General features: G+C 35.9%; 1 protein-coding gene across 1 annotated transcript; it reads right to left on the bottom strand.

Moving 5' to 3' along the window:
* Nucleotides 1-30,909: 30,909 nt before the first annotated feature.
* On the bottom strand, nt 30,910-67,347 carry LOC140810328 (uncharacterized). The gene is made up of 7 exons (XM_073168204.1): nt 66,567-67,347; nt 47,166-47,360; nt 46,608-46,964; nt 46,084-46,361; nt 45,627-45,672; nt 44,218-44,447; nt 30,910-30,966 (listed from the first exon to the last, which is right to left on the bottom strand). Exons 1-7 carry the CDS (start codon nt 67,345-67,347, stop codon nt 30,910-30,912), a joined length of 1,944 nt encoding a protein of 647 aa, XP_073024305.1.
* Nucleotides 67,348-72,089: the final 4,742 nt, after the last annotated feature.

Below are 72,089 nucleotides of genomic sequence, written 5' to 3'. Positions count from 1 at the left end.
ACCTTTGAAATGAACATAGACATGCAGATGAATGATAAAGGGAAAACAATTGCATTCCAAGATTCAAATGACATCTACAAAGAACGCCTTCAAATATCCCAAGAAGTCAATGATTCTGATCTTTGCGAGGATTCTATCACCTTTATCACAAAGAAATTCGGTGATTACTTGAAAAGAATCAGAGATAAGAAGAAGGATGCACAACCATCGAAATTTCCAAGTTTTTCACCTCTTGAAAGGCCACAAAGGTTTCCTACCAAGCAATTAATTCAACCAATGAATGAAGGCGAGGGACAATCTAATGCAAGAAAGTATGATTCGGTGCAGTGTAGAGAGTGCCAAGTCTTTGGTCACTATGCCAATGAATGTGCTAACAGATTGCGAAAAAATAAAGGCTATAATGTGTCTTTAAGTGATGAAGAATCTGATCTTGAAGAGAAATCTACTGATGAAGATAATCAAACCACCCTGACTGAACTATTAACAGAAAATCACTGGTTGCAGGTGAATCCTTTAGGTGTTTCCCTAGGTGTTGCCACTCCTGGCTGCAACATCTGCAAAAAATCAGTTTGTTTGAAATCCACGTCTTCTGGAAATTTCAGTGAAAATGATGTGGAAGCTGATGATGAAAAAATCACTCTTGAGAGTGTGCAAAAGCTTTATGAAGAGTTGTTTGAAGATTGGACCAAAAGAAACAGGTTGAACTCAAGTCTTATGAAGAAGAACATTGATCTAAAAGCCGTGGTTGCCAAACTTCAGGTAATTTTGAACAAAAAAGATTTGGAACTTGGTAAAACCAAAGAAAAACTTCAATAGGAAACTGAAACTTTGTCCAAGTTTAATTCAAGCACATTCAAGCTTGATTCCATACTTTTGATGGGAAGAGATGACAAGAAAGGCTTAGGCTTCAAAGACAGTGTGTTTGAGATTGGTGAATCTTCCAAGTCGACTATCTTTGTGAAGGGAAAGGATGATACATCCACACAACCACAATCCAAACCGTCGATCAAAAGATCTTCTCCAAAAAGACAACATGCTGCACCAATGTATGCCATTATTGTTCTAAAATGGACATATCAGGCCTCGCTGCTTTAAACTAAGAGATTACCGCGTGAATCAAAAGACGAGTCGGATGTTGCCCCGAATGTTGCACAACATTTCTCGCAACACCTCCTATCATCGACCTACAGTAAGACAAATTTGGGTACCAAAGGTAAAAACTCACTGTAATGTCGTCTATACTTAATTAAGAACTAACACTACAGGTCATTGGTACTTTGATAGTGGAAGCACACGCTACATGATAGGTTCAAGAGAACATCTAATCGATTATGTTGAACAAAATTGTGGTAGAGTAACCTATAGAGGGGGAGCTAAAGGAAAATTGTCGGAAAGGGTACATTGAATGTTGAAGAATTACCAAAGCTCCACAATGTGCTTCATGTTGAAGGATTAAATTCAAATTTGATAAGCATAAGCCAATTGTGTGATGATAATTTGCTTGATAAGTTTGATAAACATACTTGTGAAGTTTTGATGAAACTAACATGTGCATTATGACAGGTACAAGGTCTTCGGATAATTGTTATCAAATAGGTGAAGAACTTTCATGCAAGCATGTGCAAATCACCGAACTTGACCTTTGGCATAAAAAACTCGGACATGCAAATTGCAAAATCTTGAAGAACTTGAGTAAGTACGATGCAGTAAGAGGTATGCCTAATCTTTCATCTGGAATACCATATGTGTGCGGATATTGTCAAAAAGGAAAACAGACTCACGTGTCGCACCCAGTGTTGCCAACATCTGGGACAACATACTGTCTGGAATTGCTACACATGGATCTTATGGGTCCTATGGGAGTGGAAAGCTTTGGAGGTAAGAAGTATTCTTTTGTGTGTGTGTTGATGATTTCTCACGATATTCGAGGGTAAGTTTCATTAGGGAGAAATCGGACACTTTTGGTGTGTTAGACAATTGGTCACAAGAATCACAAACTTCCATAATTTAAAGGTGAGAAGGATCAGAATTGATCATGGTAAGGAATTTGAAAACTCTTCATTCTCATCCTTTTGTGACAAGAAGGGGATCTCATATGAATTTTCAGCACAAAAAACCTCACAACAAAATGGCATTGCCGAACGTAAGAACATGACTTTGCAAGAAATGGAAAGGGTGATGCTAGTTTCAGAGAATATCTCAAAGAGTTTTTGGGCAGAAGCCCTTAATACAATATGCCATATTTCGAATAGGGTCTATTTAAGAAGAGGTTCAACCATTGTTGTCACTTTGATTGTTGCACTCCCAAGAGCAGGTTGTCCACAAGTAGTATAATTCGGTGAGTCCGATATCGTATCCACAGAGAAGCTAATGTAATTACAAGTCCACTACAATGTCTTTTTGTTTTGTTTTTGTTTTTTTTTAATTTTAATTGTTTGAATCTTTAATGGGTAAATTTTAATTGTTCAAATTTTAATTTAAGTAGTTGAGATTAAAGGATCCACTCTTGATATTTTAATAAAGTTAACATTAATGAACAATATTGAAATCCACTTAATAAAATGGTTCCAATATATTAAATAATCATATCTATATTATGTTATATATTATTTTCTTATAAGTATATAATATATACCAAAACTTATAAATGTGATCAAGTATTTATTGTGCTATATATATTTGTAAACACTAAATCAAGGTTCTCACTTTAAATGGTTGGTAAAACCAAACAAACATTTAAATGGTACCAATAAATTAATACTATGATATATTCATATATAATAAATCAAGGAATCCAATTAAATGGTTGGTTAAACCAAATTAACATTTAAATGGTTCCAATAATTTAATATTATAATATATTTATATATAATAAATCAAGTATCCACTATAAATGGTTGGTAAAACCAAACTAACATTTAAATGGTTCCAAGAATTTAGTATAACATATAGCAACAATAAATCAAAACTCCCACTTATAAGTAGGGTATAAAAATCCTTAAAGAAATAAATATAACATAAACAATAAATAATGATTAAATAATATAATACATAGATTCTTATCTTTTAATAACCTTATTATCATGCCAAGAGTTTCACCTTATCATCTCAACTTTAGGAAGTTAGTTATTCATTATTCAAAGTGTAAAACTTTGAATATGAAATTAACATGCAAATTGTATTTAAATGAAGAAATAAAGAAAAAATATAGAGAGAAATATTATGAACTCAAAGGTTTGTTCATAGAATGAGAGATATCTCAATACATTACAATGCACCCCTATTTATAGCCAAATTTGGGGAGACAACCACAAATAAAATATTATTTTTTACACATAAGTCTTCATTGGTGTTCCAAGATATTATATTATATTACACATCACTTTTGAAAATCTTCTTCTCCGAATTTGCTTCTTCACAAAAAAAGAAACATGTGGATAATTGAGTTGTCTAGTTGTGGTATTTTTTTCAGACTATTTAACCAAGTAATTTGAGAGATATGGTCAAAATACTAGAGCATGGTAAAACTGCCACTCCTTTGGTAACTTTATTTGTTGCTTAATTTGATCCCAATTGTGAGATGATTTTTATCTCATACTTGCCACCAATATTGTAGATATTAACATCAACTTTCTATAGGTCCAAGAATCATCTTAATCCCATTTGCAACGCCGAGTTTATTCTTGTTTTATCGAACATGTAAAAAATAGTAAAACTTGTAATTACACAACAACTTATATTTTATACAATTTATTATAAAACATATAATATTTAAACATTTAATAAAACAAAAACTATATATTTATATTATAAAACATTTAATTAATGTATAATTTTTATGTTTATCACACCTCCCAACCAGCTTATTGCTAGTCCCTAGCAATTTAAGCGTTAATAGCAATACAAAAAATATTGATTAATTTAAATAGAAATGTAATCAAAACTATCTAAGTGTTTAAATTAAATTTGAAAATTGTCAAAGTTATATCAAGATCATCATAATTATAATTTATGAAATAATTTGAGATGATCAATTCAAAGCTTATTTCAGGTAGTTAAATGTACACGGCCTTCAGAAAATCCTAGTAAGAGTCTCAGCTCCATATCCTCACAGGTTAATAAATGTTTCAATTTATGGCAACGATTTCTCTCATGGAATTGGAATACAGATAAATGCTCAGAAAAATGGTTTACAGAATACAGACAGACAAACGAGCCAAACTTATCAAAAGATAGAAATTCCATTGATTCAAAATCTAGTTTATGCTTCTTGACCACATATTTATTTAATTTGTACAATAAATTTCTTTTTTTTTTAATATTAATATATTGGTCGTAGCATATAATTTAAAAATTACATAGATCTTCAATATCTTTCTTTTTGTATTTTTCTCTTTTTTTTTTTCAAGAAATATCAATTTTTTTTTTCAAAATAAGAACTCAAGATCTAAACAATAGATAGTCTTTCTCATAATCAATAAAGGCTCGGAAGCAATTTTCTGAGTCCTCTCCACTCACTCACAAAATATGTGTGAGTTTAAAATTTTAGGCACTCTTATAAGGTATATATTTTGGGCCATATACTTTAATACCTGATTTTATCACAATGGAATCACTCAAAAATATTTCATAAATCATATTTTTATATTGATTAGAATATTAAAATTGAATTTTTTTTTCAAATCAAACATGTAATGTATAACATTTTTGCAAAAATTACTAAGATACAAATAATAAACATGATTAAATTTTAAAATAATATATATATTTTTTTATTTTTTAATTTTTTTTGATAAGTTTGTTCTCCCTCCAATCAGAATATGAAATAACTATTAATAAAAAAGATATCACCTGGAATTTCAACATCTCATCGATAAGTTTGTTCTCCCTCCCTAATGTCAAAATAACTATTAATAAAGAGTACATAATGAAAGAGATATCACCTGAAATTTTATTGAAGATAACAAACTGAAACAAACGCAAACCAATCCACGACTTTTGAATCAATGATCCAACTTCCTTTTCTTACTGCTTGATTGCGACCAATTGATCTTTGTTATCATCGGATCAGGCTTATGAACAAAAGCTTCCAAATCATCAATTAATTGGTCGGCAATCGAAGCACAGATGATGTAATGCCCGGAAATTTGATCCTAATAATCGGTAATTATTGAATTATAATTTGACATGATTATAAGGGGATTAATCGGGACATAAAATAAAATGGCATATGAAAAGATATAAGTGCAAGTACAGTAGCATTCACGCACATGCGTGACCGGATGCGCGCACATGCGCGGAGTGGACAGAAGACTTCGCGCATATGCGCGGAGTGATGGCGCGCATATGCGCGAGGAGGCCAGTAGCAAGATTGCCGAGATAGAATGTTGGGCGCACATGCGTGACTTGGGTGCGCGCACATGCGCGAGAGGGTGGACGCGCATATGCGCGAGGCGATGTGCAAACACGCGCCGAGACAATGGTCTCGCGCATATGCGCGAGAAGCTTTGGATGAAATTTGAGGGAGACACGTATCAATTACATGCAATATATATATATATATATATACATATATATGTGTTGAACCATTCGTTTCCTTCAGAATGTTACGCCAGAAATTGAGAAAAGGTGTCGAGAAAAGAGTGAAAAATCCTTACGCCTTTTGTGCAAAATCCGTCCGTCTGATTTTGAATCCGACTTCGGTACCGAGTTCCTAGCAACGTAGGCTATAACTGGACGTAAGTTTTACTACGTTTTGACACGTCTTGAAATTATGATATTGTCAGAATTGAATAGAATTCATATATGACGTTTTTGGCATGCTAGACATTGTAGAATTGAAGTCAGATTGAGAAACTGACTGATTATGGAATTGTTATGAATTTTTAGGGTATATTGATTTATACCGGACAGATGTGAATTGGAACGGGATTATAGATTGTATTGGTTATAGATTGTAACTATTATCTGGTGATGTTGTATTGACGGGAATATTGAGATTGTACCGTTATACCGTTGATTTTGAATTAAATCCAGATTAACCAGATTGAGTATTGAATGGAGAATGGAATATTGATATTAGTATTCCCGGTATGTCATTTCAGATTTACAAAGACAGTCTTGAGTTCAGAACTGAGAGTGCTTCAGACCGTGACTACAAACGAAAGGTATAAGTCAATGTGGTATTGGGAGATCGACTTGAGTCGGTTTAGACTTGAGTTTCCCTAAATCACATACTTTACTTTATTGCATGGATATTTGCATTGATTTGATTGATGTACTTGTTTTCTTGATTGATAGACAACAGGTATTAGTCGAGTAATCTTATGACAGAAGTGCCTAATAGTGGTGGGATCGCGACGGGCACATTGCACGATGTCATGAGATAGTGTATTGGCGGTAGTGCCATAGTCTGTCACCGGATAATTGGCTATCGATGTGGATAGAATTATAGCTCCTTCTATTACTGGTGATCGGTACTGTATCGATGTGGATAGAATTATAACTTCTTCTATTACTGTTGATCGATGTCATATCGATGTGGATAGAATCGGAGTTTCTTCTATTACTGGTGATCGATACTATACCGATGTGGATAGAAACAGAGCTTCTTCTATTACTGGTGATTGATACCATATCGACGTGGATAGAACTGAAGTCTTTTCTATTACTGTTGGTTGATATGGAATGCCAATGTCTGGAAACCGGGATCCCTAGACTAGGATTGAGTCTAGTCTAAATCATGTAGCTACGAGTATTGTCGACAATTTGATATTAGTTATGTTTCAGATTTTGATACTGATTATTTTTACCTGTTACATGCTTTATATTGTTTATATGATTGCATGTTCATTGATTTATACTGGGATTATATTCTCACCGGAGTTATCTGGCTGTTGTCTTGTTTGTATGTGTACTTGACAACAGGTGGGACAGGTTCAGGGTCCAGGAGATGAAGAGAGATCGTGATTAGAGTGGAGGCTCCGGACTTGGATTAGAGATAGGGTTTGGACACTTGAGATTAGTTGTTAAACCTTAGTTGAATAAATGTATGTGGTACAAGACTTGCACTTTTATATACTGAGATGTATATATGTTTTTATGTCACTACGTTCCGCACTATAAAAAAAAAAAAATTAGACCCTGTTTATTCTAATTGGTTAATTAGTCTCAATGATGATTAAGAACATGATTAGCGTCCGGTCCCCACAGATGAGCATCCGTCGTGAATTTTCTGAAATGAAATTCTGTTCCACATCTTTATCAAGAAATGTCAACAAACAGTCATAATAATTTTTGATATTCAACAAGCCCATAGGTTTATTATGGATATTAAGTTGTGCCCAAGAAACAGTGTGAAAAATTTCTTCTAATGTACCAAAAACACCTGGTAGTGCGATAAAAGCATCAGAATTTTCAATCATTTGAGTGATTCTTTCATAGAAAAAACTTTTAATTCCTCTCCAATCGTAACACCTGTAATATTTCCTTCAGCTAAAGCTGTATGAATAATACCCAAAATCTGACTACCTCCAAGATGAGCAGATGTTGAAACAGATCCCATTAACCCAATATTACCTCCCCCATATACCAAGTGAATTTTTCTCTCAGCCAATATCTTTCCAAGATTATTCGCTGCTTCTACAAACACTTCATTTTTTCCAGGACTCGACCCACAAAATATACAAATATTATTCAATGTTTATGCAGAGGATCCAACCATGTTTTTACTTTCTTTTTTGGTGTGCAAAAATAGAGAGAAAGATGAGAGATTTTATAGGGGTAATATGTTATCATGACAAAACTATGGGTCACAGCTGTAAACATAATAAATAGTAAAAACAATAATGACACACATGCATATAAACAGTAGTGTGATTGTGGCTCACAATTTTCCTCTGGTTTTACGTCCAGAAACGGCTTCAACGCCTTCTATGAGTCGAGGATATGCTTCCCATCCAATTTTCTTATAAATTGACAAACAGGGTCTTTTTTAGTCGGATTCCCAAGACTATGACGCTCATCTTGGAATTGTTCCCATAAACGGAGAAGTTCAATATGCACATGTCTACTAGAATGCGTCTCAAGAGTCAATAAGATGTTATCTAAAGACTCCTTACTCAGCCCATTCTTAATGAAACCAATTTTATCTTCTCTGTTATTGGAAACACATCCCAAAGATCTGAATCGTTTGTCACAAGTCCATCTTGCACACTTATGACAAACCCCTAAACTTTTGGCCCTTCGTTTTTTCGCATAAGTGCTTTTTCCTAATCCAGGCAAATACCGAATGAGCAATGATTGTGGAACTTCTCCTCCTAATCGAACCTTAGCTTCTATTACAAGACTAATATCTTTAGGAATTCATTTTTGCATTAGCAATCTCAATCTTTCACACCTTCTGTAGCGCCCTTACCCGATACACTACTAAACAGACTAATAAACATGCAACATTAAACTTAATAACCACAATTAAAAAGCGGAAACCAAATAATTAATCATATTACAACCCAAATGAAAACAAAACAATAATAGCAGTCTTAAACATTAGTACAACCATAACAAATACATGATTCTGAACGTGAAAACGATAAACCACAGAAAACCTCCACTTGATCACCATCGAAAACCCAACTGCTCTAGCCACTGCCCTGGTCGTCCGAACCGTCCAACCTAAGAACTGTCCCATGGAATGGGGTGCCCAAGATGAAAACAAGGACGTGAGCGACAATCGCCCAATATGAGAATGTACGAGTATACAAACTAATATGATGCATGCGAAATGCAATATGCTCGAATATCAAGGATCAAGTCAAGAATCTCATGCTCAGTCTAGAGGCGCCTGAGTGTGTAGTCTCTGATCTGCCCGAGGCATGTTTTGGCTCCCACACTCATCATCAAGACGTGGACCTGCAATGTCCAGGTCATCAGAGCACGCGGGTCCCGTCGGACACTGTAGCTCTCGATGCCCCATCGTCCACAATACAGAATAGGGCTGAGAGACCCCAACAAACGAGGTCTATCTCAAAAGATATCAGGCTCAACATGATATGTCATGCATAATATGCCAAAGCAGTAAAATATGTATCATGCAACAGATAAATATGCAGCATATAAGTGTGTATACTACGCTTAGATATCTCAGTCAGTACATCACGTACCTCACTAAAACAATCTGACAGAAAGCTCTACCTAGACAATACCAACATAATGAAATCACTATCAAACCAGAACAAACATGCTACAAGTTCTCCCTAATGATCCTTATATCACTATCTCAGGATTTAGGATTATACCTGCGTCCGTCGTCAGCCCGCTGATGATGTCTCGATCTCAGTTCACCGACCCATCCTCGAGTCGATACTAGCTCCGAAACTTCCCGACACCAAAGTGCCCTAGAAACTGACTAGAAACTATGGTATAACTAGAACTCTCTCTGAAAAATGCAGTGAAGGAAAGAAAATAATTCGGCTTCCATTTATAGGCTGCATCCGGACTATTTCAGAAAATCCGAACCAATCTTATCTGCCACGTGTCAGAATCTCATTGATCTTGTTGGATTTCTCGAGATAATGTAATCCGAAGTAGTTCGGGTTATCCATTTAAAATTCGGTGGATACCAACAGCTTAATCCCGAATTATCAATTCCTTAATAATACTTAATTAACAACTCATTAATTATGTCTTAATTAATACTTCATTCAAAATAAGAATTCGGGTCATTACATCCTCCCCTCCTTAAAAAGATTTCGTCCTCGAAATCAAAACTGAAGTACAATACAACTGAATAAAATACAACTCAAAACAAATGAGGATACTCTGAGCGCATACGACTCTCTAACTCCCAAGTCGCTTATGCAGTACCTCGGCGTTGCCATTGCACTAGAACAAGTGGAATGGTCTTGTTTCTGAGCTTCTTCTCTTTCCTACCCAGGATTAAAAGCGGCTGCTCGACATAAGTCAAGTCTTCTTCAAGTTGAACATCTGTCGGACTAAGAACGTGCGATTCATCTGCTACATACCGTCGTAGCAATGATACATGAAAGAAATTATGAATGCTGGACAGATACGGCGGTAAAGCCAATCGATACGCAAAATTCCCAACACATTCCAAGATCTCAAAAGATCCGATGAATCTTGGGGCTAATTTTCCCTTGAGTCCAAATCTCATCACCTTGCGGAACGGTGAAACTCTAAGGAAAACTTTTTCCCCTGACTGAAACTGTAGAGGTCTACGCTTGGTATTCGCGTAACTCGATTGACGATCTTGTGCAGTTTTAATTCTCTTCTTGATCAATTCCACTACGTCAATCGCTTGTTGCACTAATTCAGGTCCTTGCACTTGTCGTTCTCCTACTTCATCCCAAAACAAAGGAGTACGACAACGTCTACCATACAATGCTTCGAACGGAGCCATTCCAATGATGCTGTGGTAGCTATTGTTATATGCAAACTCCACAAGCGGCAGATGATCATGCCATGCTGGTCCAAAATCCAAAGCACAAGCACGCAACATGTCCTCGAGTGTCTGAATAGTCCTCTCGGACTGACCATCAGTCTCTGGATGATAGGCAGTACTCAGACTCAATGTCGTTCCCAACGCTTTTTGAAAACTTTCCCAGAACCTTGAGGTAAAGCGTGGATCTCTATCACTGACTAAACTTGTTGGCACACCATGATATTTAAGAATCTCTTGGATGTATAGTCTTGCCAGGCAATCGAAACTATATTCCCAACTATATGGAATGAAATGTGTTGACTTAGTCAGTCGGTCCACAACAACCCAAATTGCATCACAATTCTTAGAAGACAACAGCAAGTGGGTGACAAAATCCATCGTTACATGCTCCCACTTCCACTCAGGAATAGGAAGATTCTGAAGTAATCCTCCTGGTCGTCGATGCTCAGCTTTCACTTGCTGACAAACCAAACACTTGGCTACAAACTGGTAAACACTTCTCTTCATACCTTTCCACCAAAACCTGGTCTTCAGATCCTTATACATTTTCATGCTTCCAGGGTGGATACTCAACTTACTCCTATGAGCTTGAGATAAAATCTCGTCTCTCAATTTAGAATCTTCTGGAACTACGATTCTTCCTGACAAACACAAGGTTCCATCTGGTTGGAACGCAAAGCCAGATGTGTTGTCTCCTTTAGCTAACCTTGCTAACTTTTTCACCTTCGGGTCAGAAAACTGAGCTTCTCTGATTTTGGTATACAACATCGGTTCAGATAAAATGCTCGTTACTCGAATGTGTTCCATTCCTTTCTTATGACGGAAGTGAAATCCCAGAGAACAATAATCTTGGATTACACTTGGTATGAAACTTGTCTGAAGTGCAGATAATCTCACCTTGCGACTAAGAGCATCAGCTGTAAGATTCGCTGATCCTGGATGATACTTGATTTCGCAATCATAATCCTTTAACAAATCCATCCATCTTCTTTGGCGCATATTCAATTCTGCTTGAGTGAATATATATTTCAAACTCTTGTGATCTGTAAAAATCTCAAATCTCTCTCCGTAGAGATAATGTCGCCAGATCTTCAAAGAAAACACAATCGCTGCCAATTCCAGATCATGAACTGGATAATTCTCTTCATACTTCTTCAACTGTCTAGATGCATATGCAATCACATGACCATTATGGGTTAAAACGCACACAAGTCCTTGAAGTGATGCATCAGTGTACACATTGTACCCTTCTGATCCAGATGACAGAGCTAAAACTGGTGCAGTTGTCAAACGTTGAAGCAGTTCATTGAAACTATTTTCACAATCATGAGTCCATTCGAACTGCACATTCTTACACGTCAGTTGAGTCAATGGTTTGGCAATCTGAGAAAATCCTGAGATGAATCTCCGGTAATAACCTGCCAAACCTAGAAAACTTCTTATCTCTTGAGCTGATTCTGGTCGTGCTCAACTCAACACTGCTTCGATCTTGCTAGGATACACTGATATCCCATCTTTGGATATAACATATCCCAAGAAGACAACTCTATCGAGCCAAAACTCGCACTTGTTCAACTTAGCATACAGTTGGTGATTCCTTAAGGTTAGCAACACAATCCTTAAATGTTCTGCATGCTCTTCAAGACTACGAGAGTATACCAGTATGTCATCAATAAAGACAATGACAAACTTGTCAAGATACTCATGGAATAATCGGTTCATCAAATCCATAAATACTGCTGGAGCATTCATCAAACCAAACGGCATCACTAGAAACTCGTAATGCCCATATCTTTTTCGAAATGTAGTCTCAGGGATATCACGTTGATGAACTCGAAGTTGATGATATCCAGACCGTAAATAGATCTTCGAGTACACTGAAGTCCCTTGCAGTTGATCAAAAAAATCATCAATCTGTGGTAACGGATATTTATTCTTGACTGTTACTCGGTTCAACTGCCGATAATCTATGCAAAGCCGCATAGACCCATCCTTCTTTTTAACGAACAACACCGGTGCTCCCCAAGGAGAGACACTGGGTGTAATGTACCCTTTGTCAAGAAGATCTTGTAACTGTTGTTTCAACTCTTTCATCTCTGTTGGTGCCAATCTATAAGGCGCTATGGAGATAGGTGCGATTCCTGGTACCAACTCTATCTCCGCTTCCACTTCCCTCTCTTGAGGAAATCCAGGAATTTCATCGGGGAAAACATCAGGAAATTCATCGACAACTGGAATGTTCTTCACGCCGATTACATCATTTGATACGTCAACAACATAAATGAGGTATCCTTCTCCTCCTTTTGCTAAAGCCCGTCGTGCCTTTACAGCAGATACTATTGGCATTGGAGGTCGAGCTCCCTCACCGAAGAAGAACCAATTCTCGTCTCCTTCTGGACGAAACTGAACGAGAAGTTGATAACAATCTACCGTCGCTCTATACTTAGTCAATAGGTCGATTCCCATAATACAATCGAAATCTTCCATAGCCAATATCATCAAATTGGCAGACAAGTATTTTCCTCAAACTCTAACAAACAGTCTACTACAAGTCGCTTAGCTAAAACCTCTTGTCCCATCGGTGTAGACACCAACAACAAAACATCTAATGACACGTAGGGTAGTTTATGCTTCTTAACAAACGTTGATGCTATGAATGAATGCGATGCCCCAGTGTCAATCAATACATATGCAGGAATATCACATAAAAGAAAATTACCTATAATGACTCTCTCGTTATGCTCCTCAGCTTGCTCTTGGTTTAGGGCAAACACTTGTCCCTGAACTCGTGGGCATTGCTGAGATCCTTGTGATATTCCTCCACGACGAGAACCTTGAGCAGGAAAACCTTTCTGTTGAACAGAGGCCTCAGACTGTTTTCCACTGTGAGACCCTGTCATAGAACCTCCGCCTCCACTCTGATTCTCCAAAATAGGGCAATCCCTCTTCATGTGACCAAAACCACCACAATTGAAACATGCACATGTTGCTCTTCGACAATTCTCCGTCGGGTGATTGCCTCCACAGTGGCCACATTGCATCTTTTTCCTGCCAAAGCTGTGCACCCCTCCAGAACCGGAAGAAGAAGAAGATACAGACTTCTTGAAAGACTGACCCCTTGGTCCCAACGAACTAGAACTTTTGCTAGCTTGCATAGCCTTCCTCCTAGCAATACTGATCTCGGCTTGACGACAACAATTCACTAATCCTTCGTACGAAGTAGGATCATCACAGACAGAAACCCGATCAAAAATCTCCCGGTTCAAACCATTCAAAAAGTGAGAATATTTTGCTGCAGAATTCTCACTGATGTGAGGAGCGTACGGAAACAGATCCGTAAAACGCTTCTGATAATCCTCAATGTTCGAATCTCCTTGCTTAATGGTCAACAGTTCCATCTCTTTGGCCTGGCAAAGAGCTGGCAGAAAGTGGTGATTGATGAAGGCCTGACGAAAATGTTCCCAAAGAATCCGCCCATGCTGCTGAACTAAAATGGCAGAAACAGGTTTCCACAATTTCCGAGCTTTTCCTTGGATCATGAAATCGGCTACCTCCATCTTGTCATCCTCGTCATAGTACAGCACTCGAAAACACTGCTCCATGATATCGACCCAAGCTTCAGCAACATCAGCATTCTCATCTCCGGTCAACGGTGGAGGTCCAATCTTCATGAAATCCATAATGTTGACACGATTCCTACGTCTCCTTTCATCATGATCTCGGTGACTCCTTCCGTCGCGATCTCTACGACGATGTTCTCGGCCAACCTCATCGTCACCATAACGGCCATGTCCCACACTACCGTGACTGCTTCCATCTCCTGACATCTGAAAGGAAACTAAAATCAACTTCTAAATCCTCAAAACAGAATTACTAATGTCCCAAAAATATTTTCATGCTCTGATACAACAAAATGTAGCGCCCTTACCCGAGCCACTACTAAACAAACTAATAAACATGCAACATTAAACTTAATAACCACAATTAAACAGCGGAAACCAAATACTTAATCATCTTACAACCCAAATGAAAACAAAAAGAATAATAGCAGTCTTAAACATTAATACAACCATAAAAAATACATGATTGCGAACATGAAAAAGATAAACCACAGAAAACCTCCACTGGATCACCACCGAAAACCCAACTGCTCTAGCCACTGCCCTGGTCGTCCGAACCGTCCAACCTAAGACCTGCCCCGTGGAATGGGGTGCCCAAGATGAAAACAAGGACGTGAGCGACAATCGCCCAATACGAGAATGTACGAGTATACAAACTAATATGATGCATGCGAAATGCAATATGCTCGGATATCAAGGATCAAGTCAAGAATTTCATGCTCAGTCTAGAGGCGCCTGAGTGTGTAGTCTCTGATCTGCCCGAGGCATGTTTTGGCTCCCACAATCATCATTAAGACGTGGACCTGCAATGTCCAGGTCATCAGAGCCCGCAGGTCCCGTCGGACACTGTAGCTCTCGATGCCCCATCGTCCACAATACATAATAGGGCTGGGCGGCCCCAACAAACGAGGTCTATCTCAAAAGATATCAGGCTCAACATGATATGTCATGCATAATATGCCAAAGCAGTAAAACATGTATCATGCAACAGATAAATATGCAGCATATAAGTGTGTATACTACGCTTGGATATCTCAGTCAGTACATCACGTACCTCACTAAAACAATCTGACAGAAAGCTCTGTACCTAGACAATACCAACATAATGAAATCACTATCAAACCAGAACAAACATGCTACAAGTTCTCCTTAATGATCCTTAAATCACTATCTCAGGATTTAGGATTATACCTGCGTCCGTCGTCAGCCCGCTGATGATGTCTCGATCTCAGTTCACCGACCCCTCCTCGAGTCGATACTAGCTCCGAAACTTCCCGACACCAAAGTGCCCTAGAAACTGACTAGAAACTATGGTATAACTAGAACTCTCTCTGAAGAATGCAGTGAAGGAAAGAAAATAATTCCGCTTCCATTTATAGGCTGCATCCGGACTATTTCAGAAAATCCGAACCAATCTTATTTGCCACGTTTCAGAATCTCATTGATCTTGTTGGATTTCTCGAGATAATGTAATCCGAAGTAGTTCGGGTTATCCATTTAAAATTCGGTGGATACCAACAGCTTAATCCCGAATTATCAATTCCTTAATAATACTTAATTAAAAACTCATTAATTATGTCTTAATTAATACTTCATTCAAAATAAGAATTCAGGTCATTACACCTTCCTGCATAAATTTTTCTTAGAACATTTTCAGAAACAGAGGGAAAATATTTACAATTTTTTGAGAGAATTTCATCCATTTTGAAAAGAAAAGAAATTATTTTTTTTTATTTTTGTATCAGAAATTGTGGGAAACTGATTTAACCGACTATGAGAGTCATGGAGTACCGTTATCCGCCATTTAACCGGGAAAATAAAAAGATTAAGAAAACCTGAAATAAAAACAAACAAACTTAAATGCAAAACCAAAAAAATAAAAAAAAATCAAGGATCAGAAAGGGAAATAAACTCTCCTTGAAAGATTTCATTTTTCTAAAAATGGTTTAAGCCTTTGTCCATTTACTTTAAAAATATCACCATTTTTAGGATTTTCAATATCCACAGCTCCATAAGTATACTCATGCTTTACAACATATGGGCCTTCCATCTTGATCGTAATTTTCCTGGGAATATGTGAAGTCGAGAATTATAAAGCTAAACTTTTTTACCAATCTGAAAAGATTTTCTAAGAATTGTTTTATCATGAAATGATTTGTTTTTTGCTTTATAAATCCTTGAATTCTCATACACGTCATTTCTAAGTTCATCAAGTTCATTAAGTTGCAATTTACGTAATTTGTTGGCATCATCATGCTTGAATTTAAAGTTTTGATCGCCCAATAAGCTTTATGTTCCAATTACACAGGTAAATGACAATGTTTTCCATAAACCAACCTATAGAGAGACATATTCAATGATGTTTTGTGTTCGATATGCCCAAAGTGCATCATTAAGTCGCAGCTATTTGAGTTAATAGTTTTTTCCTAAATTTGCTTTATCTCCCTATTAGCTAATTCAACTTGTCCATTTGTTTGAGAATGATAAGGAGTAGTTACTTTATGAGTAATACCATATTTTTTCATTAATGAAGCAAATGGTTTATTAACAAAGTGAGTTCTCCCATCACTTATCATGGCTCGAGAAATTCCAAATCTACTAAAAATATTTTCTTTTAAAAATTTGATGACGATTTTATAATCATTTGTTCGACATGGAATTGCCTCTATCCATTTGGAAACATAATCAACTGCAACTAAAATATACAAGTATCCAAACGACGTTGGAAAAGGTCCCATAAAATCTATTCCCCAACAATCAAAGATTTCAATTTCAATAATAGGATTCAAAGGCACCATGTTTCTTTTTGAAATCGAACCCAATTTTTGACAATTTTCACATATCTTGCAAATTTCGTGGGTATCTTTAAACAAAGTGGGCCAATAAAATCCACACTGCAAGATTTTTGCAGCTCTTTTCTTTGAAGAAAAATGTCCTCCGCATGTTTCTGAATGACAAAATTTAATGACACTACTTACCTCATTGTCGGGTATGCAACGTCGAAAAATTTGATCCGGACAATACTTGAACAGATACGGATCATCCCAATAAAATTTTTTTACCTCATTCAAAAATTTTCTTTTATCTTGAGAACTCCATTGCGGTGGCATTTTTCCTGTCACAAGAAATTTACTATGTTAGCAAACCAAGGTGTAGTAGTAACTGAAAATAGATGTTCATCAAGAAAATATCGTTAATTGGTGTCATTTCATAAGATGATCCTGTTACTAGTCTCGATATATGATCGGCTACGACATTCTCGGTTCCTTTTTTATCTTTGATCACAATGTCAAATTCTTGGAGCAACAAAATCCATCGTATCAGTCGTGGCTTTGCATCCTGTTTGGTCAACAAATATCTAATAGCAGAATGATCAGTAAATATAATAGTCGTTGATCCAATCAAATAAGAACGAAATTTATCTAATGTAAATATTACAGCTAGTAGTTCTTTTTGAGTTGTGGAGTAATTCATTTGAGTATTGTTTAAAGTTCTACTTGCATAATATATCACATAAGATTTACCGTTTCTTCTTTGACCTAATACTGCACCGACTGCATATTCACTCGCATTGCACATGATTTCAAATGGTAAAGACCAATCAGGAGATTGCATGATAGGAGCTGATGTTAAATGTCGAATGATTTTATCAAAAGCATTTTGACATTCTTGAGTCCACTCAAATGCAGTGTCTTTTGTTAAGAGGTTACAAATGGGTTGAGAGATTAAACTAAAGTCCTTTATAAACCTCTTATAAAATCCAGCATGTCCCAAAAATGAGCGAATTTCTTTAATGGTTTTTGGAGGGGGTAAATTGGCAATGACATCAGCCTTTGCTTTATCAACTTCAATTCCATGAGATGACACGACATGTCCCAAAACAATTCCAGAAGTAATCATGTAATGACATTTTTCCCAATTTAAAATAAGACCTTTTTCCTCGCATCTTTTTTAAAATTTTTCCAAATTTTCAAGACAATTATCAAATGTATTCCAAAATACAGTTAAATCATCCATGAAAATTTCCAAACAATTTTTAACCATGTCGCAAAAAATGCTTAGTATATATCTTTGAAATGTTGTTGGGGCATTGCATAATCCAAATGACATCCTTCTAAATGCAAATGTTCCAAAAGGACATGTGAATGTAGTTTTATCTTGATTTTCGAGTGCAATGAGAATTTGATAATAACCTGAATATCCATCAAGAAAACAGTAGTATGGATGACCTGCTACTCTTTCTAAAATTTGATCCAAAAATGGCAATGGAAAATGATCTTTTCTAGTGGCGTCATTTAATTTTCTATAATCAATACACATCCGCCAACTAGATGGGACTCGACTTGTTAACAATTCACCTTATTCATTTTTTATCACTTTGATGCCAGATTTTTTTGGAACTACTTGTGTTGGGCTTACTCACTTACTATCAGAAATAGAGTAGATAATCCCAACATCAAGTAGTTTGAGAACTTCATTTTTCACAACATCTTTCATGTGTGGATTTAATCTCCTTTGTGGTTGTTGAGATGTTTTTGCATTTTTTTCTAAGTGAATTTTGAGAGGGCAAATTAGTGGATTAATGTCCTTGAGATCTTTTAGTGTCCAACCAATTGCATTTTTTATGTCTTTTAAGCATATCAACTAATTTACCTTTTTGATCACTTTCTAGTTTGGAAGAAATTACCACCGGATATGTTTCATCTTCTCCAAGAAATGCATGCTTCAATTCTTCTGGAAAGGGTTTTAACTCCATATGAGTGGTTCGTCTTTGTTCTCATATTTTGCATCAAATTCTTTCTCTGGTAACGAGTGATACCTGATAAAATCATCAAGATCAATTTCAATATTTTCTTTAACAGTTTCAATTGAACAAATATCTAATTGATCACGAGTACTCCCTTCTTGAATGTTTTCTTCCACAAGAGTTTCAATAAGATTTTCATCTTCACTTTCATCTCCTTTGTCATGTGGTTGCTTATAAAGATTAAAAACATTGAGCTCCAAGGTCATGTTACCAAATGACAACTTCATTATTCAATTCCTGCAATTTATAAGAGCATTAGAAGTTGCTAAAAATGGACGACCCAGAATTACAGGAATTGTATTACAAACTTCGATAGGTTGTGTATCTAAAACTATGAAATAGACAGGATATAGAAAGTTATCAACTTGGACCAATACGTCTTCTACCATACCTCTTGGCACTTTAACAGATCTATCGGCAAGTAAAAGTGTTACTGAAGTAGATTTTAACTCGCCTAGATTGAGTTCTTGATAAACTGAATATGGAAGTAAATTCACACTAGCTCCAAGATCAAGCAAGGCTTTTTTAATCTTTCGTTCTCCAATAATACATGAAATAGTAGGACAACCAGGGTCTTTGTATTTCAAAGTATTATTATTTTGAATGATTGCACTTACTTGTTCGGCTAAAAATGCTTTCTTTTTCACATTCAATTTTCTTTTCACAGTGCACAAGTCTTTCAAAAATTTGGCATATGATGGTACCTGTTTTATTGCTTCTAATAAAAGAATATTAACTTTTACTTATTTAAAAATAACATATATATCAGAATTCAAATTTGATTTTTTTTGTATTTTTCAATGCATGAGGGAATGGTGGTGACATTGTCTGTTGAACCTCCTCTTCGCAAGTTATGAGTTCCACTTCCTTACCCTTTGGAGTTGATTTATCATCATCTTCACAAGGTTCAAGAATAGATTTTTCCACAACCTTACCACTTCGAAGGGTAATAACAGATTTTACCTGATCCATCGGTTGAGTTCCAGAAGTTCCAGTTTGTGAATGATGATCCTTGGGATTAGGCAGAGGTTGTGAAGGAAATTTACCTTTTTCATGAACATTAAGTGCAGATGCAAATTTAGCAAGAGTATCTTTCAAATCTGTCATGGTTTAAGCAGTTTGAGTATTGATAGACTCTTGCTTTGCAATGAAAGAATTCAATGTATCTTCCAAATTCCTTTTAGGTGGAGGAACATAAGGTTCATAATTTTGAAAATTTTGTTGATTTTGGAAATGTGGTTGTGAAAATTGTGCATCATTATCATTCCTCCAACTAAAATTTGGATGATTTAGCCGACCTGGATTGTAATTTTGAGAAAATGGTTCAAAATTTGGCTTTTTGAAATTGTTCAAAACATTGTCTTGTTCATGGAGACATTCTTTAAAAGAGGGCAAAGTGGGACAATCTTTTGTAAAATGATCACTTGTATCACAGATGTGACATAAATTTCTTGAACAGATTTTAATTGACCATCCTTTTTCAATTCAAGTGCCTCAACTTTTCATGCCAAAGAGGTAAATCTAGCTTGAAGATCATGTTCATCTTTGAGAGTGTATATACCTCCACAATTAAAATTTACCCATTAAAGATTCAAACAATTAAAATTAAAAAAAAAACAAAAACAAAACAAAAAGACATTGTAGTGGACTTGTAATTACATTAGCTTCTCTATGGATACGATATCGGACTCACAGAATTATACTACTTGTGGACAACCTGCTCTTGGGAGTGCAACAATCAAAGTGACAACAAGTTTTTGGCGCCGTTGTCGGGAAGTATAATTTAATTTCAAGTCTATTTAATTTTGTTTATAGTTTATTTTTCTATATTTGAATTTTTATTGCTTTTGTGTGTTTTTATTCTTTTACATTTGTATTTGCATGAGCATTTGGTCACGTACACTTAGTGGTCGACTCATTCGAAATAACCCTTTATTTTTACAAAACATGGCGGAAGAACCCATCCAAGAAAATGAAGATGAAATTCAATCTCAACACGATCATGATAGACGAAGACACTTAGAGATCACATGAATCCTACACGTACTAGTGCACCTTCATGTCTAGTTTTTCTCCTTGATGCATCTCATTTCAATTTTAAGCCTCGTATTATCCAACTTTTACCCAATTTTCATGGCTTAGATTCTGAAAATCCATACATGTATTTACGAGAGTTTGAAGAAGTGTGCAACACATATAATGATCTAACTTGTTGCATAAACACCATTCGACTTAAGCTTTTTTCTTTTTTCTTTAAAATATAAAGCTAAAACTTGGCTACAAAATCTTAGATCGGGATCCAATCGAACTTGGGATGAATTGCAACAACAATTTTTGAATTTTTTTTTTCCATCTCATAGAACAAGTTCTTTCAAAGGCAAATCATCACTTTCACTCAAAAACAAGGAGAAACCTTTTATCAGTGCTAGGATAGATACAAAGAATTGCTTAATCTTTGTCCACATCATGGTTTTGAAATTTGGAGAGTTGTTTCTCAATTTTATGAAGGCTTAACACCTAAAGATAGGCAAATGGTTGAATTTATGTGTAATAGAACATTTGAAGATAAAGATCCAAACGAGGCAATTGAGTATCTCGATTCATTACCTGAAAATGCTCAAAATTGGGACACTATAGGTACAGTCGAACCATCAAAAGTTCAAATTTTAATTTAAGTAGTTGAGATTAAAGGATCCACTCTTGATATTTTAATAAAGTTAACATTAACGAACAATATTGAAATCCACTTAATAAAATGGTTCCAATATATTAAATAATCATATTTATATTATTTTATATATTATTATCTTATAAGTATATAATATATATCAAAACTTATAAATGTGATCAAGTATTTATTGTGATATATTTGTAAACACTAAATCCAGGTTCCCACTTTAAATGGTTTGTAAAATCAAACAAACATTTAAATGGTACCAATAAATTAATACTATGATATATTCATATATAATAAATCAAGGAATCCAATTTAAATGGTTGGCAAAATCAAACTAACATTTAATGATTCCAAGAATTTAATATTATAATATATTTATATATAATAAATCAAGGCATCCACTTTAAATGGTTGGTAATACCAAACTAACATTTAAATGGTTCCAAGAATTTAGTATAACATATAGCAATAATAAATCAAAACTCCCACTTATAAGTAGGGTATAAAAATCCTTAAAGAAATAAATATAACATAAATAATAAATAATGATTAAATAATATAAAACATAGATTCTTATCTTTTAATAACCTTATTATCATGCCAAGAGTTTCACCTTATCATCTCAACTTTAGGAAGTTAGCTATTCATTATTCAAAGTGTAAAACTTTGAATATGAAATTAACATGCTAATTGTATTTAAACGAAGAAATAAAAAAATATAGAGATAAATATTATGAACTCAAAGGTTTGTTCATAGAACGAGGGATATCTCAATACATTACAAAGCACCCCTATTTATAGCCAAATTTGGGGAGACAACCACAAATAAAATATTTTTTTTACACATAAGTCTTCATTGGTGTTCCAAGATATTATATTATATTACACATCACTTTTGAAAATCTTCTTCTCTGAATTTGCTTCTTCACATAAAAAGAAACATGTAAATAATAAAGTTGTCTAGTTGTAGTATTTTTTTCAGACCATTTGACCAAGTAATTTGAGAGATATGGTCAAAATACTAGAGCATAGTAAAACTGTCACTCCTTTGGTAACTTTATTTGTTGCTTAATTTGATCCTAATTGTGAGAGGATTTTTATCTCATACTTGCCACCAATATTGTATATATTAACATCAACTTTCTACAGGTCCAAGAATAATCTTAATCCCATTTGTAACGCCGAGTTTATTCTTGTGTTTATCGAACCTGTAAAAAATAGTAAAAACTTGTAATTGCACAACAACTTATATTTTATACAATTTATTATAAAACATATACTATTTAAACATTTAATAAAACAAAAATTATATATTTATATTATAAAACATTTAATTAATGTACAATTTTTATGTTTATCAATCATGACTTCTTATGAAATCATCATGGGAAAGAAGCCTAATCTTAAATACTTTCATGTTTTTGGCTCTGTTTGTTACACTTTGAATGACAGAGATCAACTTGCAAAGTTTGATTCAAAGAGTGATAAGTATATGTTTTTGGGATATACCACTAATAGTCGAGCTTATCGCATGTTTAATTTAAGAACTAGGACTATTATGGAATCCATTAATGTTGTTTTTTATGATTGTGCAGATCTCAAGAAGAAAACTGCTGAAGATGACGTTGAAGACCTTCTGGATAATCCAATTTCACAGGAAAATGCAGATGTTGCCCCGGATTTTGCAACATCTGACACAACACGTGACACTGAAGTCATTGAATCTAAAGAAACGCATAGTGATGATGATGCATTAGATGATGGACCATGTATTCCAAGAAAAATTCAGAAAAACCATCCATCATATTAGATAATTGGAAATGTGCGTGAAGATGTTCAAACTCGAAAGAAAGAAAAAGTGAAATACCGAAAAATGGCTGGACTTATATGCATGAGCTCCACATAATCACAGGTTAGATTTTTATGTTTTATATCCAATATTGAACCTAAAAATGTTAATGAAGCTTTAAAAGATGAATTTTGGATTAATGTAATGCATGATGAGCTTGAGCAATTTGTTCGAAATGATGTGTGGAATTTGGTTCCACCTCCTGACCATGGTAACATAATTGGTACAAAATGGATTTTCAAAAATAAAACCGATGAGTCAGGAAACATCATTAGAAACAAAGCAAGATTGGTTGCTCAAGGGTATATACAGGTTGAGGGGATTGATTTTGATGAAACGTTTGCTCATGTAGCCCGTACTGAGTCAGTCATACTATTTCTAGCCATTACATACTACATGAAAATCAAACTTTTTTCAAATGGATGTCAAAAGTGCATTTTTAAATGGAATTTTGAGTGAGGAAGTGTATGTTAGACAACCTAAGGGTTTTGAGGATCCACACCATTTGTATCATGTTTGCAAATTGAAGAAGACACTTTATGGTTTGAAGCAAGCATTACGTGCATGGTATGGGAGATTAACATAATATCTTCTTGAAATTGGCTTCAAACGAGGTGAGGTAGACAAAAATCTTTTTATTCAAAAGTCCAAAAGTGAGATTCTTATTTGTCAAGTCTATGTTGATGATATAATCTTTGGTTCTTCATCTCAAAAGCATGCTAATGATTTTGTTGAGTGCATGTCATCTACATTTATAATGAGCATGGTTGGTGAGTTGAGTTTCTTTCTTGGTTTGCAAATTAAACAAATGCATGACGACATCTTTCTATGTCAAATTAAGTATGCTAAGAATTTGATCAATAAATTTGCAAATGAAAACACCAAACACATGAAAACTCCTATCGGCTCGAGTGAAAAATTGTGCAAAGATGATGTTGCCAAAAATGTTGACAACACCTTATATCGCAGCATCATAGGTAGCCTTGTATTTGACAGCCATTCGCCCTGACATCATGTTTAGGTATGCTTATATGCTAGATATCAATCCAATCCTAAAATCTCTCATTTAAAAGCCGTGAAACGGATATTACGTTTCATAGCAGGATGTATTGACTTAGGATTGTGATACACTCATGAAACCAATTCTAATTTGGTAGGATTTTCTGATTCTGATTGGGCTGGTGATTTAGATGATAGAGAAAATACATCTGGGGGTTGCTTTTATCTTGGCAATAATTTGATCTCATGGTATAGTAGGAAACAAAATTGTGTGTCACTTTCAACTGCTGAATCTGAATATGTGGCAGCTGGAAGTTGTTGTTCTCAACTCTTGTGGATGAACCAAATGATAGAAGATTATGAGCTTAAGAGTGAAACTTTAGTGGTATATTGTGATAATTCTAGTGCGATCAATATTTCAAAAAATCCAGTACAACACTCTCGAACTAAACACATTGACATTAGACATCACTTTATTCGAGATTTAGTAGAAAAAGTATTGATTAGAATTGATTTTGTTGGTACAAATAACCAATTGGCTGACATATTCACAAAAACATTAGACTTTGAGAGATTCTCCAACCTTAAGAAATCTCTCAGCATGTGTTTTGCCTAATCATTCATAGATATTGTCTCAGATGTTATAACATCTCGGCAAACACCTAATCTGCATGTGGATTTTTAGGACTTAGACATACTACATTGCAGTCATACTGTGATATGTTGTGTTGAAACTGTGTAGCATAATTGTCTGATGCGCTCACGATTCCCTGTTAAATATTAAAACTTCACACCTATACATATGAACTTAGTCACAAAAGACTTGAAGAATGGTCACTTGACTCTTACCAATGTGACAAGTAACCCAACAGAAACTGAAAAAAAATATAATTATTAAAATTATTGGGTTTGTGATTAGAAGGAAAGATGGAAAAAGCTACCTAAATTAGCCCTATGAAGGCTGGACTTTAAGAGTAGGAGCTACCCCTTCTAATTATTAACACAGAAATAGAAGAAAATGGAAAAAGATACCTAGAGAAGTCCAAAGAAGACTGTTCCTCTAGTGTGGGAGCTGCCGCTTCTATGTTCAAAAATTTGATAAGTAAGTGTGAAGAAAAACTGGAAATTACTTTTCTGGAATTGTGCGTGTTGTCATAAAATGTTGCCAACATTTGTGACAACATTTCATCTGTACACATATCTCATATTTGCTCTCATGTTCCTATTTATGTTACATTCTGTTATTAGGAATCCGTAAGTCATGCATAAACATAACTTTGTGAATTTTTTCATTTCATAATGATATTCGTATGTCAACAAAGAAAAATTCTATAAAAATCCAATTTTTGCTGGAAATCGAATTCATGTGTTCTTTGATGTTAAGTGGAGTTAATCCGATGTGGGATTTACTTCTGAAAATCTTTTTGAATAGACATTGCTCCTAATTATCTCGATAAAGTCTGAAGAGAGTAACGATTATTTTCTTCTACCCGTTTTTTTTTTTACCGTTGGCACTGATCAGTTACTAAATTATATTACCGTTACACTGTGATTTTATGATTGTCCTCTTCTTTTACACCGTTAACTCAAACCATCCGCATTCTTACTGTTCTGAAAACCCTCGAAAAATTACACTTGCGATTTCTCTTCTCTCTCCGTAATTTCCTTCTACTATCATCACTTAACTTTCAATTTACAATCAATGGCAGAAAATGGTTTTGTTCCCCAAGATATCCGGAGTGAAATGGGTCACACGGATGATGTTGCACCCACAGAGCCAACATCCCCAGCAACATCTGCGGAAGCTTCTCCTATGGAAATCGTCCTTGTTGCTGAACAACCCAAGCCACTGGAAATCATTCTCCCAGGCTAGCCAGGAAATGCGATTGATCTTGAAAATCCGCCAATAATCCAGGTTTTTGACCCTCCACGCCCCCAGGTTCTCCAGTTTCCTGCCCATCCAGATAAAGTCTCGGCTGATAATCTTACGTCCCTATACTCAGTCCTGCTCTTTTCAATGGAAATAGGAAAGTTGATCTTCCTTGGACTGAGCCCAGTCATCCCTCTGCAGCGCCTACTGGACTGTTTAGCCCTCATGCTCCTCCACTGACCACTGATTTCATCATGATCTCTGTGCCAGATGTTCACGCCCACATTGATCATGCTATGGCAAAGGTTGAGCAAGCCAAGGCTACTATTGATCATGCTAGAAAATGATTGAGCAAGCCAAGATTGACATTGCCTACTATGAAGCTGTGGCTAGAAACTTTCGGCTATTTTTGGACGTAGTTGTCTTTCCCGGACAAAAAGGGGGAGATGATGATCAAACGGAGACTTGTCCATCAGGGACCAAGGATGATGAGGATGATGAAGAGGAGGATGGAGGAGATGATGAAAGAGATGAGTGTTTTTACTGTTTATGTTTTTGCTATCTTGCCCAGATGCAGTTGCCTTATGAACTGATAATGAAATGGTGCAGATATTGTCTCAAGTGTTGCCAACAATTCTAACAACACCCGTACTAACCTTATTTTATTCAGGGAGAGAAAAGTTCTCTAACTTAGGGGGAGTTGATTTGAGCTAATCAAGGATAAAAGGGTTTGATCTCATTTTGTCCAAGAAAGGCAAAAAGAGGGAGATTGAAAGGAAATAATATTTCCGATTTTAATTGATATATTTTATTGATTTAAATTATTTCCCTAATATTATTTTTCCTTGTTGAATTAATTGAGTATAATATTTAATATGATTTTGCCTTTCTAATATGATGAGATAATTATGGAAATATCTTCTAGATATGATATTTATTATAGTGATTTAATAAGATATGATATCAATGTTTAAATAGAGTTTATTTCTAATTAAATTCTACTTTCCTTATGAAATAAGTTTCTTACGGTGGTAAAACTCTACATCTATAAATAAGAGACCAAGGACATCATTGTAGCTCTCTCTCCTAGGTCAATATTCACAGACCCTTGCACGTTCAGAATTTCAGAGAAAATCTTATTCAAGAGACGTGCTGTGTTTGAAGAGTGGTGATCGGGTGTTGCCGTGAATGTTGAGAACATTTGCGGACAACATCTGTGAAGAAGTTGGCTGAAGAATGTTTTCGTGGATTCCCTTTTTGGCATCACGTTTTGATTTTTTGTTTCAGTTTTTATCCTGGTTATTTGTTTTTAGAAAGCTTTTATTTTCTCAAAGTGTCGAGTAAATTGATTTTTGTCATAATCACTAGTGATAGGTTTTTGTAAACGATTTGGTTTTCTACTGATAAATTTTTGCCATAAGACATCGCACAAGTATTAATACTTGTGCAAATTTAATCTTGTCCATCATATTTATTTAAAGTAAATTTGTGTTACAGACTTCAATTTTCCACTGCATGTTGTCCGAGATCTTGTAACATTTGGCACAACATTTAATTATGATAAAAAATAAATTTACTTTTTTTTATTGCAGTTTATATATTACCTATAACTGTCGACAATATATTCTTACAATATATATTAAATTATATCTGTCTATATATAGTATTATAATGACACATTAATAAATTTATATGTCAATAAATAAATTACATACATAACTAAAATAAATTTTAACGTGTTAATAAAAATATAATAAAATAAATATGTTTTTATATTAAAATTAAAGTATAAGTTGAAAAACAACGAAACTTACAAGAAATGCTTAAACCATGTAAAAAAAACCGATATCGAAATCACACAAATAACGACAATGGCTGAGATTATGTGCTGTCGTGTCAGTGTTCTAGCTGCTACATGCTGTTATTTTTTCAGGAGATTTGTTTTTTTTTTTCCATGATTTACAAATTTCATGCTGAACATTTTTTTTTGAATTTTACGGTTAAATGTCGTATTTTAAAAGACTAAAATACTGATAAAGATTATTTCGACGATCATCCGATAACAGTACCGCGAGACTCCAACAATAGATGTTATTTTATTATATTTTATCAATATATTAAAATATATTTTTTCATTTTGCTATATATATATATATATATATATATATCTCAATTTACGTCGAATGTATATTGTGCTTTAGTTAGAGACTAATACATTTAACATAACGTCTATACAATATGGATTTTCATATTACACGTTTAGAGAATTTCTCCCTCTATTATGTGCTCTACTTTTATTCACTGGATCTCAATAGTAGGGAATATTACTAATTCAATGCGTAATAAATTTTTTCTTGGTAATTTCAATCACTTTATAAAAAGATTGTTATGTAGCGATAATATTAGACTTTAATCGTAAATGTGCATTTTCAATGCATTTTAAAAAGTGAGAGAGGAAAGAAACAGCCACCACCAAAAGTTGAATGCGTGCACCGCTTGATTTTCTTATCTTAGGTAAGATTTTTCAATCTGTTCACTTTTTTGTTTATCACTATTCTTTTTTTTGGGAATTCTATTATTATTATTATTATCCATTTGATACCCAAGGTTTTAGACAATTCGAAAATGGGGTCTCATACACACTTTTAACCATTTCTATTGTCCACTTTGTCAAAGGAATCGTTCTAGGAGGCCTGTTTTTCACCACCATCATTCAAAAAATTGGCAAAAACTTGTGTGAGACGATCTCACGGGTCGTATTTTGTGAGACGAATATCTTATTTGAGTCATTCATGAATAAGTATTACTTTTTTATGCTAAGAATATTACTTTTTATTGTGAATATCGGTAGGATTGACTCGTCTCACAGATAAAGATTCGTGAGTCTCACATGATTAGTTGATGTACTCTTTTCGTGTTTTCAGTTACGAGATACGTTAATTGTTAATAATTAGTTCCATTTTTAGTAATTAACTAACTAAATTTTATTTCATTTAACTCTTATATTGCCTTTCACCTTTGAGTATTCCCATCAAGGGGTGAACATAACATAGTCTAAACCGAAATACAAACTAGAAAAAACTGAAAACCAAATCGAACCATAATTTAAACTTCTTATTTTGGTTTTATAACCTAAAATCGAAATTATTACGGTTTGGTTATGATTTTTATTACTCAAAATCGAATTGATCATTTAAAAAATACCATAAGTAAGTATTCTAAAAAGCGATAGACAATAGATGAGTGCTACCTAGGCGGTTTTTTTCGCTGAAATATCTAATTCTTCTTATTCATCTTTATATTTCTCCGATAGTTTCTCTGTGACATATTCAGACTATAAATTAATAACATATTCCTCCTCTTTAGCCAATATGTTATGATCGGTAATGTGTTTAGAGGGTGAATAAATACTTTTAAGATTTTTCGAGCAATCTGGATAGTGTTAGCTATGCAAAACATTATCAAGACCTGTTTTTCTCAGTTCTGATGAAATTTTCGAACAAAAAATAGCGCGAAAGAACGGTCCAATGATTCTTTTGATCATTATATACTTAAATGTAGATAATCAACAAGAAACATAAATGTGGTAGAGACTTTCAGTCAATCATAGGTCTTATCCACTACCTAAATTAAACTCCGAGTAAATTTTATAGCGGTTGAGACTTTCAGTCAAATAATCAAAATACCACAGATATAGAAAAGAATGAATCCTAAGATTCAAAATGAAAATCTCTGGCAGAAAACAATCGAGTAGTTGTTTTCAAGCCTTGAGTGATCTTTGTTTATCTGATAATATCTTGAAAAAAAAGCTAGTGAGTAGTGTATGACATATATGAAAAGTGTGCTCAGAAATTTTTGAGAATGCAAGCCTTCTGTTTCTATTTTCGTATCGAGTTCTTGCTTGAATTATATATATATGTCCGCAAAAATGGACACATTACTATCTTGTGCTGCAGATTTCATTAAATTCTTTTTAATGTCTTTCTTTCTTTTGTGTTTTAAAAAGTCATCTTTGTATAGGAGTTGTGTATGACCGAGCGTTTGCTTCTTTACCAAAAGTTATACTTGGTGATAATACCGCAACTCAAAAAAAAAAATCTTTTAAATCACACAACAACTCAAGCATCATGGTTCGATCGCTCTACCAAGTAGGGACAATTATTGCACCCAACAATCTCCCTCCCAATAATTACACTCCTTGCAAATCAATGACAATCGAACCCGTGACTTTGGCTCTGATACCAATTGTAGGACCAAGCGTTTGCCGCTTTACCAAAAACTATAGCTGGTGGTAATGGTACAACTCAAATCTTTTAAATCACACAACAACTCAAGAATCACGGTTCGATCGCTCTATCAAGTAGGGACAATTATTGCACCTAACAAGTTGTTATATAACGGACTGATGGAATACATTATGTCATATGAGAGTTGGTAGAATATGTGAAATATTTTTCTATTATAAGCTATCGACTGATCTGTTGACTTTCACAAATATCCTTAACTATGTCTGGTCAAGAGTTACTTTAGTATATATCTGAGTGGTTCGGTCGAGTGACAAATTAATATAGTGCAACTGGTTGAGTAGCTTTACAGGTAGAGACACTAAATATCTTGCGATCATTCACTCAGATTTTGAAAACCGGCAATGTGTTGCTCTTTGTCTTGGCAAAACAGTCGAGTACCTAAATACACGAATAGTGGCAGCTTATTATAATACAATGAATCATTATTTGTTATCATATAAATAAGGGATATTATTTAAAATATATCGAATAATCTTCTTACAAAATTCAAAAAATATTTTTTTATATATTAATTTGGTACACAGGCAGATTTTGAGCTAGCTAACCAATGACTAGGGAGACTAGGAGGACGATTTTTTAACATCGTCTAGAAGCTATGTCTTTCTAAAAATCAGAATAGTGGGCGACCGCCTAGCGCCTAAGTGGTTTTGAGTAGCGCCTTTTAGAACAATTCTTTAAGTAAAGAAATAATTTATTTATATTTTGACTATTAGTAACTAAAAATATAAGTTTAATAATTCAAATATATATTTATGTATTTCTATTTATATATTTTATATTCATTTAATTTGTAAAAATAATTATAAATTAACTAAAAAATTTGCCTAAAATGATGACGTGAATCTTGTGTCTCGGTCAGACACTATGGAGACTGGAATCACGTGTAGTCTAACTATCTCTCGAATATGTAACTTTGCATACTGTGTCATAGAGAAATTTGATTTCACTGGTAGAAAATGTGCTAACTTTGTGAGACGATCAACTGACCCAAATCGCATTGAATCCTTTCACCATATTTGGTAAACCCACCACAAAATCCGTTGTTATGTTCTCCCACTTCCACTCGGGATGGGAAGTGGTCGAAGCATTCCTACTTGTCTTTGATGCTCTGTCTTCACTCGTTGACACGTCAAACATTCAGATACGAAGCGCATCATGTCTTGTTTCATTCCCGACCACCAATATAAAAGTTGCAAGTCCTTTTACATTTTTGTACTTCCGGAGTGTATAGAATAAGGGGTATTATGGGCTTCTGTCATAATTTCAACACTAATTAAATATCCACTAGGGACCCATAGTCGTCCTCGATATTTGACAATGTCATCCTTGACTGTATACAACATCCGATCTTTCGACTCATCTCAATGTCTCCTTTTCTGTAGCTACTAATCATTAATATACATGGCTCGAATTCTGTCTCTGAAGGTAGATTGCATTGTCAAGCTAGATAAAATCAGAGCCATGCCCCTAGCATAAACCTCGAGATCAAACCTCTGAATTTATGCCTGAAGAGGTCGTTGTACTGATAATCGAGCCAAGACTGTCGTTTTTCTGCTCAAAGCGTCAGCAACTACATTAACGTTTCCGGGATGATAGTTGATGTCGCAGTCGTAGTCTTTCACAAGTTCTAGTCATCGTATTTTCCTCATGTTCAACTTCTTTTGCGTGAAGAAATATTTGAGATTTTTGTGGTCTGTGAATAATTTTCATTTTTCGCCATGCAAATAGTGTCTCCAAATCTTCAGGGTAAATAGGATTGCTGCTAACTCGAGATCATGCGTTGGATAATTTTTCTCATGCGCCTTAAACTGTCTGGATGCATAAGCTATGAATCGATTGTGCTGCATGAGTAATGCACCCAAATCTAGCTTCAAAGCGTCGGTATACAACACAAACTCCCCTTATTCTAATGGCATAGCTAGAACTGGTTCCGTAGTGAGCGCTAGCTTCAACTGATCAAAACTGCTTTGACACTCCGGTCTCCTTACAAATTTCGCATTCTTCTTCCTCAGAGATGTCATGGGAACTACAATAGACGAAAACCCGTGATGAACTTGCAATAGTAGCCAGCTAAGCCCAAGAAATTACAGATTTCTGTTACACTTTTAAGCACAGGCCACTCTTTAACTGTCTAGACCTTAGATGGGTTGACTTATATTCCTACTTTCGAAAAGATGTGGCCTAAGAATGGCACCCTCTCTAGCCAAAATTCGCACTTGCTGAACTTTCCATGTAATTTCCGGTCTCGTAGTATTTTTAAAGTCGTCCGCAAGTGCTGCTCGTGCTCTTCTATGCTCTTTGAGTAGATCAATATGTCGTCGATGAAGACACTGATAAACTGATATAAGTATAGCTGAAATACGCAATTCATGAGATCCATGAAGGTCACTGGGACATTAGTCAACTCGAAAGGCATCACTAAGAACTCATAATGCCTATAACGCATTCAGAAAGCCTTCTTATGCACATCCGATCGAATATTTATCTTCAAAAATACTGATGTTGAGGCCCGTATTTCGTATTTGTAAATTTATGGAATTATTTAAAATTTTCCTTTAAATGTAAATAACTTGCCTCATTCATAAAATAAACTGAATAAAAAGTTTAAATGTCAAAATCGCAACAGAAGTAAATACTGTTTCAAAACAATCACTTAAAAATAGTTCAACAAGACAAAAATGAGTTTGAGCATAAAAATTATAAATAAGCTGAAACATGAGGTCATCGGGTTCCTACTACTGCCGACCGAAGCTAGCTCACTGGTCTCCGCCCTTGGCCCCGACCTCATCAGTACCTACAACAATCAAGTCTAGTGAGTCTAAAGCCCCAGCATGCATATATAATAGATAACAAGTAAATATATCATAAAAATCGGCGTAACATAAAAATATCGTATCGTAAAAACGTAACATGAAAATCGTGTCATGAATAATTATAAATCCGTGCATAACTGAAAATCGTACGTAAAATGTTTGCTCGATAGAGACCTGTCATAAAATAGCATATCATAATTTTCTGTTGAGATAATGTTCTATGCAAGTGGCCCGTAACATAACATGAATCGTATGATCAGACTAAACCACAGTATACTGGGCGGTAGAGATCATCACAGCCCTTGGACTAGATATCTGTACCCATACATGAACGTGAACCGGTCGTAAGTCACCGGGTGAAGTAATAATCCCATAAGCTGCAATCCCATAAGCATGAGGTGGTCACAAGACATATCGCATATATCTCAAAAATAAACTTTTTATATTTTATGCACGTAATATAATTTTAATCCTGTTTTTAACAAATGGGTTGGATCGTTCCTATGCTCGCTGCGACCTAATTCTAACGTGAGAAACATGCAATTAAACTCAACTTGACCAACATATCATAATCGAACCAAAAACGAGACAATTACGCCCAACAAACTTAGTATCTAACCATGACTCCGTACCAACCCGAACCAACATCGAACCATCATTTAGTCATTATTAAAATACACCTAAAATGATGAAAAATATATACCAAGGGCTGTAATACACGAAAATGGTGCATGGAGGCCAAAATCATGAAACGCTCTTTCGAGAGTCACTTTGGCACATTGCATCGTAAATTCTCGTACGACCTCTAAACTTAACCAAATCACAAACGGCCAAAAACATGACCTTCCTAACTCAATACGGTACTCTCCAGTCCAAGTCCATAGGCTAAAAGCCAACCAAGAACTCGTACGTAACCTCTGAACCGCAGCAAAGTTGCTGTAAAATTCCAGCGGTAGCAACTGTTCTTGCATCGCTTCGTTTACAAGGCTATTGGCCATTGGGGCTTGAACCGCCAACCAGAGCCTCTTCCCAACATCCTAAGGTATGGTTTGAACCATGGCTAAGTGGCCCTAGGCCAAACACAATCCAAACAAACACCTACGACAACTCCGAAGCTCTACCCGAGACGCCATTGAGCACGCGTGGGGTGTATTGCTTCACTTGTTGTCTTGGTCATTCCAATGGTCATGAGATTGACCATGACTTGATCTAGAAATCATGAGGTATTGTGTGAACCATTTCTAAGGGCTAGAAGCCAACTAAGATCCACCCAACATCCTCAAATTCGAAACTACTCACACAAACTCGAAAATGAAAACCGAAGGGGCTGTCTTGTGTTTTTTGTTTTAAAACCGATGGGACCATGAACCAAGCCATGAAAGGTCATCTTGGTCATGTCATAAACATGCTAAGTAAGGTTTCTAACCATGGTTACAGGCTCAAATGACAACCAAGATTCGAACCTCAACCTAGACAACCAAAACCAGAAAATCGAGACTCAAACTGAACTAGGGGGAAAAGTTGCTGTAGTTTCTTGATTTAGCATATAGGGACTTGAACTAATGGACCAAAATGATCCTAACACACTCTAGTACATTCCTAGATGCAGCCTTGGGTGCCTGGAATCAAGCCAACCTCCTAAAATCACAAAACAATACCAAACGTGAAGCACAAGTGGGAGCCAAAAAATCTGTGCAGAATTTTTGTGTAGTTGCTGTCAAGGATTTCGGTTTTCGCCATAAAATTGTGATCATGTAACGTTTTAAAATATTTATATGACTTGATTGAAGAGCAAAGAAACCATATATACATGCCTGGAAATTCGATTTTCGAAAGAAGAAACCAAAACGACGAACGCGGCGCGGTGGAGACGGAGTTCCTTTTCTTTTCTACTTTTCTCTCTTGATGGCTTACGATTTTAGCTGAGGTTTTCTTCAGAATTTTCGAAGGAGAGGGTGAGGGAAATGCTAGGGAAATGAAGGGGAAGGTTACCAATTAAAATGAGTCAAGGATGCTAAAGGATGGAAGTTTCATGTGGGGAGATGGAATGGTAAAGGAAAATGTTACCTTCCCTTTTTCTTGTTGCACGAAATGGAGAGATTTGGGGAGAGTGATGACCGAAAATTTCAATCTAGAGGAAGGTTGAATATTGCTTAATTGTTAATTAGTGAGGATTTAAATTGAAGGAATTATATATGCCATGAGGGGTAAGGAAGGTATCCAAATGGGGAGTTATGAAAACATGATTAAATCTTTTAAATGGGGTGGCCGAAATTTCTTAATAAATGGGATGAAATATTTCTTAATTATTGAATTTTAACCCTTTAAAGTTTTAAACACTTATTATGTATTTTAGTGAAATAATAAATTGATTTAGGATAGTAATTATCTTGCATGCATGTATAATTCTTTAAAATAAATTACTAATACGTTAAGTTACAATTTCTTGAATAAAATAGGCCTAGATTGATTTATCTCAATTGGTCACACATTTTAATTTGGGCTTTTAATTAAATTATTGGATATAAAGGAGCTTATTTACTACTTAACTCTAATTAATTAATTAAATCCCTAAACATTTTTTTTCATTAAAATAAATTATTCTTTATCTTAAATAAATTCTAGGAATATTTTCTTATCATTAAATTTTATCTCAATACTCCAACTCCAATCCGGCCTCGTTTATTTAACCGAAAAGATAAAAACTAAACTTTTGTTTATAATAAATTATCACGACTAAACAACTTTTAAAATGCTTTAAATATAAAAAAATCTTTTTATTTTAAATAATAGTAATTATGCATGGCTTATATGTAGTCTGGTTTAACGGGTTCTACAACTGAAGCTCCTTGCACTTGATCAAATAAATCATCGATTCGGGGAAATGGATACTTGTTCTTCACTGTCACTCGATTCATCTCTCGATAGTCGATGTAGAGTGTAGAGCCCAAATTGAGTACACGTAAAACTCATGCATTAAATTAAATTGTTAAATCATTTATTTAAATTTAAAAGGATTTTACTTTTAGAGATGCATGATTTATTCAAATGCATTATTTTAAATTAATTATGGTTTTGTGATGCACGTTGAAATATTTTCTTGAGTTTCATGTTTCAGGCGATTATTCAATGCGGGATCGAGAAAAAGAGACTGACAACGATTTTGGCAAGTTGTATTTTATTTTTTAAGTCAAGAAATTGTCATTTTAAATGATTTATTTAGTTTCTAGTATTTTTAAAGCCTAATTTTATTATTAAGTGATTTTATGATTTTTTAAACTTTTAAAGATGTGTCACCTGTGCATTTTATTTTAAATTAGAGGTGTTAGAAAAGTTAGTATTAGAGTAGTATTATTTTATTATTATTTACTCATGCATGATTATCCCCAATTAGGAAATGAATTATTAATTAAGCAAAATTTTGTCCCATTATTAATTATTTACCATGCATGATTATCTGCTAATGAGGCAATTAATTACTAATCAAGCTAAATTAATTCCCCTAATTACCTACAAACACACGCACACACTCAATTCTCCCTTCCATTTCATTTCATTTTTTTAAGAGAAAAGCTTAGGGTTCTAGTGTACCAGCAGCCGTCCCCTTCTCTTCAAATTTTCCAGCAATTCTCGTTGAGTTTTCTTCAGGAAAAATCGAGCCATGTTCGTCCCGCATCAACCCTCGCATCCTTCACGCTTCGGTGTCGTCCTTTCGGTAACGTTAAATATCAAGAGGCACGTATATTCTGTTTTTCCTGCGTCGATCTTGTCATAGTATTAATTTAATGTGTTTTGTGTGAAAATATGAGTATGTTATGTAGTAGTTTGAGCAGAAAATTTATTGGATGTGTTTTGAAGGAGTTTTTAGATCTCAAAAATTGATTTTACTGTTCTTTTAAATACTGCGATTTTTCGGTCGCCTTTCTGGAAAAACTTTCAACGTATGAAACGTAGATATTTTTGATACCTTTGATTTGATATAAAATAAAATATTTGAATAAATATTGAGTGAGTTATGGTGTTTTTCGTGGGACTGCTCAAACCGCGTTTTCTGAAAATTATGTTAGTGATGTGTTCTTGAAGTTTTATGGTTGCAGGATTCGTTGGGAATCGACGGGTGATCGCTGTTGCATTCAGGTATGTCGTTTATGAAGTTAGGATGGTGATTGACTTTTCGTTTCGTGTCGTTAGGCATTTGGGAGAGTCGTCAAAAAATCGTTTTGCTGTCAAAAGTCGTGTTCTTGGGTTGTTGAGTCACTTGCGATATGTGGTTGTTTTGGAACAATTGAATAGGCTCGAGTCAGTGTTATGGTATTATAGGATGGGTCTCGAGGTGTCGATTCATAGTCCGTACAATCGAGCTAAGGAGATTAAGCATCACATGTATTGAATTTCCGTTGGTTCGCGTCAACAGTGGGTACACGGACCCTGGCACGGGGTCCGTGCCTTCCCTTTTATGCACGACACATCTTACAGCACCTACACGGACCCGGAGCCGGACCTGGGCATGGGTTCCGTGTACTCCATTTTGGGAAAATTATGTTGAATGCTTTGAGGTTCGATACCTTAGTTTATTGCAAAGTTTAATAAGGTCGAATTAAGGGAATCTTAGAACTTCCTAAGGAAATGAATGAGCTTGTGTATAAGCATGATTATTATGTCTAAGTTACACCAGTTAAGTATTCGAATTCATATTAGTATGTTGCAGCAGTGGCCCAAGCAAAATCCAACAAATCCTTCAACGCCAAGTAAGTATGTTCGACGTGAGAAGAAAATATTTCAAGTTTTTGAGGTATGTTAAATGTCTTGTGACCAATTTATGTATGGGATTGGAAAGCGGTAAAGCATGACCAGGGACCAATCCACCCCGTTAAAGCATGAATGGGTTTATATCAGGATTGGAAAGCGTTAAAGCTTGAACGGGGACCAATCTACCCATTAAAGCATGAACGGGGATCTCATGTATGTGGCAGTGGATTTTTTCTTGTCAGCCAGTACCGTGGTTTAGTCTGATCAGGCACATTTATGTATGTGTCGCTTGCTTTGAAACATATCTCTACGCAAAATGATGTTATGTTTGCTCAAGTATGTATGATGCAAGTATGTTTAAGAAAATTTTTATGATGATGGCACGTATACGTTTGTGTTACTACGTTCATGTTTCAATTATGCACGTTCTATTTTAAAGATGCATGTGGTTTTATTACGTATTACTTGTTATTTCCATTTTATACATGTTGAGTTTTTAGACTTACTAGACTTGATCGATGCAGGTGAGGATGACTTTGAGGAGACGAGGGGTGGGGACCAATGAGCCGGCTTGGAGTGAGCAGGAGGCTAAACCCGAGGACCGCCCATGTTTTTAAGAGATTATGCAATGTTTCAAATACTATGATTTCACGTTATTGTTTACAATATTTTAACAATAATTTTTCTTTAGAAAAATTTATTGGTGATCTCTTTTATTGAAAATGTTTTGGATGAACAGTTTATTGATGATCGCAATCTGAAAATTATTTTGTATTTAAGAAAATTTTTATTTTTCCGCAAATTTCAAGTAGTTCAAAATACGGTACATTACAGTTGGTATCAGAGCGGTGTTCTTGTAAAGGGTTATGCCTACTGCCGGTTTCGAGAAGCTCACGAAGTCACACCTCAAGTCTGTAAGTTTTAAGGTTTTAAATTATTTCATGTAGTAAGCATCAAGTCATGATTTCAGCATGTACATATTTAAATTCAAATTACGTTTATCTTATGATGTTAGTATTATGTTCATGCATGTTGGGTTTATGTGTTGGGTATATGTTGGAAAAGTATGCCTCCCAGACATAGAATTGTGCGTGAAGCAGGCGATGAGAATAGGGAAGCCCAAGATGGAGAGAGGGTCACTCTTCCTCGTCCACCGCCAGATATGCATGCTTAGATGCTTGCAGGGATGACTAAGTTCTTCACACAGTTTGTGGGGAACTAGACTGCAGTAGACACAGGGCGAGGCCCCAAATAGTAGGCAGTCTACGAGAGGTTTAGGAGGATGGATCCGAAGGAGTTCTCGAGGACTACTGACCTGATGATAGCGGAAGGATGGATAAGTCCATTGAGGTAGTCTTTGCATTTATGGAGCTACAGGATGCAGACAGAATTAGATATGCCACCTTCTTGTTGTCTGGAGACGACAAGCTTTGGTGGGAAAGCGCGTCAGTGTCAGTGAACTTACAAACAATGACGCGGAATGGGTTAAGGAGGTTTTCTACTCCAAGTACTTCACTGAAGAAGTACGCTCCTGCCTGACCAGGGAGTTCATGTCGCTGCGACAAGGAGACATCAGCATGGCAGACTTCGTCAGGAAGTTTGAGAGGGGGGTGTAACTTTGTGCCCCTGAGTGCAAATGATACCTGAGAGAAGTTGAGGCATTTTATGGATGGTTGCGGCCGATCTTGCGCCCTGATGTTTGAGTTGCTGGTCCTACGACTTATGCAGTTGCCATGTCAAGAGCTTTGGCGGCAGAGTAGGACCAAAGGGACATTGAGGTCGATAGGCAGGGCAAGAGGCCCAATCAGGCGCCTCAGCAACAGCGACCTCAGTTTAAGAGGTCTTTCCTAGAACAGCAGGGGAAGAGACCATTTCAGGGACCACCGAAAGGCAAGGGTCTTATTCTCAACAGAAGGTTCCTCAGAGACCCGGTGAGTACCCAGTGTGCCTGAAGTGCAACCGCCAGCATCTGGGACAGTGTTTATTTGGATCGGGCAAATGCTTCAAGTGCGGAGCCAGCGATCATATGCTGAGAGACTGCCCGCAGTGGAGGCAGCCGACCAAGGAAGAGTGTATGCTATGCAAGCAGAGGAGGAGAACTCAGATACGACCTTGTTGACTTGAAATATTTTCATAAAGAGAGTAGCCACGAAGGCCTTGATAGATTCAGGGGACACTCACTCTTTTATTTCGGAGACGTTTGCTAATCATATGGATGTCAAGTCTATTGGACTCGATGTGAGATATTCTGTGATAGCCCCATCAGGGGAGGAATTATCAGCTACTAGCCTGGTCAATGACATCGATTTTGAGTTGCAAGGCCACTTAGTGTATGTCGATCTAATCGTGTTGCTGATGCCATAGTTTGATATTATATTGGGAATGGAATGGCTGACGAAGAACAGAGTCTTTATTGATTTTCAAAAAAGGTCAGTGCTGGTAAGACCTTTGGGCATGGAACAGTTTCTCTTTGAGCCAGATAGATGGAGAAGTTTCCCTCACTGCGACCTAAATTTATCATGAAAAATATGCAAATGATTTTCTTGACCAAACTTTGTAATTGAATCCAAAACCGAGACAATTACACCCAACGACTTCGTATTTAATCATGACTCCGTGCTAACCTGAACTAACACCGAACCATCATTTATTCATGATTAAAATACACTTAAAATGATGAAATAATGCTCCTAAAATGGTAAGGACGCTCTTTCGAGAGTCAATTTGGCACATCGCACCGAAATTTCACGTACGACCTCTAAAATGATCCGAATCACGAACGGCCAAAAACATGACCTTCCTAACTTGATGAGGCACTGTCCAGTCTAAGGCCATAGGCTAAAAGCCAACCAAGACCCGGAACACGCCTCTGAACCGCAGCACGCTTGCTGTCAAAAATTACAGCAATTGTGCCTTCGATTTCTTGTGTTGTTTTCGAGACTACCGACCATTTGGGCTTGAACCACCAACCAGAGGCTCTTACCAACTGTTGCGACTTTGATTGTTGCACTCCCAAGAGCAGGTTGTCCACAAGTAGTATAATTCGGTGAGTCCGAATATCGTATCCACAGGGAAGCTAAGGTAATTACAAGTTCACTACAATGTCTTTTTGTTTTTGTTTCTTTTTAATTTTAATTGAATCTTTAATGGGTAAATTTTAATTGTTCAAATTTAAATTTAAGTAGTTGAGATTAAAGGATCCACTCTTGGTATTTTAATAAAGTTAACATTAACGAACAATATTGAAATCCACTTAATAAAATGGTTCCAATATATTAAATAATCATATTTATATTATGTTATAAATTATAATCTTATAAGTACATAATATATACCAAAACTTATAAATGTGGTCAAGTATTTATTGTGCTATATATATTTGTAAACACTAAATCAAGGTTCCCACTTTAAATGGTTGGTAAAACCAAACAAACATTTAAATGGTACCAATAAATTAATACTATAATATATTCATATATAATAAATCAAGGAATCCAAGTTAAATGGTTGGTAAAACCAAACTAACATTTAAATGGTTCCAAGAATTTAATATTATAATATATTTATATATAATAACTCAAGGCATCCATTTTAAATGGTTGGTAATACCAAACTAACATTTAAATGGTTCCAAGAATTTAGTGTAACATATAGCAACAATAAATCAAAACTCCCACTTATAAGTAGGGTATAAAAATGCTTAAAGAAATAAATATAACATAAACAATAAATAATGATTAAATAATATAAAACATAGATTCTTACCTTATAATAACCTTATTATCATGCCAAGAGCTTCACCTTATCATCTCAACTTTAGGAAGTTAGCTATTCATTATTCAAAGTGTAAAACTTTGAATATGAAATTAACATGCTAATTATATTTAAATGAAGAAATAAAAGAAAAATATAGAGAGAAATATTATGAACTCAAAGATTTGTTCATAGAATGAGGGATATCTCAATACATTACAATGCACCCCTATTTATAGCCAAATTTGGGGAGACAACCACAAATAAAATATTATTTTTTACACATAAGTCTTCATTGGTGTTCCAAGAAATTAATATTATATTGCACATCACTTTTGACAAGCATCTTCTCCGAATTTTCTTCTTCACATAAAATGAAACATGTGGATAATTGAGTTGTCTAGTTGTGGTATTTTTTTCAGAATATTTGACCAAGTAGTTTGAGAGATATGGTCAAAATACTAGAGCATGGTAAAACTGCCACTCCTTCGGTAACTTTAATTGTTGCTTAATTTGATCCCAATTGTGAGAGGATTTTTATCTCATGCTTGCCACCAATATTGTAGATATTAACATCAACTTTCTACAGGTCCAAGAATCATCTTAATCCCATTTGCAACGCCAAGGTTATTCTTGTTTTATCGAACCTGTAAAAATAGTAAAAACTTATAATTACACAACAACTTATATTTTATACAATTTATTATAAAACATATAATATTTAAAAATTTAATAAAACAAAAACTATATATTTATATTATAAAACATTTAATTAATGTACAATTTTTATGTTTATCACACCTCCCAACCAGCTTATTGCTAGTCCCTAGCAATTTAAGCGTTAATAGCAATACAAAACATATTGATTAATTTAAATAGAAATGTAATCAGAACTATCTAAGTGTTTAAATAAAATTTGAAAACTGTCAAAGTTATATCAAGATCATCATAATTATAATTTATGAAATAATTTGAGATGATTAATTCAAAGCTTATTTTAGGTAGTTAAATGTACACGGCCTTCAGAAATTCCTAGTAAGAGTCTCAACTCCATATCCTCACAGGTTAATAAATGTTTCAATTTATGGCAACGATTTCTCTCATGGAGTTGGAATACAGATAAATGCTCAGAAAAATGGTTTACAGAATGCAGACAGACAAACGAGCCAAACTAATCAAAAGATAGAAAATCAATTGATTTAAAATCCAGTTGTTCTTATTATATTTTTTTTTCCTGATTTTTTTTTTTTTTTTTTACATCATGGAATCAGACTAAGTTTATGCTTTTTGACCACATATTTATTTAATTTGTACAATGTATTTCTCTCTTTCTTTTTTTATTTTTTTTTTATTTTTTTATTCTTATGAGAGAAAAATGGGTCGCAGCATATAACTTAAAAATTACATAGATCTTCAACATCTTTCTTTTTGTATTTTTCTTTTTTTTTCTTTTTTTTTTTCAGGAAATATATATTTTTTTTTCAAAATAAGAACTCAAGATCTAAACAATAGATAGTCTCTCTCATGATCAATAAAGGCTCGAAAGCTGTTTTCTCAGTCCTCTCCACTCACTCACAAAATATGTGTGAGTTCAAAAATTTTAGGCACTCTTATAAGGTATATCTTGGGCCATATACTTTACTACCTAATTTTATCACAATGGTTAATCACTCAAAAAGATTTCATAAATCATATTTTTATATTGATCAGAATATTAAAAATGACCTTTTTTCAAATAAAATTTAAACATTCTTAAATAGATTAATGCATGTTCTAATTTAAATCTTTCAAATATGTAATGTATGACATTTTTGCAAAAAATTAATAAGGTACAAACAATAAACATGGTTTTATTTTAAAATAATATTTAATTTTTTTTTAAATTTGTTTTTTTTTTTTTTATATGTGTTCTCCCCCCAATCAGAATATGACATTGTCCCTAATGTCAAAATAGCTATTAATAAAGAGTACATAATGAAAGAGATATCACCTGGAACTTTATTGAAGATAACAAACTGAAACAAACGCAAACCAATCCACGACTTTTGAATCAATGATCCAACTTCCTTTTCTTACTGCTTGATTGCGACCAATTGATCTTTGTTATCATCGGATCAGGCTTATGAACAAAAGCTTCCAAATCATCAATTAATTGATCGGCAGTCGAAGCACAGATGAGCATCCGTCGTGAATTTTCTGAAATGAAATTCTGTTCCACAGCTTTATCAAGAAATGTCAACAAACTGTCATAATAATTATTGATATTCAACAAGCCCACGGGTTTATTATGGATATTAAGTTGTGCCCAAGAAACAGTGTGAAAAATTTCTTCTAATGTACCAAAACCACCTGGTAGTGCGATAAAAGCATCAGAATTTTCAATCATTTGAGTGATTCTTTCATACATAGAAGAAACTTTTAATTCCTCCCCAATCGTAACACCTGTAATATTTCCTTCAGCTAAAGCTATAGGAATAATACCCAATACCTGACTACCTCCAAGATGAGCAGATGTTGAAACAGATCTCATTAACCCAATATTACCTCCCCCATATACCAAGTGAATTTTTCTCTCAGCCAATATCTTTCCAAGATTATTCGCTGCTTCTACAAACACTTCATTTTTTCCAGGACTCGACCCACAAAATACACAAATATTTTTCAATGTTTGTGCAGAGGATCCAGTCATGTTTTTACTTTCCTTTTTTTTTTTTTCTGCGAAAGTAGAAAGAAAGATGAGAGATTTTATAGGGGTAATATGTTATCATGACAAAACTATGGGTCACAGCTGTAAACAGAATAAATAGTAAAAAAATAATGACACACATGCTTATAAACAGTAGTGTGATTGTGGCTCACAATTTTCCTCTGGTTTTACGTCCAGAAACGGCTTCAACGCCTTCTATGAGTCGAGGATATGCTTCCCATCCAATTTTCTTATAAATTGGCAAACAGGGTCTTTTTTAGTCAGATTCCCAAGACTATGACGCTCATCTTGAAATTGTTTCCATAAACGGAGAAGTTCAATATGCACATGTCCACTAGAATGCGTCTCAAGAGTCAATAAGATGTTATCTAAAGACTCCTTACTCAGCCCATTCTTAATGAAATCAATTTTATCTTCTCTGTTATTGGAAACACATCCCAAAGATCTGCATCGTTTGTCACAAGTCCATCTTGCACACTTATGACAAACCCCTAAACTTTTGGCCCTTCGTTTTTTCGCATAAGTGCTTTTTCCTAATCCAGGCAAATACCGAATAAGCAATGATTGTGGAACTTCTCCTCCTAATCGGACCTTAGCTTCTATTACAAGACGAATATCTTCTGGAATTCCTTTTTGCATTAGTAATCTCAATCTTTCACACCTTCCTGCATAAATTTTTCTTAGAACATTTTCAGAAACAGAGGGAAAATATTTACAAATTTTTGAGAGAATTTCATCCATTTTGAAAAGAAAAGAAATGATTTTTTTTTTTTAAATTTTTGTATCAGCAATTGTGGGAAACTGATTTAACCGACTATGAGAGTCACGGAGTACCGTTATCCGCCATTTAACCGGGAAAATAAAAAGATTAAGAAAACCTGAAATAAAAACAAACAATAATCAAATGCAACACAAAAAAAAAAATCAAGGATCAGAAAGGGAAATAAACTCTTCTTGAAAGATTTCATTTTCCAAAAATGGTTTAAGCCTTTGTCCATTCACTTTAAAAACATCACCATTTTTAGGATTTTCAATATCCACAGCTCCATAAGGATACACATGCTTTATAACATATGGGCCTGTCCATCTTGATCGTAATTTTCCTGGGAATATGTGAAGTCGAGAATTATAAAGCAAAACTTTTTTACCAATCTCAAAAGATTTTCTAAGAATTGTTTTATCATGAAATGATTTGATTTTTGCTTTATAAATCCTTGAATTCTCATACGCATCATTTCTGAGTTCATCAAGTTCATTAAGTTGCAATTTACGCAATTTGTTGGCATCATCCATGCTTGAATTTAAAGTTTTTATCGCCCAATAAGCTTTATGTTCCAATTCCACAGGCAAATGACAATGTTTTCCATAAACCAACCTATAGGGAGACATATTCAATGATGTTTTAAAAGCTGTTCGATATGCCCACAGTGCATCATTAAGTCGCAGAGACCAGTCTTTTCTATTTGAGTTAACAGTTTTTTCCAAAATTTGCTTTATCTCCCTATTAGCTAATTCAACTTGTCCATTTGTTTGAGGATGATAAGGAGTTGTTACTTTGTGAGTAATACCATATTTTTTCATTAATGAAGCAAATGGTTTATTAACAAAGTGAGTTCCCCCATCACTTATCATAGCTCGAGGAATTCCGAATCTACTAAAAATATTTTCTTTCAAAAATTTGATGACGATTTTATGATCATTTGTTCGACATGGAATTGCCTCTATCCATTTGGAAACATAATCAACTGCAACTAAAATATACAAGTATCCAAACGACGGTGGAAAAGGTCCCATAAAATCTATTCCCCAACAATCAAATATTTCAATTTCAATGATAGGATTCAAAGGCATCATGTTTCTTTTTGAAATCGCACCCAATTTTTGACAATTTTCACAGATCTTGCAGATTTCGTGGGTGTCTTTAAACAAAGTGGGCCAATAAAATCCACACTGCAAGATTTTTGCAGCTGTTTTCTTTGAAGAAAAATGTCCCCCGCATGCTTCTGAATGACAAAATTTAATGACACTACTTACCTCATTGTCGGGTATGCAACGTCGAAAAATTTGATCCGGACAATACTTGAACAGATACGGATCATCCCAATAAAAGTTTTTTACCTCATTCAAAAATTTTCTTTTATCTTGGGAACTCCATTGCGGTGGCATTTTTCCTGTCACAAGAAAATTTACTATGTTAGCAAACCAAGGTGTAGTAGTAACTGAAAATAGATGTTCATCAGGAAAATTATCGTTAATTGGTGTCATTTCAAAAGATGATCCTGTTACTAGTCTCGATAAATGATCGGCTACGACATTCTCGGTTCCTTTTTTATCTTTGATTACAATGTCAAATTCTTGGAGCAACAAAATCCATCGTATCAGTCGTGGCTTTGCATCCTGTTTGGTCAACAAATATCTAATAGCAAAATGATCAGTAAACACGATAGTTGTTGATCCAATCAAATAAGAACGAAATTTATCTAATGCAAATATTACAGCAAGTAGCTCTTTTTCAGTTGTGGAGTAATTCATTTGAGCATTGTTTAAAGTTCTACTTGCATAATATATCACATAAGGCTTACCGTTTCTTCTTTGACCCAATACTGCACCGACTGCATAATCACTCGCATCGCACATGATTTCAAATGGTAAAGACCAATCAGGAGGTTGCATGATAGGAGCTGATGTTAAATGTCGAATGATTTTATCAAAAGCATTTTGACATTCTTGAGTCCACTCAAATGCACTGTCTTTTGTTAAGAGGTTACAAATGGGTTTAGAGATTAAACTAAAGTCCTTTATAAACCTCCTATAAAATCCAGCATGTCCCAAAAATGAGCGAATTTCTTTAATGGTTTTTGGAGGGGGTAAATTGGCAATGACATCAACTTTTGCTTTATCGACTTCAATTCCATGAGATGACACGACATGTCCCAAAACAATTCCAGAAGTAATCATGTAATGACATTTTTCCCAATTTAAAATAAGACCTTTTTCCTCGCATCTTTTTAAAACTTTTTCCAAATTTTCAAGACAATTATCAAATGTATTCCCAAAAACAGTTAAATCATCCATAAAAATTTCCAAACAATTTTCAACCATGTCGCAGAAAATGCTTAGCATACATCTTTGAAATGTTGCTGGGGCATTGCATAAACCAAATGGCATCCTTCTGAATGCAAATGTTCCAAAAGGACATGTGAATGTAGTTTTTTCTTGATCTTCGAGTGCAATGGGAATTTGATAATAGCCTGAATATCCGTCAAGAAAACAGTAGTAGGGATGACCTGCTACTCTTTCTAAAATTTGATCCAAAAATGGTAATGGAAAATGATCTTTTCTAGTGGCGTCATTTAATTTTCTATAATCAATACACATCCGCCAACTAGATGGGACTCGACTTGTTAACAATTCACCTTTTTCATTTTTTATCACTGTGATGCCAGATTTTTTTGGAACTACTTGTGTTGGGCTTACCCACTTACTATCTGAAATAGGGTAGATAATTCCAACATCAAGTAGTTTGAGAACTTCAGTTTTCACAACATCTTTCATGTGTGGATTTAATCTCCTTTGTGGTTGTTGAGATGTTTTTGCATTTTCTTCTAAGTGAATTTTGTGTGTGCAAATTAGTGGATTAATGCCCTTAAGATCTTTTAGTGTCCAACCAATTGCATTTTTATGTCTTTTAAGCATATCAACTAATTTACCTTCTTGATTACTTGAGAGTTTGGAAGAAATTACCACCGGATATGTTTCATCTTCTCCAAGAAATGCATACTTCAATTCTTCTGGCAAGGGTTTTAACTCCAATACTGGTGGTTCGTCTTTGTTCTCATATTTTTCATCAAATTCTTTCTCTGATCCTGGTAACGAGTGATACCTGAAAAAATCGTCAAGATCAATTTCAATATTTTCTTTAACAGTTTCAATTGAACAAATATCTAATTGATCACGAGTACTCCCTTCTTGAATGTTTTCTTCCACAAGAGTTTCAATAAGATTTTCATCTTCACTTTCATCTCCTTTGTCATGTGGTTGCTTACAAAGATTAAAAACATTGAGCTCCAAGGTCATGTTACCAAATGACAACTTCATTATTCCATTCCTGCAATTTATAAGAGCATTAGAAGTTGCTAAAAATGGACGACCTAAAATTACAGGAATTGCATTACAAGCTTCAATAGGTTGTGTATCTAAAACTATGAAATCGACAGGATATACAAAGTTATCAACTTGGACCAACACGTCTTCTACCATACCTCTTGGCACTTTAACAGATCTATCAGCAAGTAAAAGTGTTACCGAAGTAGGTTTTAACTCGCCTAGATTGAGTTCTTGATAAACTGAATATGGAAGTAAATTCACACTAGCTCCAAGGTCAAGCAAGGCTTTTTTAATCTTTCGTTCTCCAATAATACACGAAATAGTAGGACAACCAGGATCTTTGTATTTCAAAGCATTATTATTTTGAATGATTGCACTTACTTGTTCGGCTAAAAATGCTTTCTTTTTCACATTCAATTTTCTTTTCACAGTGCACAAGTCTTTCAAAAATTTGGCATATGATGGTACCTGTTTTATTGCATCTAATAAAGGAATATTAACTTTTACTTGTTTAAAAATATCATATATATCAGAATTCAAATTTGATTTTTTTGTATTTTTCAATGCATGAGGGAATGGTGGTGACACTGTCTGTTGAACCTCCTCTTCGCAAGTTATGGGTTCCACTTCCTTACCCTTTGGAGTTGATTTATCATCATCTTCACAAGGTTCAAGAATGGATTTTTCCACAACCTTACCACTTCGAAGGGTAATAACAGATTTTACCTGATCCATAGGTTGAGTTCCAGAAGTTCCAATTTGTGTATGATGATCCTTGGGATTAGGCAGAGGTTGTGAAGGAAATTTACCTTTTTCATGAACATTAAGTGCAGATGCAAATTTAGCAAGAGTATCTTTCAAGTCTGTCATGGTTTGAGCAGTTTGAGTATTGATAGACTCTTGCTTTGCAATGAAAGAATTCAATGTATCTTCCAAATTTCTTTTCGGCGGAGGAACATAAGGTGCATAATTTTGAAAATTTTGTTGATTTTGAAAATGTGGTTGCGGAAATTGTGCAGCATTATCATTCCTCCAACTAAAATTTGGATGATTTCGCCAACCTGGATTGTAATTTTGAGAAAATGGTTCAAAATTTGGCCTTTTGAAATTGTTCAAAACATTGGCTTGCTCATGGAGACATTCTTTAAAAGAGGGCAAAGTGGGACAATCTTTTGTAAAATGATCACTTGTATCACAGATGTGACACACAATTTCTTGAACAGATTTTAATTGACCATTCTTTTTCAATTCAAGTGCCTCAACTTTTCTTGCCAAAGAGGTAAATCTAGCTTGAAGATCATGTTCATCTTTGAGAGTGTACATACCTCCACCAGATGTAGGAGATTGAATCTTGTTTGATGGTTCGATTGTACCTATAGTGTCCCAATTTTGAGCATTTTCAGCTAATGAATCGAGATACTCAATTGTCTCGTTCGGATCTTTATCTTCAAATGTTCCATTACACATAAATTCAACCATTTGCCTATCTTTAGGTGTTAAGCCTTCATAAAATTGAGAAACAACTCTCCAAATTTCAAAACCATGATGTGGACAAAGATTAAGCAATTCTTTGTATCTATCCCAACACTGATAAAAAGTTTCTCCTTGTTTTTGAGTGAAAGTGATGATTTGCCTTTTGAAAGAATTTGTTCTATGAGATGGAAAAAACTTTTTCAAAAATTGTTGTTGCAATTCATCCCAAGTTCGAATGGATCCCGATCTAAGATTTTGTAGCCAAGTTTTAGCTTTATCTTTTAAAGAAAAAGGAAAAAGCTTAAGGCGAATGGTGTTCATGCTACAATTTAGATCATTATATGTGTTGCACACTTCTTCAAACTCTCGTAAATGCATGTATGGATTTTCAGAATCTAAGCCATGAAAGTTGTGTAAAAGTTGGATAATACCAGGCTTAAAATTGAAATGAGATGCATCAGGGGGAAAAACTAGACATGAAGGTGCACTAGTACGTGTAGGATTCATGTGATCTCTAAGTGTTCTTCGTCTATCATGATCATGTTGAGATTGAATTTCATCTTCATTTTCTTGGATGGGTTCTTCCGCCATGTTTTGTAAAAATAAAGGGTTATTTCGAATGAGTCGACCACTAAGTGTACGTGACCAAATGCTCATGCAAATGCAAAACAAAAAGAAAAAAAAAACACACAAAAGCAATAAAAAGAAAAATAAACTTTAAAAAATATTAAATAGACTTGAAATTAAATTATACTTCCCCGGCAACGGCGCCAAAAACTTGTTGCGACTTTGATTGTTGCACTCCCAAGAGCAGGTTGTCCACAAGTAGTATAATTCGGTGAGTCCGAATATCGTATCCACAGGGAAGCTAAGGTAATTACAAGTCCACTACAATGTCTTTTTGTTTTTGTTTCTTTTTAATTTTAATTGAATCTTTAATGGGTAAATTTTAATTGTTCAAATTTAAATTTAAGTAGTTGAGATTAAAGGATCCACTCTTGGTATTTTAATAAAGTTAACATTAACGAACAATATTGAAATCCACTTAATAAAATGGTTCCAATATATTAAATAATCATATTTATATTATGTTATAAATTATAATCTTATAAGTACATAATATATACCAAAACTTATAAATGTGGTCAAGTATTTATTGTGCTATATATATTTGTAAACACTAAATCAAGGTTCCCACTTTAAATGGTTGGTAAAACCAAACAAACATTTAAATGGTACCAATAAATTAATACTATAATATATTCATATATAATAAATCAAGGAATCCAAGTTAAATGGTTGGTAAAACCAAACTAACATTTAAATGGTTCCAAGAATTTAATATTATAATATATTTATATATAATAACTCAAGGCATCCATTTTAAATGGTTGGTAATACCAAACTAACATTTAAATGGTTCCAAGAATTTAGTGTAACATATAGCAACAATAAATCAAAACTCCCACTTATAAGTAGGGTATAAAAATGCTTAAAGAAATAAATATAACATAAACAATAAATAATGATTAAATAATATAAAACATAGATTCTTACCTTATAATAACCTTATTATCATGCCAAGAGCTTCACCTTATCATCTCAACTTTAGGAAGTTAGCTATTCATTATTCAAAGTGTAAAACTTTGAATATGAAATTAACATGCTAATTATATTTAAATGAAGAAATAAAAGAAAAATATAGAGAGAAATATTATGAACTCAAAGATTTGTTCATAGAATGAGGGATATCTCAATACATTACAATGCACCCCTATTTATAGCCAAATTTGGGGAGACAACCACAAATAAAATATTATTTTTTACACATAAGTCTTCATTGGTGTTCCAAGAAATTAATATTATATTGCACATCACTTTTGACAAGCATCTTCTCCGAATTTTCTTCTTCACATAAAATGAAACATGTGGATAATTGAGTTGTCTAGTTGTGGTATTTTTTTCAGAATATTTGACCAAGTAGTTTGAGAGATATGGTCAAAATACTAGAGCATGGTAAAAATGCCACTCCTTCGGTAACTTTAATTGTTGCTTAATTTGATCCCAATTGTGAGAGGATTTTTATCTCATGCTTGCCACCAATATTGTAGATATTAACATCAACTTTCTACAGGTCCAAGAATCATCTTAATCCCATTTGCAACGCCAAGGTTATTCTTGTTTTATCGAACCTGTAAAAATAGTAAAAACTTATAATTACACAACAACTTATATTTTATACAATTTATTATAAAACATATAATATTTAAAAATTTAATAAAACAAAAACTATATATTTATATTATAAAACATTTAATTAATGTACAATTTTTATGTTTATCACCAACACCCTAAGGAATGATTTGAACCATGGCTAAGGGCCCTAGGCCAGCCACAGTTCGAACCACCCAAGAAACAAAACAATCGTCCCAGCCGAGCACCGATGGGAATATTGCGGCAGTTCTTGCTATCATGGACCATTGCAGTGGCCATTTGGTTGACCATGGCACGATCTAGACATCAAGGGTATGGTATGAACCGTGGCTATGGGCCAAAGGCCAACCAAGATTCACACCACGCCACAAAACCGTGAGTACACATGCTGAAATAAAATGGGGATCGAAGGGGCTGTTCATGTTTTGATTTATAAAAAACATTTCCATCGTGGGCCAAGCCTCAAAGGGGCGACTTGGTCACGTCTTAGCCACGCTAGGGAGGTGTTATAATCATGGCTATATGCCCCTGGGGCAGCCAAGATCAGAGACTCCCCCTTGACAACAACATGACAGAAATCGAACACAAAGGGACACATTTGAGGTGTTGCTGTCACATGCGAGTTTCCAGCGTGTATGGGACTGAACGAATGGACCAACATGGTCTTGACACACCCTAGTACGTGTCTATATGCAGGCTTGGGAGCCTAGGGTCGAACCAATACCTGAAACAACAAAAAACGTGCCAACCGTGAAGCATGAAATGGAAATGAAAAGTTGTGCATATTTTTTCCAACAAAACTGCTGTCATGTTTCAGTTTGTGCTGGGAAATCATGATCATAAAATGTTTAACAATCATAATACGACTTGATTGAAGAGCAAATAATAACATATACATGCCTTGGTTTTTGTTTTTGAAGAAAACAAAAGAAAAAGCAACGACGCGGCGTGGAAGAGAAGAAGTGATCTACCTTCCTTCCTTCTACTCGATTTCTTCTCTAAATGCTCTCGGTTGTTCTCACTGATTCCTCACGAAATTGCTCTGAAATGCTCTCAAATTTTCGGTGTGGAGGGAGAGGGGAGATGGTTAGGAGAGTGAGGGGAGGGGTTGCAATATAAAAGGGATGGCAAGACCAAGTCTTGCTCTCCTTTTTGAATTTTGAAATGGCTTGATATCCTAGAGATGGTTGGAGGGATCATGACCGATTCTATATGCTAAGCAAGGTTAGGATAGTGATCTAATGTTAATAATTAAGAGTGATTAATAAATGAAAGGATTATAATGCTAAGAAATGACAAGGAAAGGGTCAAAGGTGAGTTGGCAAAGAATTGTTTAATCACTAAGGGGTGGCCGAAAATAATCTAATAGATGGAGGGGAAATATTATTTAGTTAGTGTATTTTAAATCTTTAGATCCTTACCTATCCTTTAAATAATTTAGTGCATTAACACAAAAAATTAAAGAACCTAAATGAACTTATTTCCTACTTACCTCAATTTACTAAAATAATTTCTTCAACCTCCTTTTAACTTAAATTAACTTACTAGTTAGCTAAAATAAACTCTAGGAATGTTTTCTAAATTTTAAATTTTATCTCAAAACTCCAACCCCAGTCCGGCCTCACTGAATTCACTGAAAAGATAAAAATTAAACTACTGCATAAAATAATTAACTTTAAAGAAAAGCATTTAAATACTCGTGCAATAAAGTCATTTTAATTTAAAATAATAGAATTATGCATGACTTATACGTAGTCTAATTTATGGGTTCTACAACTCTCCCCCATTAAAAGAAATTTTGTCCTCGAAATTAAAACTCACCGAATAACTCGGGGTACCGACTCCTCATCTCTGGCTCAGACTCCCATGTAGCTTCTTCTTTGAATGGTTAAGCCATTTGACTTTCGCTCGCTTAACTAGCTTGTTCCGAAGCTTCTTCTCTTGTCTGTCTAAGATCTGCATCGGTTTCTCCTCATAAGACAGATTCAGAGTAAGCTGCAATGGCTCAAAGTTCAAGACATGCGAAGGATTCGCCATATACTTCCTCAGCATAGAGACGTGGAACACATTGTGTACTCCGGCCAGATTCGGCGGAAGAGCAACACGATAAGCTAACGTCCCAACTCTGTTGAGGTTCTCAAATGGTCCAATGTATCTCGGATTGAGCTTCCCTTTCTTTCCGAACCGCATGACGCCCTTCATAGGTGCTATCTTCACAAAAACATGGTCGCCAACGGGAAACTCTAGATCTCTCCTCCTCTGATCTGCATAGCTCTTCTGTCGACTCTGGGCAGCCCTCATCCTATCACGGATCTTGACTACTACATCGGCAGCCTGCTGAATAATCTTTGGACCCAACTCTGATCTCTCTCCTACTTCATCCCAATGAACAGGAGATATGCAGTTGCGGCCATACAGTGCTTCAAACAGAGCCATACCAATAGACGACTGGAAGCTGTTGTTATAGGTGAACTCTACCAATGGCAAGTTCGACTCCCAACTCCCTGAGGAATCAATCACACAAGCACGGAGAAGATCCTCCAAGATCTGAATAACTCGCTCCGACTGCCCATCTGTCTGCGGATAGAAAGCTGTGCTAAACAGCAACTTCGTACCTACTGCCGAATGCAAACTCTTCCAGAATGCGGAAGTGAATCTAGAGTCTCTGTCAGATACTACAGAAATTGGAATACCATGAAGTCGGACTATCTCCCAAATATACAACTCTGCATACTGAATCATGGTGAAAGTCTTCTTAATGGGCAAGAAGTGCGCTGATTTGGTAAGACGATCTACAATCACCCAGATGGCATTTGATCATCTGACTGACTTCGGCAATCCGATCACAAAGTCCATGGTAACATTCTCCCACTTCCACTCGGGAATGGGAAGAGGCTTGAGCAAACCTGCTGGTCTCTGATGCTCCGCCTTCACTAACTGACAAGTCAGACACGCGGATACAAACCGTCTGATATCCTTCTTCATCCCAGACCACCATTACAATAACTGCAGATCTCGGTACATCTTCGTACTCCCTGGATGAATAGAGTACGGCGACATGTGGGCCTCTGATAAAATATCTGCTCGAATAGAACCACCACTAGGAACCCACATCCTGTCTCGGTATCTCACAATACCGTTGTTGACTGAATACAAGACACTGCCCTTGGCCTCATCTCTCTGCTTCCACTTTGCCAACTGCTCATCTGCTGACTGACCACTGCGAATCCGGTCAATAAGGGAAGACTGGATCGTCAAAGTAGATAGACAAGGAACTCTACCTTGAGGATATGACTCTAGATCAAACCTCTGCATCTCAAGCTGAAGAGCTCTCTGAATCATCAAATGAGCCATCACTGCGACTTTTCTGCTCAATGCATCCGCAACTACATTTGCTTTACCCGAGTGGTAGCTAATGTCACAGTCATAATCCTTTACAAGCTCCAACCAACGCCTCTGACGCATGTTCAACTCCTTCTGCGTAAAGAAATACTTGAGGCTCTTGTGGTCGCTAAAGATCTGGCACTTCTCCCCATACAGATAGTGCCTCCAAATCTTCAAGGCAAATACCACGGCGGCCAACTCTAGATCATGGGTAGGGTAGTTCTTCTCATGGATTTTCAACTGTCGAGAAGCATATGCTATCACCTTCCCATGATGCATCAACACAGAGCCTAAACCGAGCTTCAAAGCATCGGTATACAAAACAAAATATCCGGGCCCTGACGACATGGCCAAAACTGGTGCTGAGATAAGACCTTTCTTCAAAGTATCAAAGCTCTTCTGAGACTCCTCGCTCCACACAAATTTCACATTCTTCTTGGTCAATGATGTGAGTGGAACGACAATAGCGGAGAATCCATTAATGAACTTCCGATAATATCCTGCTAGCCAAAGAAAACTGCGGATCTCTGATGCATTCTGGAGCACAACCCAATCCCTGACTGCGGCAACTTTTGCTGGGTCTACCTCAATACCACTGCAAGAAACAATGTGGCCTAAGAACGCCACCTTCTCTAACCAGAATTCGCACTTACTGAACTTTGCGAATAACTTATGCTTCTGCAAGGTCTGCAACACTGTAGTCAGATGTCTGCTGTGATCCTCTTGATTCTTGGAGTAGACGAGAATGTCGTCTATGAATACTATTACAAACAGGTCAAGATACGGCTGAAATACGCGATTCATGAGATCCATGAAGATCGCTGGCGCATTCGTCAGACCGAACGACATCATAAGGAACTCATAGTGGCCATAACGAGTCCTGAAAGTAGTCTTGGAAACATCAGCATCTCTCACCCTCAACTGGTGATAACCGGAACGCAGATCTATCTTGGAGAATATAGAAGCTCCCTGCAACTGGTCAAACAAATCCTCAATCCTCGGAAGTGGTTATTTGTTCTTCACTGTAACCCTGTTCAACTCCCGGTAATCAATGCAAAGCCTCATAGAGCCATCCTTCTTCTTCACAAATAAGACTGGCGCGCCCCATGGTGAAAAACTCGGGTGAATGAACTTCTTATCTAGACGTTCCTGAATCTGCTTCTTAAGCTCCGCCATCTCTGTCGGTGCTAGTCGGTACGGCGCTTTTGATATCGGAGTCGTACCTGGCATAAGATCGATGGAGAACTCCACCTCTCTCTCGGGTGGCATACCAGAGACGTCCTCAAGAAAAACGTCTTGGAAATCTCTAACAATCGGAACATCTGAGGCGGACTGACTGGGCGCCTCGGGGAAAGATACAAAGGTCGCTAGAAACGCCCGATACCCTCTATGCATGAGCTTCCTAGCCTGGACATAAGGAATAATGCGCGGTAGAGGAAAGTACCTGTCTGGCTCAAATAAGAACTGCGTCATTCCAGGTGGTCAGACTAGAACAGATCTCCTCTGGAAGTCGATCACAAATCTGTTCCGCAATAGCCAATCCATCCCTAGAATGATGTCAAACTCTGGCATCGGAAGTACAATAAGATCCGCATAAACAAGATTGCCATGGAGCTCAAGATCTATGTCTCGGATCACATTGGTAGTTGCCATCTCCTCTCGGGAAGGCAATACTACTGAATAGGCTACATCTAGCCCAACGGTCTTGACCTTGAGGAAATTAGCAAAGACCTCCGAAATAAATGAGTGAGTGGCCCCTGAATCTATCAAGGCCTTTGTAGCGGAACCAAATATAAATATTCTCCTTGAAAGGTTGGAATACTAAGCGGAACCCAATAATCACAAGAACTACTTATAGACATGCAAAGGTCAAAGTTCTTTTAACTTAAATTCCCAAAATAATACCAAGTAGTGCATGCAATCCAACTGCAATTCTATGTTCAAAATTTCAACCCAAAAAAATAAATCCCCAAATAAAACTTAAAGCTTAAATGTACCTGTCATGAGCATCGTATCTGGGTTCGTCTCCGTACCATGGAGAGCAAAAACTCTGCCTTGGGTAGGCAGATTCCTCTGAGGGCATTGCAGAAGTAAGTGGTCTGGACTACCACACTTATAACACTTCCCTGAGCCAAACATACACGCTCCAGCATGGCGGCGTGTGCACCTAGGACAAACTGGATGCTCAAAAGTCCTCGAGGCTGGGCGCCCCCGCTGCTGCTGCTGCTGACCTCTGTTTCTAGGCGGGCCGTGAAAAGGCCTCTTGTTCTGCTGCTGATGCTGCTGAGAAGGAGAGCGGTTTGGTACCTGGACTGGGCGTTTGCCCTGGCGGTCTCTCTCGATATCACGCTGATCCTGCTCTGCGGCTAGAGCTTTGGAGACAGCGACTTCATAAGTAGTAGGGTCAAACACCCTAACATCACGACACAAGATCGGCCGTTGACCCACAAAGAAATGCATCAACTTGGCTTTAGCATCATTCGCAATCAGGGGCACAAAATGACAACCCCTCTCAAACTTACGGATGAACTCCGTAACAGTCAGATCTCCCTTTCTCAGGCTCATGAATTCCGTGGTCAATCTGGTGCGCACCTCCTCAGTGAAATATTTGGGGTAGAATACCTCCGTGAAGCGTGTACAGATCAGCGTAGCCAAGTTCAGGGCTACTGACGCTCCTTCCCACCATAAGCGGGCATCTCCTCCGAATAAGTAGGTGGCACATCGGACTCTGTCTACATCTCCAAGCTTCATGAACTCGAAGATAACCTCGAGGGACTTGATCCAGCCCTAGGCAATCATGGGGTCCGTCGTCCCTGAAAACTCCTTAGGACGCATCTTCATGAATCTCTCATAGACAACCTCGGGCCCTGTCGGCCTGGTCGCCACAACATGGTTCCCCGCAAACTGTGCGAAGAACTTAGTCATCCCAGCTAGCATCTGGGCATTCATGTCAGGTGGAGGGGGTGGTGGAGGTGGTAAGTCTCTCTCCTACCTCTGCTCCTCCCTGTCCTCTTGGCGAGGCTCATTATTTCTAGTACGCTCGAGAATGTGTCTAGGGGGCATATTGTTCCATACATTACCCATACGTAACCAACATGCATAATCTCTATAATTTATTTAAATTTAAGTACTGAACAATAAAAATCTGGACATAAAATATTTCATGAAAACATGCTGTTAAATAATTCATGCTTTGAATAAAATGCGTAAATGTAAAACTTACAGACCAAAGACGTGACTTCATGAGCTTCTCGTGGTCAGTAGTAGCACAATTTTTTACAGAACCATTGCTCTGATACCAGCTATAATGGCCTGAAAATCCGTGTTTGAAAATTTGCGGAAAAATTTAAAATTTTCTTTAAATAATTTAAATGCCTCGTTCAAAGTTCAATTGATAGATAAAGTTTAATATTCAAAATAGCAGCGGAAGTAAATATTTTGTTGCAAAATAACAATTTAAGAATAATCCAACAAAAGATAAAATGTTTGAGCATAAAAATGGTAAATGCTAAAATGAGGTCCTCGGGTTCCACTACTGCCGACCCAAGCTAGCTCACTGGTCCCCGCCCTCGGCCCCGACATCATCAGTACCTACAACAATCAAGTCTAGTGAGTATAAAGAATCACATGCATATATCGTAAATAACGAGTAAATAATATAGTAAAATTGCATGAGATAAAATATCATGTCATGATGCATAACGTGAAAATAACTTATCATGAACAATTATAATACGTGCATAACTGACTGAAAATCATAAGTGAAATGGTTGCTCCATAGAGCCCTGTAATGAAATAGCATGTAATATTTTTTTGGTGAGATTATGGTCTATGCAAGTGGCCCCTGCACTGAACTGAACTGAACTGACCAGTAACTGGCGACCGGGTGAAGTAATGAACGTCTGATCAGACTAATGCAACAATATACTGGGTGGAACTGAACTGAACTGAACTGACAGGTAACTGACGACCTGATGATACAATGATCCAATGATAGTGAAATGGCCACAAGCAATATCGCATAAATCTCAAAAATGAATATTTTATATTTTTATGCACGTAATATAATTAAATGGCATAATGAAATATCCTGTATTATTTTACCACATGGATTGGATCGTTCCCAGGCTCGCTGCGACCTAAATTTATCATGAAAAATATGCAAATGATTTTCTTGACCAAACTTTGTAATTGAATCCAAAAACGAGACAATTACGCCCAACGACTTTGTATTTAATCATGACTCCGTGCCAACCCGAACCAACACCGAACCATCATTTAGTCATGATTAAAATACACTTAAACTGATGAAATAATGCTCTTAAAATGGTAAGGACCGAAATTTTGGTGAATGGAGGCCAAAACATGAAACGTTCTTTCGAGAGTCAATTTGGCACATCGCACCGAAATTTCTCGTACGACCTCTAAAATGATCCGAATCACGAACGGCCAAAAACATGACCTTCTAACTCGATGAGGCACTGTTCAGTCCAAGGCATAGGCTAAAAGCCAACCAAGAACCCAGAACACGCCTCTGAACTGCAGCATGATTGCTGTCAAAAATTACAGCAGCTGTGCCTTCGATTTCTTGTGTCGTTTTTGAGACTACCGACCATTGGGGTTTGAACCACCGACCAGAGGCTCTTACCAACATCCTAAGGAATGATTTGAACCATGGCTAAGGGCCCTAGTCCATCCAAAATTCGAACCACCCAAGAAACAAAACAATCATCCCAGCCGAGCACCTAATCTGCGCGTGGGAATATTGCGGCGGTTCTTGCTGTCATGGACCATTCCAGTGGCCATTTGGTTGACCATGGCACGATCTAGACATCAAGGGGTATGGTATGAACCGTGGATATGGGCCAGAGGCCAACCAAGATTCACACCACGCCACAAAACCGTGAGTACACATGCTGAAATAAAATGGGGATCGAAGGGGCTGTTCATGTTTTGATTTTAAAAAAAAGTTTCCATCATGGACCAAGCCTCAAAGGGGCGACTTGGTCATGTCTTAGCCATGCTAGGGATGTGTTCTAATAATGGCTATATGCCCCTGGGGCAGCCAAGATCAGACACTCCCCCTTGACAGCAACATGACAGAAATCGAACACAAAGGGACACATTTGGGGTGTTGCTGTCACATGCGAGTTTCCAGCGTGTATGGGACTGACCGAATGGACCAAAATGGTCTTGACACACCCTAGTACGTTTCTAAATGCAGCCTTGGGAGCCTAGGGTCGAACCAATACCTGAAACAACCAAAAACGTGCCAACCGTGAATCATGAAATGGAAATGAAAAGTTGTGCAGAATTTTTCCAACAAAACTGCTGTCATGTTTCGGTTTGGGGTGGGAAATCATGATCATAAAATGTTAAAAAATCATAATACGACTTGATTGAAGATCAAATAATAACATATACATGCCTTGGTTTTTGTTTTGAAGAAAACAAAAGAAAACACAACGACGCGGCGCGGAGGAGACGGAGTGATCTACCTTCCTTCCTTCTACTCGATTTCTTCTCTAAATGCTCTCGGTTTTTCTCACTGATTCCTCACGAAAATGCTCTGAAATGCTCTCAAATTTTTGGTGAGGAGGGAGAGGGGAGATGGTTAGGAGAGTGAGGGGAGGGGTTGCAATATAACAGGGATGGCAAGACCAAGTCTTGCTCTCCTTTTTGAATTTTGAAATGGCTTGATATCCTAGAGATGGTTGGAGGGATCATGACTGATTCTATATGCTAAGAAAGGTTAGGATAATGATCTAATATTAATAATTAAGGATGATTAATAAATGAAAGAATTATCATGCTAAGAAATGACAAGGAAAAGGTTAAAGGTGAGTTGGCAAAGAATTGTTTAATCACTAAGGGGTGGCCGAAAATAATCTAATAAATGGAGGGGAAATATTATTTAGTTAGTGTATTTTAAATCTTTAGAGCCTTACCTATCCTTTAAATAATTTAGTGAATTAACACAAAAATTAAGGAACCTAAATGAACTTATTTCTTACTTACCTCAAGTTACTAAAATAATTTCTTAAACCTCCTTTTAACTTAAATTAACTTGCTAGTTAGCTAAAATAAACTCTGGGAATGTTTTCTAAATTTTAAATTTTATCTCAAAACTCCAACTCCAGTTCGACCTCACTGAATTAACTGAAAAGATAAAAATTAAACTACTGCATAAAATAATTAACTTTAAAGAAAAGCATTTAAATACTCATGCAATAAAATCATTTTTATTTAAAATACTAGAATTATGCATGACTTATACGTAGTCTAATTTACGGGTTCTACATATACAATGTGTTCCACGTCTCGATGCTGAGGAAGTATATAGCGAATCTCTCACATGGTTTGAGCGATGAGCCGTCACAGCTTGCTCCGGATCTGTCGTATGAGGAAAGACATGACCAAATCCTAGACCGACATGAACGGAGACTTCGGAACAAGGTAACCAAGCTGGTCAAAGTTCGTTGGCTAAATCAATCAGTGGAGGAAGCCACTTGGGAGACTGAGGCAGAGATGAGGAATCGCTACCCGGAGCTGTTTGGTAAGACTTAATTTTGAGGACAAATTTATTTAAGTGGGGGAGGAACTGTAGAGCCCAAATTGAGTACACGTAAAACTCATGCATTTAGTTAAATTGTTAAATCATTTATTTAAATTTAAAAAGATTTTAGAGATGGATGATTTATTCAAATGCATTATTTTAAATTAGTTATGGTTTTGTGATGCACATTAAAATGTTTTCTTGAGTTTCATGTTTCAGGCGATTATTCGATGCAGGATTGAGGAAAGGAGACTGACGACGATTTTTGGAATTTTAAAATGTGGTATTTAATTTTTAAGTAAAAAAAGTGTCATTTTAAATGATTTATTTAGTTTCTAGTATTTTAAAGCCTAATTCGATTATTAAGTGTATTTATGAGTTTTTATACTTTTAAAGATGTGTCACTTGTGAATTTTATTTTAAATTAGAGGTGTTAGAAAAGTTAGTATTAGATTAGTATTATTTTATTATTATTTACTCATGCATGATTATCTCCTAATTAGGCAATTAATTATATATTAAGCAAAATTTTGTCCCATTATTAATTATTTACCCATGCATGATTATCTCCTAATTAGGCAATTAATTATTAATCAAGCTAAATTAATTCCCCTAATTACCTACAAACACACGCGCACACACATTATAACCCACACAAAATTCTCCCTTCCATTTTATTTCATTTTTTAAGATAAAAGCTTAGGGTTCTAGTGTACCAGCAGCCGTCCTCTTCTCTTCAAATTTTCCAGCAATTCTCGTTGAGTTTTCTTCAAGAAAAATCGTGCCATGTTCGTCCCAGATCAACCCTCGCATCCTTCCTGCTTCGGTGTTGTCTTTTCGGTAACGTTAAATATCAAAAGGCACGTATATTCTGTTTTTCCTGCGTCGATCTTGTCATAGTATTAATTTAATGTTTTTTGTGTGAAAACATGAGTATGTTATGTAGTAGTTTGAGCAGAAAATTTATTGGATGTGTTTTGAAGGAGTTTTTAGATCTCAAAAATTGATTTTACTGTTCTTTTAAATACTGCGATTTTTCGGTCGCCTTTCTCGAAAAACTTTCAGCGTATGAAACGTAGATATTTTTGATACCTTCGATTTGATATAAAATAAAAATATTTGAATAAATATTGAGTGAGTTATGGTGTTTTTCGTGGGACGGCTCAAACTGCATTTTCTGAAAATTATGTTAGTGATGTGTTCTTGAAGTTTTATGGTTGCGGGAATCGTTGGGAATCGACGGGTGATTGTTGTTGCGTTTAGGTATGTCATTTATGAAGTTAGGATGGTGATTGACTTTTTGTTTTGTGTCGTTAGGCATTTGGAGATTGAGTAGTCGTCAAAAAATCGTTTTGCTGTCAAAAGTCGTGTTCTCGGGTTGTTGAGTTACTTGCGATAAATGGTTGTTTTGGGACAATTGAATAGGCTCGAGTAAGTGTTATGGTATCCTAGGATGGGTTTTGAGGTGTCGATTCATAGTCCGTACAATCGAGCTAAGGAGATTAAGCGTCACGTGTATTGAATTTCCGTTGGTTCGCGTCAACAATGGGTACACGGACCCTGGAACGGGGCCCGTGCCTTTGATTTCTTCGAAGTGAGTTTTTACAATATCTACACGGACTCCTACACGGATCTAGGCACATGGTCCATGCCTTCCCTTTTATGCATGACACATCTTACAGTACCTAAACGGACCCGTAGCCGGACTTGGGCTCGGGGTCCGTGTACTCCATTTTGGGAAAATTATGTTGAATGCTTTGAGGTTCGATACCTTAGTTTAGTGCAAAGTTTAATATGGTCGAGTCAAGGGAATCTTAGAACCTCCTAAGCTAATAAATGAGCTTGTGTATAAGCATGATTATTATGTTTAAGTTACACCAGTTAAGTATTCGAATTCATGTTAGTATGTTGTAGCAGTGGCCCAAGCGGTATCCAACGAATTCCTCAACGCCAAGTAAGTATGTTCGACGTGCAAAGAAAATATTTCAAGTTTTTGAGTTATGCTAAATGTCTTGTGACCAATTTATGTATGAGATTGGAAAGCGGTAAAGCATGACCAGGGACCAATCCACCCCGTTAAAGCATGAATGGGTTTAGATCAGGATTGGAAAGCGTTAAAGCATGAACGGGGACCAATCCACCCGTTAAAGCATGAACGGGGATCTCATGTATGTGGCAGTGGATTTTTCCATATGAGCCCAGTATTGTGATTTAGTCTTATCAGGCACATTTATGTATGGGTCACTTGCTTTGAAACATATATTTACGCAAAATGTTGTTATGTATGATGCAAGTATGTTTAAGAAAAGTTTAATGATGATGGTACGTATACGTTTGTGCTACTACGTTCAAGTTTCAATTATGTACTCTCTATTTTAAAGATGCATGTGGTTTTATTACGTATTACTTTTTATTTCCAATTTATACATGTTGAGTCTTTAGGCTCACTGGACTTGATCGATGCAGGTGAGGATGAATTTGAGGAGACAAGGGGTGGGGGACCAATGAGCCGGCTTGGACTGAGCAGGAGACTAAACCCGAGGACTGCCCATGTTTTTAAGAGATTATGCAATGTTTCAAATACTCTGATTTCACGTTATTGTTTACGATATTTAAACAATTATTTTTCTTTAGAATACTTTATTGGTGATCTCTTTATTGCAAATGTTTTGGATGAACAGTTTATTGTTGATCGCAATCTGAAAATTATTTTGTATTTAAGAAAATTTTTCTTTTTCCGCAACTTTCAAGAAGTTCAAAATACGGTACGTTACATAGAGTCTCATACTCCCATCTCTTTTCTTCACAAATAACACCGGCTCCCCCCATGGAAAAAAATAGGGCGAATAAATCCCTTGTCCAACAACTCTTGAATATGATCTTTCAACTCTTTCATCTCAACAGGTGCTAGAAGATATGGTGCCTTAGAGATCGGTACAGTACTCGACATCAACTCAATAGGAAGCTCCACCTGTCGCTCGGGTGGAATGGAGAAACATCGTCTGATAACACATCTGGAAAGTCCTGACAACCTCCACATCATCGATCGATCGACTGCCAGTGTCGTGTACGGAGATAATACTAGCAAGAACCCTGGCAGCCCTTCCAAATAAGCTTTTTTCCATGCATGCAACGCGACATCTGTTTGTTATGCGCAACCTCAAAAATAAAAGATTTCCCGTTGTGTGGTCTAATACAAACAGACCTCTGCCGAAAATCGATAGCACCTTCATTCAGTGTGAGCCAATCCATTCCCAAAATAATATCGAACTTGGGCATCAGCAACACAATAAGATCTGCACGTACGTTATTTTTCTACAAACTAAGCTCCACATCACAATGCTCGTAGACATCATATGCTCACCCGAAGGCGCTATAATTCTGAATCTCGATTCTACATCCTCCGATAAGATGGCCAATCATTTTACGAAGGACTCAAATATGAAAGAATGTGTGGTTCCTGAATCTAGCAAAGTATAGTGGCTACGCCTACTGTAAATATCCCCCTGTGTAAACCATCGTACCAAATGCAAATCAAAGCCATATTGAAAATTCTCAATCATCTAGGCCCTTAAAGTTTCGAAATTTCAATCATCCCCTCAAATTTGAATTTGCAAAAATTTCTCTTCATCTTTCAAAAATTACGATTGCACCCTCATAAATTCTGAAAATTTTCAATTTAGCCCCTAAATTCTAGGATAATTCAATTTCAGCCCTTAAAGTTTCGAAATTTCTGCAACTAGGTCCCTAAACTTTTGATTTATATCAACTAACCCCAAAATAATTTTCGAAAAATTGCATTTTAGTCCCTAAGTTCATCAATTCTCTAAAATTCGACCCCTAATAATAAAATTCGAAACTTACCGTTCAAAATGATGTAAAAATTTGAAACAAGCATCCCAAGACTATCGAATTCAATTCTCCTCGTTTTAATCCTAGCATACATGCTTATTAATGCAGACAACAATGCAATATAAAACGCTTAAATAGCAAGAATACTTGTAATAAGCGTCAAGTCTGGCTCTGTTTGCTCAGCATGCATCACGTAACCCCTTCTAGTCACGGGCTGCTTCAGTTTTGGACATTTCGTAGCTTTATGGTCGTCTCTTCCACATTTGAAGCACTAGTAGGTGCCCCACATGCACTTTCCAAGTAATGGCGATTGAATTCTTTACAGAGCAGCTTCTCGTCAGTCTTCGAGGCAACTTCTCTCGGTGGCTACCCATGTGGTTTCTGCTGTCCTGGAAGCTTCGGTGGTCCCAATTATGACTTCTTGATCTGCTGTTGCTGCTGCTATGGAGGGGGCTCTTCCTCTGAATCGCCCACTCAATATTTTTAAGTGATTTCTCAGCTCTGAAGGCCCTCGTAGCAACATCATTATAATTCGTCGGGTCTCCCAAAAAAACATCCCGACGTATAGTAGGCCTGAGACCATCTAGAAAGTGTCTCAGCTTCTCAACATCATCATTAGCGATTAGGGGCACAAAGTGACATACCCTTTCGAATTTCTTGACAACAGACATGTCTCCCTGGCGGAAACTCATAAATTCTCGTTTCAGCCGGGACCTCACATCAGCAATGAAATAATTCTCATAAAATATTCTTTTGAAATCCTCCCATGTCAAGATATTCAGACTAACCCCTCGTTTAGCACCCTCCCACCATAGAGATGCATCATCCTTCAGTAGGTAGATGGCGCATCGGAACCTTTCAGCTTCTGCCATGTTCATATAACGGAAAATCACCTCCAAAGACCTGATCCACCACTCCACAATGAATGGATCAGTAGTTCCAGAAAAACCTTTTGGATCCATCCTCCGAAACTGCATGTAGACATCACCAGGTCTTCCCTGAGCAACATTCCTAGCATGCTGCTCCAATAAACGAGCCATCTCCTCGAGCACTCGTGTATCAGAATCCGTGGGTGGTCGAGGCTCCTCCTCACGCCTCTCCTCATGCCTCTCCTCTTCAGTATTCATGGGAATGACACGTATAGGAGGCATTACTGTACACGTAACCAACATGCATTAATTAAAAAAATGTCTAACCTCCTAACTCATATATCATAAAAGCATTTAAAACTCAGCATATGAAATTTAAAGCAGTAAGACTCGCAGAATTGAGGCTTTACTTCTGGAGCTTTTCGGAGTGATAGTAACACAAACCTTTCCTTGGCTCTGATATTAACTGAAAAGTCCCTTACTTTTAGCTTTAAAATTTAAATAAATACTAAGAATATTTTTTTAAAAATTCGAAACCATCATCACCTAAATAATTTAACATTTAAAATATAAAGTGAATAAAAATCCTTAAATCGTTAATCATAAAATGTAAGTCAACTTAAAAGAATTCAACAATTTAAGCATCAAAATCAACCATAAAATAATACTCAAAATTTTCTTAAACTTTAAATACTAAACTAATGCGGAAAATAGATATTTTTCCATTGGGAGTGTACTGCCGACCCCGATTGTAAGGTCCAAAATGCGATAACGTAATCCAATTACATGTAAATTTAGGAAAAATGAAAAATGTATAATTAAATTGTGTTAATTGCATGAATTAAATGCGGTAGGCATGTTTACATGTTTAAAGTGTGGTTTCTACCAGAATGCAAAAAACTGTTTTTAAAGGTTATTCGAGACGCGATCGAAGAATGGAGACCGGGGACCGTAACGAAAAAATATTTTTATTAAATGTTTATTTTTAATTATTTAATATATCGTATATTTAATGTGTTATGTTTGAAAATGGAAAATTTTAAGTGTTTTTACACGTTGAGTCGTATTTCAAACCGATAATTGATGGGCCTATTATACTATGGTTATTGGGCCTAAACTCTTATCCTATATTTTATATCAAAGCAAACTACTAAAAACCTAAGCTACACAACATAAACTCACACTTACATCAAGCAAGAGTCCTAGTTTTCTCTCCCCGCCCCTTATGCCACACACCACATGTTTTGAGAAGAAATTCACATGATTTTGATAGGAAAAAGCAGCAAGGCTCCCCGTCTCTTCACCAATGTCTTTCGCATCTCAAATTGTTTTTCGTGCATAAAATACGCAAAGACACGCCTTAATCTTCTTTCACTCATCGTTTATACCATATTAATTTTATTTAACATGAATGCATGAAAAATATGATACACTTTCTTACATTTTCGTTTTTATGGCAAAAGATGAACACAACTTGAGTTTCTATGTTTTTAAATTCATGTTTATGATACACAAGGGGGCTGTCATGATAGGGCTATGGGAAGGGATATTTTCAACATGTAAAAGGGTCTGTAGATTCATAGCTAAGGGCTGGACAAGGAGGGTAAGAGGGTTGAACAAAAAATTGGGTTGTAGAGGGATAGGGTTTCGGTTTGGGTTTCCTTGAAGGGTGTGGCTGCTGTTAGTGCATGTCTAGGGGTCCTAAGAGGGCTGAGTCAGGGTCCTAGATAGGTTAAGGGATGGATGTGCAAGGGCTAGGGCATGGGACGCTAGGGTGTTGGCCGCGCAAGGCTTGTAGGTGACGGTTTAGGGGTTTGCAAGTGCATGGGATGTAGAATCTGTTCCAGTAGGTTTTTAAGAGCTCGGTCATGGTCCTAGGAAGGCTATATAAGGTCTGGATGGGATGACCATGGGCTAGGGTCGAAGGAATTGAGGTTTTGTTCAAGCTAGGTTTTTCGAAATTCTGCAGAATTTTCCATCAAGGTTCTAGGCTTTTTCAATGGTTCTAAATGGTTTGATTTTTGTTGTATAGGGTATGATTAGGTGTTAGTAACTTATGGTTCATGTTTGATTAAGTTTCGAGTCGATTCAGGTTAAAATCGAGACATAGGTCCAAGTTCTAAAACGAATTGGGAAATTAGTCGAGGAGCTTAAGTTTACTTTTAAGAAATTTTTATTGTGGATTTTAAGGTGTTATGTTAAGTTTGGATGGATTTGGGTCGTTGTTTTAAGGTGTAAGGGTAAATTAGGGAAGTTACGGTTTCAAAGGCAAAATGGTCATTTTACACCTGAAAAATGCTAGACGTCCTGGCAGTGCCCTGAATGTTAAAATGTTTTTTAAAAGATTATGAAATTTTATGATGCAAAACGATAAATGCTAAAAGATGCATTGTATGCTTGGTTTAAAAGAAAATAATATTATTGCATGTATTTTTATATAGTGGTGGAAACGAGGGAACATGTTTTGAAAAAAGTAATTTAATTGTGACGGTAAGGAAATAGTGATTCATGAGGGACGAGGCCTAGAGAGAGCCCGTTTATGGGATAAGACCCTAGAGGGAGCCCGACGATTTTAATTTTCATCTGGAGGATATGATGATAAGTAAGGCCAAGGCTCAGCTAACAAGTGAGAGTGTCGCTGATGTCCTCGCTGACTATATGCCAAGGCACATAACGGAAAAGTGGTTAATGATGCCTCACCGCTTAGAATCATGGTTACAGCTGAGATTGATCAATCGACCGAATGATGAAAGGATGGTCACAACTAATCAACGGAATTCACCTTAAAGGGAATGTATTTTTATATGTTTATAATGAAATAAAAAGGATATGATGAAAGGAAAAAGGTTTAAAGGATGCATATTCACGAAAATATATTTTTATTAAATGTATTTTTCACTGTCGCATGTCGAAGTATATGTATTATTTGTTATCATGGTTAAGGTTTGCTGAGTCATAGACTCACTAGGCGTGAATGATGCAGGTGAGTATGATTTTGATGATGTTGGAGGACTTGATGGTTGAACTAGCTGGTCTGATAGTGCACATAATTGAAGGACCTTTTCTACTTTTCCGCATTAAGATTACTTTAAAGATTTTATGACGTTTATGACTTTTGATGCTTTTGAGTGGTTTTTGAGAGGGATAAGATGCTTATGTTTTTTTTTTTTAAAATGCTAGTTTTGGGTTTGGTTTGTTGATTTACTCTTTTATGTTTTGAATTGCGTTTTTGGATTTTCAAATAATTAGTTTGTGAGTTTATTTTAAATGGTGAAAAATATATATAAATATATATATATATATATATATATATATATATATATATATATATTGATAATCGGCCGAGATCATAGATGAGAAAAAAAAATTATAGTATATTTGAGAGAAAAACAAGTAGTAGATGTTTCACCGATCAACTCAAGCATCAGCGCCTCCCTCAAAATCATCCTCACCTGCAACTATTCAAACCTAGTGAGTCTAATGACTCAGCACATCCAAACCGTAAATAAAAATAATATATATACAGTCACATGCATTTAAAAATGATCATTTTATTCAAAATAAGTTGGCATAAAACTTGTAAGCGTAAATAAATCATAATTCAATAAATCATAAAGCTTTTCATCATCGTATATCATTTTGGGTGAAGTTAGATCCTTGAAGTGACTATCCTTTATACTTTAGCCTATGTTTGATTGATCAATCTATAAACCAAATACCTAGGGCTGGACGTCACCAACTCTCATCACAAATATGGAAATACGATCGTTGGACTCTCTCTAGGGCCTTCCTGTAAACAAGCTCCCTCTGGGCCTTTTCCTTCACGATATTTCCATTTTTAATTCATTGTTTCTTCTTAAAGTGAATCCCCCCATATCCTCTGTGTCACAGTCAATTCACATCCTTCAAAATATTTTTCTTTTCATTTTATTATAAATTATTTTTTCTTTCAAAAACAGTAAAAATTTCGTGAAAAATCGTACAATTTTAGCATTTATCATAATCATTTTAAAAACCATTTAGCATGTATTATGATTCATCGGGACATTGCCAGACCTTTCGCACTATCTGGGATGTAAAATAACTATATTACCCCTGGACCTCGAACTTCCCAATTTTGATTTTTTCTTACTTTTTGTTGGAAACTAAATTTGGGATGTTTGACAAACTGAGCATTTAATAGATTAAACCAACTGATCTAGAAGACTGATAGAAACTGATCTAAAATATGCAAACTATTGGTTGCCAGTAACTGAAGGATAATACGCATATTTTTGAAGGCAACTGAACTACGTAGACAACTATTTGATCAGATGAAAATGATTAATTACTACAAACAGTTGTGAGCATATCAACTACATTCAATCAGCTGATCCCTCAGCTATACACGCCATCAGTTAAGGAAAAAGACATTCAATCGAAAAAATCCGAGTGCAACAAGTAGTGGGATCGCCTCATTTCAGAAGAGCTATAGTGTACGACTTTTAGAATAATGTTGACGTAGCAAGCAACATATAGAAAGCTTCAAATTGTATTTAATATTACCGTTGGAGGGAAGCCTATAAATAGCAGAGAAGAGCAGCTGAAAAAGAACTTTTGAACTTTGAACAACTATCGATCTACTATTCAGTTACTCTGCTGAAATCCTTGCAATCATCAAAGCTCGCGCTTATTCTATACATTCATAGCTTTCAGGCTATACTTTGAGCTTTCAAGCACAAACTGTAATACTTGATCTTGAAGAGATCAGTTGTGTTAGACTATTTTAGTTCTATTGAGTACTGTAAACATGTTTGTAACTAAGAGTTTCAGTTTGGCATTGTTAAGTCCAAAACTGAAGTGGGTATGTACAACTTTTTGTATCGATCAAAGTCTTTTAGAGTATATCATATCTTTGAGATAGAAGGGGTGACGTAGGAGTGTTTGAAGTCTCCCAAAATCCATAAAATCTTGTGTCTTCTTATTTCAGTTTTTATTTTATCTATCAGTCAGTTTATTTTCGTACATTCTTTGTTAAATGGTTG

This window comes from Primulina eburnea, chromosome 13 (assembly GCF_022965805.1).
Source record: "Primulina eburnea isolate SZY01 chromosome 13, ASM2296580v1, whole genome shotgun sequence".
Lineage (NCBI taxonomy): Eukaryota > Viridiplantae > Streptophyta > Magnoliopsida > Lamiales > Gesneriaceae > Primulina > Primulina eburnea.
The sequence above is the reverse complement of the archived record's forward strand: the minus strand, read 5'-3'. Positions and strand labels throughout refer to the sequence as shown.

Coding starts and splice junctions, on each gene's coding strand:
- LOC140810328 (XM_073168204.1), bottom strand. CDS start 67,347: ATGCCTCCTATACGTGTCATTCCCATGAATACTGAAGAGGAGAGGCAT. Junction 46,965..47,165: donor TTATGTGATATATTATGCAA/GTAGAACTTTAA, acceptor TGTTGCTCCAAG/AATTTGACATTGTAATCAAA. Junction 30,967..44,217: donor TAGAAGAAATTTTTCACACT/GTTTCTTGGGCA, acceptor TCGTGTATTTAG/GTACTCGACTGTTTTGCCAA.